This window comes from Rattus norvegicus, chromosome 3 (genome assembly GCF_021556685.1).
Source record: "Rattus norvegicus strain SHRSP/BbbUtx chromosome 3, alternate assembly SHRSP_T2T, whole genome shotgun sequence".
In the NCBI taxonomy this organism is placed as follows: domain Eukaryota; kingdom Metazoa; phylum Chordata; class Mammalia; order Rodentia; family Muridae; genus Rattus; species Rattus norvegicus.
In genome coordinates this window covers 146,978,594-147,050,682 of record NC_141536.1, presented here as the reverse complement: position 1 = coordinate 147,050,682, position 72,089 = coordinate 146,978,594, and the positions used below count along the sequence as shown (strand labels likewise).

Genomic DNA, 72,089 nt, shown 5'->3' with positions numbered 1-72,089 from the left:
CAACTGTCTGTAAGTCCAGTTTCAAGGAATACTGCCTCCTTGAGAACCATGTGCATGTGGTACACAGATGCATATGCATGCAAAACACTCATACACATAAAATAAAAATAAATCTTGGGCTGGAGAGATGGCTCAGCGGTTAAGAGTACTAACTGCTCTTCCAGAGGTCCTGAGTTCAAATCCCAGCAACCACATGGTGGCTCACAACCATCTGTAATGGGATCCGATGCCCTCTTCTGGTGTGTCTGAAGACAGCCATAGTGTACTTATATGTAATAAATAAATAAATCTTCAAAAAAATAAAATGAATAAATTTTAAAACGTGTAAGATCGCATGCAGTTTTATTTTATTCCGTTTTCTCCAGTGCTCAGCATCAAACCCAAGGCCTTGGAGATACCCAGCAAAGGCTCTACAACCAAAGCCAATCATCCCACCTCAGACATGGGGAGCTTGCCCCTGGAGTCGAAAGTTTCTCACTAGGCAGTTCATCGCCATGCTGTGCGAGCAAACTCCAAGCCGTGTTCCCTGGCCTTGTGCATTAGTATTGAATAGACTCCTTTGTTCAAAACTCAGAGAGTAAACACATTAGTGTGGCCAGAGAGGACAAGGCTAATCCTCAAAAGGATACCATTAGGAGGTTCTGGGTTCAGACAGCATGCTTGGATGGAAAGGAGTCCCCAGACAAGCCCAGCTATGGAGACACGGGCTCCCCATCTTGGGAGTCTGGAAACCTTCTGGTTGGGCAGTGAAGTCAGTAACTCCATCTCCTTCCAAGTGTCAGAGGCCAATAAGGCCAGGTCTGAGCCAGACATTCGCTTCCTCAGATGAACCAGCGAGGCAGAAAATGCAGATAATGAAGAGAGCTAATGGTGGGCTTCCCCAGCTGCTGGTGTCAGCCCCCAGGGAGGGAGGAATCAATGAACTCTCAAGCTGGGAGCCTCAATCTCTTCATCTTTATCCTCTTGCTCAGACCTCTTCCTGAAAGCCATGCACTGAGATGAAACTCAGGCTCTGGGAATATTTGAATGGTCTGTGATGGGGGTGGGGCAGGGGAACTTGCTTCTCTTGAAAGAGACAGCACAGCCTCACCAGCTGCTTCCCAGAAGGAACAGCTTCAAGTATCCCACCACGGAGGTGGTGAACATGCAGGAGGGCCCTGCTCTGAACGTCATGGATAATAATAGCACTGATAGGAACTCACCCCAAGGAAGGGAATGTGTGTCAAGCACCATACCAAATGCATTGCCTGTGATACCCCAGTCAGCCCAATAGCAATCTCTTTAAAGAACATTCTCTTAGATTTATTCGATTTGGTTTATGTATAAAGGCGTTTTATCTGTGTGTATGCATGTGCACTGTGAGTGTGTGTGTGTGTGTGTGTGTGTGTGTGTGTGTGTGTGTGTGTGTTGCCCAATGAGGTCAGAAGAAGGCGTTGGATATCCAAGAGATGGAGTAATAGACAACTGTGTGTTGCCACGTGGATGCTAAATATAAAACCAGGATCCTCTAGAAGACCAGCCATCTCTCCATCCCCTACAACAGCCTTTTAGCCACGGTCCTATCAGCACTCTCATTTCATGGTCGAGCTGACAAAGCATCAGAAGTGACGCTATTTCCCAGACTGGGGATGTGGCTTAGTGGTAGAGTAGTTGATGAGCATACACAGAGTCCTGGGTTCAAACCCACCGCTGTATGAACTAAGTATGGCTGTGCACAGCAGAACTTAGGAGCAGGAGACAGGAGTTCGAGACCATTTTCAGCTACACAGTGAGTTGAAGGACATCCTGGAATACTTCGAGCCTGGCACTATCTTAGGAGCTGTATCGTTTCTAGGGGCCCAACAAATACTCAGTGGGTTTGGGAATCACACCTGCCTCCAGTCTGTGACCAGACTGCCTCCCTCATCACGCTTGTGAAACCATCATTCGTAGTCTTCAGTATTTGGTCAACCTTGTCCTGAGTCTGCTGTCATAGCTCAATGGAGACCATTTGCCTAGAATCAACCAGGCCCTTGGTTCCACTCTCAGTACAGCAAAAAAGGAAAACAATTATTGGTAGGAAAGTGATCATTAAACTAAGTCTCTGTTACTTCCTTGCCAGGGGAACTGGGCCTTTTCCAGTGAAACCTTGGGCTGTGCATTCTTCTAACAGTGAGTCACGTGAGCGACTCCCTTAGGTTGTGTCTTATTGTTGTGAAGAGACGCCATGGCCAAGGCAACTCTTATGAAGGAAAGCGTTTATTTGAGGCTGGCTTAGACTTAAGAGGCTTAGTCCATTATCACCAGGCATGACAGGGTGCAAGCAGACATGGTACCGGAAGCGCCAAGAGTTCTACGTCTGGATCTGAAGGCAGCCAGGAGAGGACTGTCTTTTGTAGGCAGCCGGGAGGGAACTCTCTTCTTCACTGGGAGGAGCTCGAGCATAGAAGACCTCAAAACCTACCCATACAGTGACACACCTACTCCAACAAGGCCACGCCTTCTAATAGTGCCACTTCCCACGGGCCAAGCATAGTTGAACCGCCATAGTGAAATTCTTGAGTTCACTGTCAACTGGAAACTTCAATTCTTTTGCAAGTGGGTTTGAGTCAGGTAAGTGTTGTTTGATCTAATCCATACAGTGTGCAGTGTTAGTAGGTTTTACTGGGGCTGGGAAGTGACTCAGTGGTAGAGAGCCTGCTCAGCATAAGGCCTCAAGTCCAATCCCCATTATTTCAGAGAGAGAGAGAGAGAGAGAGAGAGAGAGAGAGAGAGAATTTTAAATACTCCTACTTGTCACTGTCTTCCATGAATTAAGAAATTAGTCCCCCATAATTCAAGTTCACCAAAATCTCCCACCTCCCAAGATCAACTCTGAGATTCACTACAAAATCAATGGTTTGGGGTTCACAAAACGATCAACGGTTTGAGGCTGATGTCTAAGTGTTCAGAGCATCCTCCCAGAGTTGTCCGAGTGTCGGCACACGCCTGCCGTTGCAGTGTTCTAGAGGCAGATGTGATTGCCAGCTCAAGGTTAGCCTGAGCTAAAACTGTCCCCCTAAAAAAGCTGAAACCAACCAAAAAGGAGGGACAGGCATTGCGCATGGAAAGAACCATTAGCTTTAATGTCCTAGCATAGCACCTACCAGGGTGTTTCTCCTTGGCCAGAAATGAACCTGTGAAGGAAGCCAAGGCCCTGGACGCCACGGGTCAGGCGTTTGCCTCTGAGAGAGGTGGATTCGATCAAGAGAGCCTCTCACCCAACAGTCAGTGCTTCGGACAGCTCAACCGCAATTACAGGAGTCTCCGTGGGAATCTAACCAAACGGAAAAGCATTTTTACATTATCTTTTCTCCACTTCATTATTTAAACAGGCGCCCCTGTTCATACACACGCCTTCTCTTTACCCTCTTAAGCCTTGTCTAAGACTGTTTGCCTCGCAGTCTGCAATTCCCCAGCAAAACGGCTCGCTACAATCCAAGCTTCACAAATGCCAATTTTAATTAAAAGTGCAATTTCGAAATCTACCTAAAGCTCAGATAGGAGGAGGCGGCGGGTCTGCTGCCTAGTGATCCTCCCGGCTGCTTTGTTGATTGAAATGGGTGCTGGGCTAAGTGCTTTCTCACATCTTCACCAAAAAGCGGACAGGAAGTTGACATTTACACCTTTATACCAGCAAGGAAAGTGATATATTAGATTCACTCCTATTGCAACAAAAACCCGAGTACGGCTTAAGGGAGGTGTTAGGCTGAAAGGTCCCCAGTGACAGCTCTGTTCTGAAGCGTCAGCCTTTAGGGCTCTTCTTTGGCTGCTGCTGATGCAGGGGATAGTGGGGTCAGTGAGGAGTGACGGAGGTGGGGGTAGGAACAGGGGTGGAGAGGGTGGAGATGGGGGTGATAGAGGAGGATGTGGGAGATGAGGTGATGGAGGGAGTGAGAGATGGGGTGATAAGGCGGCGATGGTGGATGGGGTTATAAGGGAAGGAGAGGATAACCGAGGTGGAGGGGCATGGGGTGATAAGGTGCAGGACGGGAGTGAAGAGGTGGGGGCGGAGGTGATGGGGAAGGGTGGAGTCGGGGTGATAGAGAGGAGGTGGGACTCACCATGTCCTTTTTGAATCTGACTTCCCAGTCAGTTCCCTTTGCTTCTATCCAAGGACCTGGAGTGGGTCCTAGTCTAGCATGAGTACATGTAAGAAAAAGTTCTTCAAAATCTCACTTTAAATGCAGGCTCCTTGAGTCCGCTTCTAGAGATTCAGACTCGGTGGCTGGCATATGGCCACAGAACATGGGTGTGGTGTGGGGGGGATGTAGGGGGATGGAAGGTGTGTGTGTGTGTGTGTGTGTGTGTGTGTGTGTGTGTGTGTGTGGCTGTGGCTGTGGCTGTGGCTGTGGCTGTGGCTGTGGCTGTGGCTGTGGCTGCGACTGTGTGTGGAGACAGAGGAAGATGTTAAGTGTGATGGCTAACCTTGGTTGATGGCTCCACTGTATCTAAAAGACAACTAGAATCCAAGCCGCTGAGCATTCCTGTGAGGGATTTTCTTAATTAGATTATTCGAGTTGGAAGAACCACCTTAAATATGGCTTAAAAGAAACCACACCTTTTGGGAGCAGACCATAGACAAGGGCTCAAGAAGGAAACCTCAGTGTTGCCTGCTTGCCCTCTCTGGCAAGTTCATCTCTCTAGCTCTGGTGGCATCCAGTCCTAACTGGGGCTTTATTGCTGTGAAGAGACACCATGGCCACAGCAACTCTTATAAAGGAAAACATTTAGCTGGGTCTGGCTTACAGTTCCAGAGGCTCAGTCCATTATCGTCAATGGCAGGAGGCATGGCTACGTGCAGGCAGATGCGGTGCTCGAGAAGGAGCTGGGAGTTCTACATCTGGATGCACAGGCAGCAGCAGGAGACTGTGTTCCACAGTGGACCTAGTTTGAGCAAATAAAACCTCCAAGCCCATCCCCACAGTGTCACGCTTACTCCAACAAGGCTACAGCTAACCCAGCAAGGCCATACCACTCACTACGGGTCAAGCATTCAAACACGTCAGTCTATTCCTAGTCAAACCACCACACACTCCTTTACCAATGTTAGACACTGTTTCTTGGGATTCCAACATGAACTGAAGACCAGCAACTCTCCAGGAATCTGCCTGTCCTTCAAGGCCTGGTTGAGGCTGTGAGACATCCAACTTCCCAGACTGAACAACTACAGATTCTCGGTTTCTCCAGTGTGAGGCAGCCTCTGTTGAAATACCCAGACCACATCATAGTCAATGCACTTTATATACATTGGATCTCACCGATTCAACTAGACTGGGTAACCAGCAAATTCTGCTCCCATCCCCATCCCTCAGGGCTGGGGTTACAGGCATTGCACTGCTATGGTGGACATGGCACAGTAGTAGGATCCAAACTAAGATCCTCAAGTTGCTTATCCCACTCTTTACCGACTGAGCCACCTCCCCAGACATGGAGCTTGGATTTCAGTGAAGTACCTAGTGATTTGATGAAGGAAGTCTTTAGATGATACTCGGAGAAAGTCTGCTTTAATACCTCCCAGGCAAGAGAGCTTAAGGCTCTGAGCTAGGGCATGGGTCTAGACATAACCCTATGCAAGGGACCCAGGAGCAAGACTCTCTCCAGCTTTGACACTTACATTCTGGTGTCTACAGGAAACTCACTGTCCTGTCAATAAAAATCAGAGATAGTACACTAGGTGACAGATTAATGATGGCGGTTGTTTGTTTTGAGGCAGAATCTCCAACCCAGGCTAGCTTGGAACTCACTATAAACCAGAAGGTGATCTCACACTGCCAACCACCCTGCTTCCATTTACCAGTGATGGAGCCACAGGTGTTCACAGTAATATTGTGGTGTGTGTGTGGGGTGTGTGTGTGTGTGTGTGTGTGTGTGTGTGTGTGTGTGTGTGTGTTGTATTGGGGAGTGGTGTTGTATTGGGGAGTGGATCCTGGGCTTCATGACCACTAGGCAAGCATTTTGCCAACTGAGCTATGTCCTCAGCCCTGGGATCATTATCTAAACATGTTTAAAAAAATCCTCCGGCAAACCAGTAATGTAATGAGAAATCATTTGACAGAAAGACAGAAAAGAAACGAGTTATCACTCCTGGAGAAGAAAATATAACAATACGTAGATACAGGAAAAGATAACCACCATAGTGGCTGGGCGTGAATTTAAAAACCAATAATAGTTTTGGCATTGTCTGGGATTTTTGTTTCTGCATGTTTTTCCTCTTTGCTCACTTGCTGGTGATATTATATCAGGCAAGTGGGAGGGTGTGGGGGACTCCCCAAGAACTGATAACACCCCGTGTTGAAAGGTTGTAGATAAATAAGACTCTCCTGTGTCTATAGTAAATGTGTGAAGGACTGTAATCTTTGAGAGAGCAATCTGTCAGGGTTCATTAAAATCGAAATGTGAATTCTTTCACTTACCAAGACAGCTTTGGGTATCTATTCTGCAGAAAGAAAGGCTTCAGGAGACATGGGCATGTGCAGTGGACATCTACTGAACATTGACTGGGCTGGTGGGAACTGGAAATTACCCAAGAGTCAATAAGCAGGGACTGGCCTAGTAAATTCTTCTACACCCAAACCCAGAGATATTCCACAGCTCTTGAGCAAAGAAATTGATTACTCAGAAAAGTTAATCGCAAATCATGTCCACGGTAGGTAGGAACATAGAAATATCAAATCACAGAGAAATTAGTATAATGTATGCTCTGGCTAATTTTATGTCAACTTGATACAAGCTAAAGTCATCTGAGAGAAGGGCTTCCATAAGATCGGACTGCAGGGGGCTGGGGATTTAGCTCAGTGGTAGAGCGCTTGCCTAGGAAGCACAAGGCCCTGGGTTCGGTCCCCAGCTCCGAAAAAAAAAAAAAAAAGATCGGACTGCAGGCAAGCCTGTAAGACATTTTTTTTGCATTAGTGATTGATGGAGGAGGACCCAGCCTACTGTGGGTGGGGCCATCCCTGGGCTGGTGGTGCTAGGTTCTAGAAGAAAGCAGGCTGAGCAAACCATGAGGAGCAATCAAGTAAGCAGCATCCCTCCATTGCTTCTGCATCAGCTGCTGCCTCCAGGCTCCTGCCCTCGGTAAGTTCCTGCCTTCACTGCTTTTGGTGATGAACTGTTCTATGGAACTGTGAGTGACATAAACCCTTTCCTCCCCATTGCTTTTGGTCATGGTGTTTCATTACAGTAATCATAACCCTAACTAAGACAATGTGATACCATTTAAAAATAAATAAGCCCTGGGCTGTGTTTATATGTATGTGGGGTTGGAGCAGGTTGGCATGAAGAATATATACTGATATATTTTATGGGATGCCTGGCTTTTGGGGGCTGTGGGATCTGAACTTTGGTCCTCATGATTGTGTACTAAGCTCTCTTAACCTCTGAGCCATGCCTCTAGTCCTAATTTGGGTTGCTTTGTAAGACAAGGCCATGAGGGGGCAGGACACGACACTGCGATCTATATTTATGACTACATTGGGTCACTTGTTCCAGAAGAGCAAATAACTCTTATAAATAAACTATGTATAGCTTATCAACAGCCAAACAGCATAAGGCCTGGATTCAAGTAACCACTTAGTTCCTCTGAGCTCTGCCTTCCAGTGACGTTCATGTTCTTCCCCAGGTCTGACTCAAGCTTACTTGTGTCAAAGATCCTGAGTCACCCAGAAACAGAGCTTCATGGCAAATGCCCATCCTGGTTGTGGTAGTTAATTGCCACTGTTAGCATGGTCAGATTTAGAATCGTCTAGGTGATTATTAAGAAGCACTTACTGATTTGTCACACGAGTGTCTCTAGATTCCCCGTTGGGGTAAATCTGCCCTCAGTGTGAGTGGCACCATCCCATAGATTGAAGACATGGGCAGAATAAAGATGGGTGAAGAATGCCAAGAGATGGCCTCTGTTCCCTTTCTCTCCTTCTTGGCCAATCATGACAGGAGCTAGGATGCTCCACCATGCTCTCCCTCTATGATGGACTGAACCCTCTGAAATCATAAGCAAAACTAAAGCCTTCTTCTCATCAGTTGTTCCTGTCAGGCACTGGTTCACAGTGGACAGTAATTAGTGTTCCAGTGTATTCCTGTAGACCCTGTCAGGAGAGACAGGACCCTGTAGTTTGGTTCCACGATTACATTGCACATTTAGGACCTAACCTGTTCCAGAGACTTGCAGGTCAAAAGCCAAGGCAATGCCATAGCTCCTCGGGGGCTCACTGATCGTCAGCTGGCTCCTTCCTCAGTCTGTGAGATTCTGGGATCTGAGACTGTCTGGAGGCTAAGCCATGCATATCTCACGGAGATGGTTTAAGAGGAATCTGAAAGACTTCAGGTCTCACGAGTGTGTGTGCTTTCAGTATTTTTACCATTTTATATGTGTAGATATTTTGCCAGCATGCAGAACTATGCACCACCTTCATGTCTTATGACTGCAGAAACCAGAAGAGGATGTTGGATCCCTGGGACATGTTAGCTGTGAAGCTCCATGCATGGACCCCATGAATGTGGGTCTTGAAGAAAACAGCTTGTGAACATGGAGCCATTGCTCTAGCTCCCATTCCTTACACAAGAAATATTTCACAAATATAGATAAGTTCAAAAATTTAATTGTACACAGTTCATCCAATAATGCTAAACACCATCACAACTATAAACTTAGGTCAGTGACTAGACCCTCTTCTGGGTCTGCCCATGGGATCCTCCTCTCCTATGTCCTCTTTATCTCTCCAGAAAAAGTCACATTCTGGCTTCTGAAGTCAAGAGTTCCTTCACTTCCTTTTAGAGTCTGCTGCCCCTGTGTACATTCCCAAACAATATTTGATCGATTGATTGATTGACTGGTTGATTGATTTGCAGCAAGTTTGCATGCAGGGCCTTGCACATGCTAGGCAAATGCTATACCACTGAGCTACATTATTAATAATATTTCAGGCTTACTTGCCTGGTACTGGATACAGTTCAGCTTGTGTCACTCGAGTTTCTTGGTGTTGCCGTGAGGAAGACTTGTCATGTTGACGTGTCATGTGCTCCATGTTCCCACTGCTCTGCCATGACCACAGTGTGTCATCCCGCCTGTTTCAGGGACTTTGGTCATTTCATGTAACGTCTCCTGCTGTGTACATGTCCCTTAATGTGTTTTCTGCCCCTAGAGAGAAGCACAGCTTCTGTCAGAGGGCTTGCACACCTCTGACTTTCCTAGACAGTCTCCAGCTGGTTTCCAAAATGGCTGCATGGCCCTTTGTGGGCACATCCGCAGCAAATGAGAATTGTCAACAACCCAGCATCTCACCACAGGCCTTTCGGGATGATCTTTACTTCAAAGTCTTTGAAAGTGTTGGTCCTGCTTTCTAGAACATTCCTTTTATCTAGGTCACAAGGACTCCTCTTCCCAGAAGAGCTGGGGCTCCTTTAGTCTATATCACTGCTACCCTTGGCTCCCATAGCTCTCCACACCACAGTAGGTCTCATGGTGCTTAGCTGCAGCCCCTTTCCTTCCACTCTGCCTCCCACTAGCCTTGGGACCCCTGAAGACAGAACGTATGTTGCAAAGTTGTACAGGGGCAAAGTTGGTGTCTGGACCATAACTGTTGAACAAACTGTTGAACGGTCCCTTCCTTCCCCCAACCCATGACTCTCTTCAACCACTGGGAGGCCAGGTGAATATTAAGGCTTTTCAGAGAATTGTTGCCAAAACAACAAATAATAACTCCGGGGAAATTAATTGTCAGATCTGCTCTTTCATTAGTGGCTCATCAAAGGACTGTGAGCCCCCAGGGGGACTCTTAAAACTAAGTAACCGATCAGCATGAAAGGAGGCATCTTCTCCCCGAAAGCCCCCTCCACCAACACAACATGCAAACAGACACACCTCCTGTGAATTGCCGGGCCTGGCCAGTTAACACAGTTATTACCAACTCCCCCTTAGTGAATTACAGGCAAGAGCCTCGAGAGAGCTTTCAGAGTTCTTCAAATGGATGTTTAAAAGCCTGCGGTTGCTCAGACTGGCTTAGCTAATGGCATTTATTACTTGGAGAACAGGGTATTTACATAAAGCTGGATTTTTATTAGAGTGGTCAGGTGGTTCCTGAGAGGGAGGGTGGAAGGAGAAGATGGAGAAGCAAGCATTCTACTTCGGCTTCAGCAGACGCTGTGGAGCACTGATCCCACGGGAAGGCTGGTCCTTTTCACATGCCAGTACAGAGACAGAGCCTAGGGATTGAGTGTGGGGCCCTAGGCAGGAGGCGCTGGAGTGCAGGATCAGCACCATGGACAGCTCACAGGGCAGGCCAATGACTCCTGCAAACAAACACCATTAATGTTAGCTCTTTGATGATTTCACACATAATACATTCCGGTTACTCTATTTAATCTCCTCCCACGCTTATCAATTCTTACTGCTCACCACCAATCCCTTTCCCAGATTGAGGACTTTCAGTTTTGTTTTGTGACCCATTTAGTATAACCAGCGCCATCTTTGTGACCATTGGATCAGCATTCTCCGTTGCACCTTCAGGAAATCACACAACAAAGGCAGTGCCTCTTCCTCTCCCTGAATCTATCAGTAGACAACAGTTCAGCAGGGTGGGCAAGGGCCCCCTAAACTCTCCTTCCATCTGTGCTTTGCTGCTGATGGGCCCACTCTTGTGCAGACCCAGGGCAAGTCACCCACAGTTGCTGGGAGATCATGGTTGCAATGGCTGTGGAGTTCCCAGAAGATGTCAGGTTTTTAGTTTAAAGGTTTAGGGGCGGTTCCTCGCTTCTTTCAACCATAGTCTGGATTATTGCAAACCGTGAGCCACTGGCTTTGCCAGCAGTTGGGGGGAGGGGGGGTGAGTTCTGTATACTCCAGAGCATAGCGAGCTTCTGCTAACTGTCCACTGCTATGTGGGGCTTAAGAGATGGCTCAGCGATTGAGAGAATATAGTACTTTTGCAAAGGACTGGAGCTCAGATCCCAGGTTGGGTGGATCACAAACAGTTCCAGGAAATCTGATACCCTATTTCACAGGCACCTGTATTCACATGCAGATACTCAGAGAGAGAGAGAGAGAGAGAGAGAGAGAGAGAGAGAGAGGGAGGAGGAAGGGAAGGGGAGAGGGAGGGAGGAGAGAAGGTGAGAGAGTGAGGGGGTGAAAGGGAGGAGGAAGGGAGGGGAGGAGGAGCTGGAAGAAGAGAGAGAGAGAGAGAGAGAGAGAGAGAGAGGGAACGCCTTGTTATTTATTCCTCATGAGTCTGTATTCTTAGGAAGTTCCTCTCCTGGACTTGCATGGATAACCCGTCCAACTGCAATCAGCTGCCAGATCACGTGGGGCTGGAGGGTCAGATCACGAGTATGGATTTAATGAAGTGATGAAAGCAAGGAGCCTAGAAGAGGGGCAGGTGTTCGTAGGTAGGCAGCACTGAGAAGAACCTTCTAGAAAGAATGAAAACAAATGACACAGCAAAAGGGCTGTCGGGAGCCATGGCGGTTGGTAAGTGGTCCAGGTGACTCTGGCAGAAGTAAGCAGGGCACCGGATACCTGGTATTATCCCACAGAATGAAGGGGCTGGAGCAATAAATATTTACGTAATTGCCACCTCTGGGATGTGATGCTGAGCAGGTGCAGTGATGTGCGCTTCTCTCAGCATCCCCAGTCTACACATGAAAACACTGAGGCTGCATCCCCATTCTACAGATGAAAACACTGAGGCTTCCCAGAGAAAGCAGTATGATTCAGAACCCAGGAGTTCTGGCTTCAGAGCTGGCAATTTTGATTACAGTGCCCCATAGCTTTTCAGAGCAGATAAAATACACATACCCGACAGCACACACACGTACAGAGACCACAAACATCCACCCAGAGCTGGGAGAGACAGCACACACCTGTGATCCCAGCACTCTGGAGACCCAGTGTTGTGTGGCTTTTCCTGGGGAGAGGGCGTCAACAACAGTGTAAACAAATTATCTCATTAAATCTAGCTTAAAGGACCAATAAGTTTAGGGGGTTATTTATGGGAGTATGTGGCGGGTGAGGAGTTACCTACAGGGTCATGCACGTCTCAGAGGCAGCTGCATCCCTGAGAAGCCACCTCAGGAAGATGATCCATTAAAAAGCCACATTAGCACAGGAGACGATTCACAGAGCCTGTATCCCTGGAGGGCCCTACCCAACTGCAGACAGCAAGGCTGGCCAGAGAGGTCAGGAGCTGGCAGTGGTGCCTAACCTTGCTCACTCTGTCCACCCTACACCAAACCTTGTGCTTCTCTGATGAGCCTGGCCCTGGCCCTCCGTGGTGACTGAGCCCAAGAAGAAAGCTCTTCCAGCAAAGACACCCACAGTCTCCCACTGTCTTCCCTCAGAGGGAGGGCTGAAGTCCCCGAAGCCTGACAGTTTTTCTTTGCTGTTGCTTTCTGTGGGGCAGGAGCTGAGAGCCTTGAGCTCGACTCATATGTCTCAGAGCCCTTCTGTGTGGAAGCACACCGTCTGTCTTCCCCGGGGTATCACTCCCCAGAGGCTGGGTGTGGTATCTAACACCGTGTGTCAGTATCTAACACTGAGTGTCAAAATGTGACCCAAACCCTTCCTGCAGGCTCTCATTGGTCTTCCTGATGTCCCCGAGTTCTTGAAGTTTGTACGCAGACTGCACACATCCCAGTGAGACTACTACAAAACATCCCGGAGCGCAAGCAGTTAAAAGGAAAAGACTGTTGAAATGTGTCTTCTTTTATCTGTCTGATTCTCCGACACAAACTGACAGGCCAGTAAGGCTTAATTCAAATGAAATGCACGTAGTCGGCTCTATAAAAATGACTTTATCACAGCAAGGAAGAGCGATTAGGAGAAATAAATATGTGTGTGTGACTGAGGACAGGATGCCCAGTGACAGGAGATGGAGATGCTTCAAGCCTAGGCTGGACTGCCGATGCTCCAGGATGCTGTCCCCCTCACCCCTCAGAGGCAGATAGCCACAGCCAATCCAAGCCACGCTTGGCAGCTGCCCCTCGACACAGGAAACAGCCATCTGGGTTCCCCTGGCCACCCTGGCCGCCCTGGCCTCCTGATGTCGTTGGTGCAGTGAAAGCAGAAAGGAAAGTGGTGTGTGAGTTTGGATGCCAGCTGTGCCTGGAACAGCTATGTGGCCTCAGGAAGGTTGCTTAGCCTAACCTCGATGTCTCCGCTGGGAAATGGAGCAAATGATAGCATCGCGGACCTCATTGTTCTACTTTGCCGCAAAGAGTAAGTACTTAACACACATGGAGTAGCGATGGGGAGGTGGCTCAGTTGACTGAAGCCCTGGGTTTCATCCCCAAGACTGTATAAACCTATTGCGGTAAAAATAACAAAGCTGTGGAACCAGTTCCCGCCTGCCCGTGTGTAACCTGGTAGTCTCTAGTTCCGGCTCCAACCGGCCATTGGAACTAGCACTAATTCATCTCAGATTAGCATCTCTCCCCGTGGCTCTCTGCTAGCCATGAGCTCTCTGTTCCAGCCACCAGGTAAAATCAAGACTCAACAAACTGTAACCCAACAATCAGATTTACATGTTAAATTCTCAACCCGCAACTCATCCACACAATAAACTTACAACCAATTGATAAGAAGATAAACCACCCACCTAGATAAGATATAGTTTGCCTCTCTAGACAGACAAGTCTTGTACACACCCACCCCTTAAGAACAGTCATAACAACCTGTAGATGCGCAGAGAGAAATCTTAACATCTGCCGCCATGTTCTCTCGCTGCCTCCTCCTCGCTCAGGCTTCCTCTGCCTCTCTAAAACTTTTCTCCCACCCATCCTTCCTTCTTGTCCAATGGCAGGCCTTGTTCTATCCTGCACTTGCCTTCACCTGCATAATGACATCAACCTACGTGAACCCACTGTGGTAGCAGATGCCCATAACTGCAACGCTAGGGAGGTGAATGCAAAAGGGTCAGAAGTACAAGGACATCCTCAGCTACATATCTAATTCAAGGCTAGCCTGAGCTATATGAGACCCTGACTCAAAAAACAAAACAATAACAAAACAAAAAAAAAACAAACAAACCCAAAACAACAACAACAAAACCGTGATGTTCCTATTGTGAAAGCCAGGTTGGATAACAGTGCTAGCCTTTTTAGTCATTCTACTACTGCCCTTCCTGGCCTGGGCAAGGCCACTCTGAAACTATATTAGCTAGGAATGCTTGCAGTGGGGCAAGCACACCCCCAACCTGCTCCCCCAAGCAACAGCAGCCATGCAGGAAGCTGCCTGCCAGCAAGACAGTTGTGGGGGACTAACATTGGCAGGTCAGAGACTCCTGGCACTTGGTAGCTGTGTGACTTTAAGCAATTCTTCTACCTCTCTGAGCCTCAGCACCCAGCAAGCCTCATGTCATAGGGTAAGGACTGATAAGCTATTGCAACAAGCAGCTCAATCCTGAGAAGGAAGACTCGATAAACACCAGCAACTATCTATCCATTATCCTACCTGTCCCCTCTCACCTCGAGTCTAGATATTATGTATCGGGTTGGTTTCCAAAGGACCACATGCTCATGAAAGTATCATACAAAACATGAAACCTAGTCGCCCACCCTCCCTGCCTCCTCCCTGCTCTCTCCATCCCTTCCTCAGATGCTAGATAATGCTACCTCAGACCCAGCTAAACCGCACAGAACCAGAGAACGGAAACATCTGTGGGTGGTCAGTGCTGTGACAGTGTTCAGACCTGGCCCAGAGCAGTGCCTCCTCCCTGTCCCTTGTCCCTGAGTGTCATCCTTACCCCTCCTACCCCCAAATGACCATGATCTATCTAGAACATAAAAGTAACCAATCCCATCTCCTCTTGACTGACCCATCCCTCCTCCATCCCCTTCCTGGGATGCCTGGTACTCTGTGCAGAAGTCAGGGCCCTTCCTGAAGGAGCCCCCTTGGTCCCCAGCTGTGGGTCCTGAGGCCTGGGTCCCACAGGTTTTATCCGGGCCTCAAATGGGAGTCCGCACAGAAAGAAGGCGCCTGACTCTGGGTCCTAGAGAGCATCAATCTAACGCTTTTTCCCAGAGGAAAAGAGCGGGGATGGGGATGAGATGGCAGCCAAAAACAGAAGCAGGGTAACAGGCTGCACATAGGCTAGCCTGATACTAATGAGGACCAAAACAAAAACAAACAAACATGCAAAGGGAGCATTGGTCCCTGATCATCAGAACCCCTCTCCGAACCCCCTTTGAAGCATGAGAGTTTCCCCAGGGGAAAAAAACCGGGAGTAAGGTCTATCCTGAGGCACAGAGCCTTCGGAACACAGTGTAGGTCTCAGCCCCTGACAGGCTTGAGGCCAATGTCGAAGTCCACACCACGGAAACCACGAAATCCTAGGCACACTCATCATACTTCATCTGTTCCTAGGCAAACTGCCTCTTTCCTGTCTCATGGCTGGAAAGCGTGGGCCCTGCAGACCCACCCCTCCTTCAGCATAAACGTCCCCTCCTCTCGGCAGCCTTCCTGGCTAGCCCGTCAGAACCGAACTCTGTTCTTTCGGATGTCTTCTTCTTTACTCCTTCCTCCTTCAAATCTTTATGAGGAAGGGTCTCTCTCCTCCCCCTCCTTCCCCTCCGCTCCCCTGCCTTTCTTTTTCTTTCCCCTCCTCCCTTCTCCATGGATGGTGGAACACGGGGCCTTTGCATATTTAAAGCTCTGACTGCTGACCTAAACTGTGCAGGTTAGAGGTGGGGTGAAAATCCTATCCCTACAGACGCTTTGCCTCAGGAGAAAGATGAAAGGACCCAGGTTCCAAGTGTGATGGACCCAGTCCTGGTGCAGTGAGGACACTTGTTATCCAGCCTCTGCCAGGCGCAGCTCAGCCTTGGTGTCCAGTAGACACAGGGGAGGACGTGGTGCTAAAGTCCACAGAGAGGCACAGCAGCAGGAGCCCCAGCCCAGGGAAGGGCGTCAGTGCAGACAGGGACTGCAGAAGGCCCACCAGTGCATTGGAAACCTGATCTCAGCCCTCTCTGATTTATGAAGCAGAGTTAGGAGTTCTTAGGCAATGCCAGGAGCAAAAGCCTTAAGTCCTAAGTGGTTCCTAGTGCTGCGCGTGATCCTTTAATACATTGAGTTCCTCATGCCGTGGAGACCCTCAACCATAAAATTGTTTTTGTTGCTACTTCATACCTGTATTTAGCTACTGTTATGAATCATATGGTGAGTATCTGTATGTTCCGATGGTCTTAGGTGACCCCTGTGAAAGGGTTCTTTGACCTCCAAAGGGGTTGCAACCCTCTGCAAACTCAAAGAAATTAGGACATACTCAAGGCTGAGCGTGTGGACTTCTGTAGGAGAGAGTTGCCTCCTCCTGTGTGTGTGTGTGTGTGTGTGTGTGTGTGTGTGTGTGTGTGTGTGTGTGCATGTGTAGGGTTCATGGTGGGGGGGAGCATTCGTGTTTGTTTGTTGCTTGTGATAGGGTCTCACTATGTCACCCAACTGGGTTTAACCACCTGCCCCAGCCTCCCCAGTGCTAGGATTACAGGAATTGGCCTGTGAAGCCTGGCTCAGCCACTCTTTTTAGTCTTGGGTCTTTGGGAGAGTTGATTGGTCTTTCTGAGCCTCCGTTTTCCCATCTGTAAATGGGGCAGTCTGGGCCTGACTTTAGATTCAAGTAGGAACTGAATAAGAGCAAGGAACCAAGGCTATCTCTGATCTGAGTGGCAATGAGCAGCCAAAAGCAGAAGCTTCCGCCCTAGAAGACATCACAGCAGCCAACCCGAGCTGCCCCATGGGTGCTTCACAGCAGCCCTACCCTGAAGGAACAGCGTTGCTGTCTTCCTCCTCTTGACTGCAGAGGTTAAGCAAGTAGCCAAAGGCCACACTGCGGGAGGGGGTGTGTGGAAACTGAGGTGTGAAACTGGATCTGAATCCCCATGGCTGCGCTTCATAGCCAGTCCTATTCCTAAGAGTCAGGCTGGGTGACCCAGAGCTGACTCATTGCCTCCTAGTGAGATCTTCGAATTACAAGGAGAAAGTGGTGCAAATTCAGCCCTGAGACTTCTTTAGTTTCCGTCTGCTAACACGGTTATGAGTGTTATGAATGTCCAATAGGGAACGGTAAATGTGAGAGCTGGCACATTAGAGCTAGAGGAGTCCTGGAGGGCAGAGCTGGGACCCTGGCCTGGCCAATCACCGGCACGCTCCTCCCCTTTCTCCAGAAAGACCCACAACCCATTGCCCACAGTGTGCCAGGCAGTGTGTGAGGTTTTCCTCAGCAGGGTGCAGCTCTCTAGGCCGGGGTGAGAGGGAGGAAAGACAGGGCCAGTGCTCTTTTTTCTGCGCATAGTTAAAAGGCAATTATGATGCTAATATGTAGTGCTTAAGGGAGGGCCGGAGCTGAGCTGTGATAGGCCCGCTCCCTGGAGAGCCCCGGGCCTGGCATAGAAGCCGCACACACTCTGCCTCCCCAGAAAGAAGCAACTCCTTCTCCTTCACAAGGCTCATCTCCTCCAGGCAAAACCAGAGCCCTGAAGTGAAGATGCTTGGGGACAGCTCTGCTTTTTCCTTCCTCAGGACAATTAAAACAATAGCACAGGCTCTTTGTGTGTGTGTGTGTGTGTGTGTGTGTGTGTGTGTGTGTGTGTGTGTGTGTGTGTGTGTCTGTGTCTGTGTCTGTGTGTCTGTGTGTGTGTCTGTGTCTCTGTGTGTGTGTGTCTGTGTGTGCCTGTGTCTCAGTTTCCTTGTCTGTAAAATGGGGATGATGTATCCATGCCAGGACACAGAGCCTGAGGCTGAGGGAGGAAGCTCACACATTCAAGGTGACCCTGGCTACATAGTGAGTCAAAGCCATCCTGGGCTACATAGTCAGAGCTGTCTCAGGCAACCAAAGGAAAGTGAAAAACAACATGTGTAGTGTCTGTCCATAAAGGCCTCAGGAAGATGCTTGGTCTGCCGGAAGTGTCGTCTGGATCAGTACAGAACGGTGCCTGGCATATCCTGCTACAGTGTCCACGGTCCCATCCTTGTCCTGGAGGAACAGACAATTATGAGATTAGGCAACAGGTAGGGAAGGCTGAGAGGTTATGGATCAAGACAATAGAGTGTGCGTGCCGCTGGCTGGAAGAGAGGGCTTCATGGTAGAACACTTCAGAAGCGAGTCTCCAATGGGTGGTGGGATGATGCACGCCTTTAATCCCAGCACTGGGAAGGCAGAGGCAGGCAGATCTCTGAGTTCAAGGCTAGCCTGGTCTACAAAGTGAGTTCCAGGATAGCCAGGGAGGGATATCCTGAGAAACCCTGTCTCAAAAGAGGAAGGAGGAAGAGGAGGTGGAGGAGGAAGATAGTTCAGCAGACAGAGGCTAGGCTGAGGGTCGGGGCACTGCCAAGACACCCGCTCACCACCTGTGTCCTGTAGTCCATACGCACAGCCACAGGGGGAGGCCACTTATCACGCACACGCTGGCAGTTGACCGCATGCATCTCAGAATTCAGGCTAGGCTGAGCCACTAGAGTGGTTAATGCGGCTCTCGTTCACAACATGGACTCATAAGGAAGGGAATTGACCACAAGTATGTCCTTGTGACAGGCGCCGTAGCCATGATCAAGAGCCCTTGAGAAGAGACAGGGACAGAGATTAGCATCAGGTGAGGCTAATTTATATTTATTTCTTTTTTTACAATTTAATAATTATTAAGCTTTGAGCGGTGGCAGCATCGTAGCCAATGAGGTTTATCCGAGGGGCGGTTATTGCTAACTGAAAACTTTTCCCAATACCCCCACCATGACGGCTTGAAATACAGTCGGCATTTGCAACTTTTGACAGTCTCTACGGAGACTGAACATTTTAAAATCTGCTAACACAACATGATATTACATATTATAAACATGCAACATAATTAACATGCACATATATTTATATTATATGTAAATATAAAATTATGTTTATCTTATAAATTATATAAATTATATAAATATATAAATAAATTATATAAATTATAATTTCACAGATTTATATTTACACTACATCAGAAAGGGTCTGGAGGAAAGGACAGCCTAGCTTCCTTCCTCCAGGATCAACTCTCAGAGCCTGTCCAGGAAAAAGGAGGATTTACAGCCAGGTACCCAAAGTGTTCAAGAATTTGTTGTTGTTGCTGCTGCTGCTGCTGCTGCTGCTGCTGCTGCTGCTGCTGCTGCTGCTGCTGCTGTTGTTTTAAGACATTTTCTCATTGTAGCCTTACTGTGCTCCTTTAATCCTAGCACTTGGGCAAGTGGGAGGGGCAAGCAGAAGCAGGCAGGTCTCTCTGAGTTCAAGGTCAGCCTGACCTACAGAGTGAGTTCCAGGACAGCCAGGGATACACAGAGAACTGCTGCCTCAAAAAACCAAAACTAACCAAGCAAAAAACAATAATCATTATTTTAAAATCAAATAATAATATTTTTTAAAAGATAGGGTCTTGTGAAAAAGCTCATGCTGGCCTCAAACTAGCTATGAAGCGAGGTGCTTGAATTTCTAACCGGCCCCACCTCCCAAGGGCTGCGGTTGCAGGCATGGGTGCCTTGCCATCCAGTCTGTGCAGTGCCCGGGGAACAAACCCAGAGCCTTGTGCATCCTGGGCAAGCACACTATATATACAGAGTGGGAAATTCTGTTCTGTTACCCAGCTGGCTGAGGCTACCCTGCCATCCTGACCCCAGGCTGGCCCGCCTTCCTGAACACTCAATGTCCATCACTCCACCAGAAGACAGAGGACCTTTCCAGCCCCGAGCCTGGCAAGTGGGAGGCGAGGAGGTGAAGACTCGAAGAGTAGGGATGTCATAGAGGGTTATCAGTGTATTGGGGGTGAGGAGGTTGCTTCCTGCAAAATGGCTGTGACGGCCGGGTGGCTGGGCTGCCCCAGGCCCATCTTCTGCTCATTCATTGATGGAGACTTGGAAAAAAAATACTGTTTTTTTTTCCTAGCACTGGAGACAGAGAGCAATCTGGGTTGCTATGCAACCAGCGCCTGTGCCCAGCAGATAACACCAGAGGAATTAACTGTCCTTGTCCTGCTCAGTCTCCGGAGGAGGGGTTGATGCCAGTGGTTGGACCGTAGCCTCCCCCACCTGCCAACCTCTGGCTCCATTATAGAGGGGGGGAACCTGGAGCCAGGTCCCAATCCCTTGCTTCTAAAGCATCTGAAGGGACCCCTTGCCTCCAGCTTAGGGGGTGCCTGGCTTCAGGGTGAGGAGGGGCCCTCTGAGCCCTTAGACACTGGACCTCCCTGCCTGCTTTGATCTGCAAATGAGCTGTGAATTCAAAACAACCCTGGACTGGAAGGGAAGCTGTGAGGAGGCCCCGGCTGTTGACAGGCTGTTGAGGGGCTAGCCAGGGCTGGAAACAAGATGGGCAGAATGAGGCCATCTCCTGGGGCTGCAGAAGGCCTATGTGCGTGCTGGCCTCACTCCTGTACCAAGCCTCCAGGCCCAAGGAGGGACAGGGCTGGGGTGAGAGCCAGGTCATTCTGGACAAGACAGGACTTCTTGGAACTGCCAGGGCCTTGGCATTCTGGGAAGAAAAAGAACTGTCAGACCCGAGGTCTGGAGAACTGAATGCAGCCAGACTAAGGGACTTGGGAGCAATGGGTGGGACCTAGGGAGATGTAGCATACCTCGTGGGCTTCAGTGAGTCAGTGATGTAGCTCCCCGCAGAAAGCCTTGTGCTGTTGGTGAACACGATCCACTCAGGAGCCAAGGACTCCAGAAGCCACACAACTCTTCCCAGGAGTAAGGCGCCTGACCCTGGAGATGTAGTATCCTAACTTCTGTTTCTTTGTTTCTATCCTGGGCAATGTGGAGTTGACTCAGAGTCTCTTTTCTAAACTTTAGCCCCCAGAATGGTAAATAAGTTTCTTTTTCCACTTTCGTATAAGTAATGTTATTATTTAGTGTGGGCAAGTGTTCAGACCCAGAGTCAGACTGTGTGGTGGCAAGACCTGGGGTCCAATGCACTCAGAGCTGTGTAACCTTGGACCAGTCACTTGACCTCTCTGAACATCAGTCATGTGTGTCTCTTCCCTGAACGTATCCTGAGGATGGAAGGGATTGCGTGCCAGGTTGAGCTCATGACAAACTGCTTTTGCTGTGGGTGAAAGCAGGCTGAGTGTTGGTTCTTTCTTTTGGTTCAGACTCAAGGGGTAGGAGTGGAGGGTATATGGTGCATGGAAGTCATGATTGCTGTCTTTTTGACAGGAGCTAGGTGCCAAAGGATTGCAAGGTCTAAGCTGCAGGTCTCTACTCCCAGGGCCAGAAGATGCAGACTGGTGATGAGAGAAATTCCTCTGGCCCAGGAGAATTCCGCAACCTCAGAGGCCAAGTTGACAGGCTTTCCCTCCAGGCTGGCAGGAGACCCCATCCCCACCTTCTCCTCCTTGCCCCACTTACTGAGCAAAAGTCTTGTTTCCACGTTGCCATGGCTACCATTTACTTGCACACTCTCACACCAGGCTCCAAGCTAACAGGCTTGGTGGGCATTATTAACTCATTTGTTCGGAACAGCAGCTGAACTTGAGCCTTATTTTTAACCCTTTGAGGTCATCCTAAAACTTTATTTCGCATAGACAGCGTTTCTGAAGAGTAAACGCTCTTGTTTTAACCACATGGCTCCCAGAATTTGGACAAATGTTAAGCTAACCCATGCAATCCTCTCAGCTCTGTTAGCCCTCCAGATCGCGCCATAGATCCTTCCCTCCCACAGGCTGTCTGTCTGTCTGTCTGTCTGTCCTCTTTTCCTTTGTTTTATGCAGAGCTAGAGGTGAACCCAGGGTCTTGGACACACTAGGCAAGCAATTGAATCACTGAGCCCATAAACGTGCTTTCTGTCTCATGGGTTCATTTTGACTTAGAAAGTTATTTTATTTATTATAATTAGTGTGTGTGTGTGTGTGTGTGTGTGTGTGTGTGTGTGTGTGTGAGAGAGAGAGAGAGAGAGAGAGAGAGAGAGAGAGAGAGAGAGAGAGAATCTCTGTGTGGGGCTGTGTGCCACTTCTTATGTGAGGCAGTCAGAGAATAACTCTGTGGAGTCAGTTCATTCCAGGAACCGAACTCAGGTCATGAGGTTTGTGCAGCAAGCACCTTTGTAGGCTGAGCCCTCTCACAGGCCCCTCGTTTAGACTTTTCTACATCATAAGGACAGAACCAGTGTCCATTGCCTGCCTGCCTTCTCCTGCCTTGGGCTTGTCCCTTTTCAGAGGATTATTTTTACATGAACACTGTGCTTTAATTATACCTGCCTGTCCCCTTTAATTATGGAGTAGTTGCTTCGGACTGGTTTGTGAGCAGAGAAGCCCATGAGGAACCCACAGATGCCAACCTCTGTCATCTTGGGCCTCTGTCCCTCAGAACTATGAAGACCCTTTCAGATGAGTCCACAGCCATGGTGTTAGGCTACGTCCATCTATGAGCATTCACTCCAGGACCTGAGACCCAGCAACAACCAGCAACGTGCCCAAGGCTCTGAAGTTCCACTAAGAGCTACGGGGCTTCCTCAGCCCCAAAGCCCCTGGCTGCCCAATCTTCAGCAGCCTTTGGATGTAAGGTTCCTACTGCCTGCCCATAGGTAAAACTCCAGCCATCGAATCTTTAACAGTTTTATTTGAAGATCTGGCAACCTGAAAAAGGGATTGGTCAACACCCCCAAAGACCTCTCGTCCACTTCTTTAGCCAGTGGATTGCATAGGGAGGGCAATCAGTAGATTGTTTTAAATTTAGGCTTGACCCTCGGGGGGTCATAAATGCCACGACTGACAAATCAAGTCTTCTATTCCTCCCAAGTCAAGATGGGTAGTCTGGATGCCTTCTAGGCTGAAAGTTAGTTCAGAACAAGCACGTTCTCCACATATGCAGGAGAACTTGCCCTCCAAATGAAGGGCAAGTGTGCCTTGTGCTGGAGAAGATGCAGTATTACTGACTTCAGACCCTTACCAGCCCTAGGTCTCTGCAGAGGAGGCTGGGGGATGGCCAGAATTGGAGTTCTCCTGGCCATAAAAACTGCAGAATATTAAACCTATGAATGCTGATGTAGTTAGGGGTCCATTTGGTCTTGGCTGTCAGGTGTTTTAGCTTCACCCGGCAGGGTTATTGTCTTGGTTTAGAGCTTTACTGCTGAGAACAGACACCATGGCCAAGGCAACTCCTATAAGGACATTTAGTTGGGGCTCACAACCATCTGTAATGTGATTCGATGCCCTCTTCTGGTGTGTCTGAAGACAGCTACAGTGTACTTACATATAATAAATAAAATCTTTAAAAAATATTCTTTGAGACAGGATCTCACTATGTAGCCCCGGCTATCCTGGAACTCACTATGTAGACCAGGCTGGCCTCAAGCTCACAGAGATCCACTTGCCTCTGTCTCTAAAGGTGTGCACCATCACCCCGGGTTTAAATAGATAATTTTTAGAAACTGGTCACATGGTGTGTACTTATACAACATTAAAAATGAACAACATATGTCAGTGTTGGGGGGTAGGAGGGGAAAATAGAAACGACAAGTCAGCGTCTCACAGAACATAAAATATGCATAGTATTGGTGGTGAATATTAGCATTTTTGTACTAATTTGAAAGGTCTACTACTGATTGCCAAATATTAAGAAGACTTTAAGACATTACTTTCTGGCAGAATTTTTAAAGATTTATTTATCATTTATTTTATGTATGTGAGTACACTGTCTTCAGATGCACCAGAAGAGGGCATCAGATCCCATTACAGATGGTTGTGAGCGTGCTCGCTTCGGCAGCACATATACTAAAATTGGAACGATACAGATGGTTGTGAGCCACCATGTGGTTGCTGGGATTTGAACTCAGGACCCCTGGAAGAGTAGTCAGTGCTCTTAACCACTGAGCCATCTCTCCAGCCCCATAATTTTTAAAATCATGTGTGTATGTGTGTGTGTGTGAGTATGTGTGTGTGTGTGTGTGTGTGCACATGCATGGGCACATGCATGCACTCTGTGATACACATGACATGTGGAGGTCAAACCACCATCCAGAGTCCGTTCTGACCTTCTACCATGTGGGTCCCAGGGACTGAACTCAGGTCATCAGGCTTGGCACCCAGAGCCTTAACCACTGGGACACCTTGCTGGCCCTCATAGGTTTCAAAGGGCATGTGTAACGCATACCACAAATGTGGTTCAATAAGTATGACACCACAGAATTTCTTTAAAATTGAACCTTAATAAAAGTTAAGTAAGTTAACTTTTAAAAATTAATTTTAAAAAAATCTGGCCACAAACCGAGGGAATTACCAAAGGAAAAGCCAAAGGCTCTCTCTGAGATCTGTTATTCTCAAAATGTCTGCTTGGCCAGACCAGGCCTGAGCAGACCCTAGCATCCCTTGGGGTTCCAAGTGGAACAGGGTTAGGGTAGCCCAAGGAAAGCAGCATGGAGCCGGCATCTGGAATGTGCAGAGCAAGAAGAAATGTGAGCCGCCCTCATGGAAGGGGAGACCAAGGCTGCTGCTGGGGCCAGAGAACAAGGCTTGCCAAGGGCTCTGCTCAGGGCCTTGCTCGGAGCTGGGGCGGGGCTGTTTGCCATTTCTCCACTTCTTACTTTGAGCTGTAGCCATAAGGCACAGGGTTCCATGAAAGGTAAAGAATACAGAGGGTGTGTGTGTGTGTGTGTGTGTGTGTGTGTATGTGTGTGTGTGTGTGTGTGTGATATTTTTCATAAAGAAGAAAAATCTTAACGAGAGGGGAAAGTGGGGTTTCCTGCACTTCCCCATCGCTTGCAGCCTTTTTCTGCTTACTCCCACCCACCCCTCTCTGTGACTCACTCCCACCCTCCCCTCGGATCCATCAGGGCCCATTGTTCTCTGGTCTCCTCAGTCCAAAGCTCTTGATGGATTTGGTAATTGGGGTAATTACGGTAATTTTTACCTTAAAGACAGACAGCTGCGGATTCCCTATTGGGGAGCCCCTCCCTGGGCCGCCTGCCAGTATTCAGGGACAATGACAAGTGGCTGGGAAGGGGTGGGAGCAATGCATAGACTGTCCCTCTGGCAGCCCACAGTGGGGGCTGGGACAGCACAGTCTCATTTTCCTCTCTACCACTCTGCCTTGGTTGTAAGGATTTGTCAACACACACACACACACACACACACACACACACACACTTTTCCCTTTCAGCCTAAAAACCCAGGCAGATTAACCCCACTGTTCCCGGTGCGCGGATAAAGTCCCTGAACGACGCCTAAAAGGTTCCCTTGCACTCATCCTTGTACTCTCTAAGGACGAGGGACGAGGGACGAAGTCCTTGAGTATCGTTTGCCCAAAACCTGGAAGCACCTGCCAGGCTCGGAGGAAGGAGAGCCCGCGCTGCTCTGCCCCCAGCGGCACCATGTGGAACTGCATTCTAATTCACTGCCCGAGTCGCCAACAGCGCTGGAGAAGATCCCCGAACCCTGAACTCTCGCTCTGCCTTCGGAATTTCAATGTAGAAGGGGTCTCAGAGAGCAGAGGTATCACCCAAGGCCACCAAGAATGTGTGACACCACATACGCACACACACTGGATTTTGACAGTGAGAGGCCCATGCAGATGCCAGCAGGGTAGGCTTTTGCAGAGACATTAGGAGTTGTGTTTAGGGGGAGCTGAGGCAGCCCTTCAGTACAAGTTGGTGGTTTCCTTCTTCCAAACCCTCCTGAAATCATCTCATCTGCTCCTCACCAGGCAACTCACTGTTCATCACCCAGGATATCCCAGCCTGCAACATCTGTGTCAGGAAACAACTTCCTTACACTTTAGTTCCGAGCACACTTGGGGAGAGGGGCGCGCCTTCCACCTGTCGCTCGCTTACCCGTGAGCCTCCCCTTAAACTCCACTGTACATAAGCATCACATCTCTGGAAGCTCCCCTCTCTCCATACATTGCCGGGGTGGGGTGGGGGCTCCAGAACTGTCCAGCTTCCCCACTCCACATATTGAGGGACCCTGCCCCCTTCCACCACCCCCATCCTGTCCTTCTCGGTTGTAATCACACAGCAGTTTGTGAGGTGCCGCGTGTTAATGTTTCTCATTTCTTCCACCAGACTGCAGACTCTAGAGGAAATGCGGCCTCTGTTCGGTATCCTGTAGCTGAGAGAGGTGGTCTGAGCTGTCCCTCTGCCCCAGCCTCCTGAAGGCCTCTCTGATTCATACACCCTGGGTGAATTTCAAGGCGACTCTGGCTAGAATTTTTCCAGCTCCTTCTATTTGCAGGTCTTTGCGACCAGCAGTCCCCGTGGCTGCTTCCTTTACAGCAATTTGGAACCTGTATGTCCCTGTTGATGCATCATCGGTCTATTCCACTAACCACGCCTCCTGGGTACCCATGACGTCTGTTCATGTCACCGGGTGCTCTATCCAAGGTCTTGTCTGTCACGGAGGTGGTTAGCTGCACTTGGGCAGCGCTGGGATTGCGGAGAAATCTGTCCCCTCACCAACCTCCCCCCCCCCCCCCGTCGTCCCCACCGTCTCACCCCCACCTCAGTAGCTCTTAACCTGGAACAGGAATCCGCAGGACACAGTCTACCGCTAGGGGGACGGACACACGACTGAGGCGCAGAACTCCCAGTAGCTTTGAGCCCGAGTTGACCTCAGGCCTGCTTTGCATGGCCCATATCTGGACCGCTCTAAACCTCACACGTTCCTGGCCTCCTCTCTCCTCTCTATCCATTTGATTTTCTCAAAATGTGATGCCTTTCATCTCTGGATTGATGTCTGTCTCATCTATGAACTCTGTGCATGCTGGGTCCTTTCCTGCCCTTTGCAGCACCCAGAAGTCTCTCACCACAGCTGCTGAAAGACTTCAGACCCTCACTCCATCCCCCCCTGTTCTCTCTGTAGTTTGAGCACAGAGTACTGGGCAGACTACCTGCAGCCTGCACGGACAGAATAAGATCCGAGGCTGTGTCTGATCCTGTGTAGGCCTGCTAAATGCTGCCTCTGTCCTAGAAGCATGCCATTGGTCACCAAGCTATTCTCATCTCCTACTTGACATCACCACCACCCTTTGCTTTTCCCACTTGAGGACATCTGGCTAATTCCCATCATTCTTCCTCTCAAATATGTGGGAGTGAGGACCTTAGCAAACTTATGTCAGTCCCTTTGCAGGCGGCACAGTGTCTTGAACATCTAGACTTTCGACCTGCCGCCATGTGCTTCCTAGTGAGGGCTGTCTTCCTGCCTTCAGGCTTCTGCCCCTTCTCTGTGTCCTCGCCTGGCCTTTCCTGTGTGCTTTGGGTGGGGAGAGGACTCCCATGAAACCCCCTCTTCCTGTCAGGGCACCAATAACATTGGCTAGCGCCCAACACTATGGCCTCTTGGCACTTTAATTAACTTTAATTTGGACATGAAGCACCTTAAAGGCTTCCTTTCCAAATACAGTCACTTGGGGGTCAGAGCTTCAGCATATGGGTCTGGGGAGGATGTGGTTTGGTTTCTAACAACGTTGTAAGAGACTTGGGACTTCAGCCCAGACTGCAAAGAGCATGGAGGAGCTGGGCTCCCACTGTGAGTTGCACTAAGCCGGCAGAGGGGTAGCTGTGGGATCATTAATCATGAAGATGGCACTGACTGGAGAACGATGAGTTCTCAGATACCACGGAAGATGAATGGGGTAACGGACATGTGATTAAACTGGGCTCCTCCCCCACCGCCAGGGCTTACTGCCTGCAGCGTAGCACACAGCCAAACGGGGCTGCCTGCAGCGTAGCACACAGCCAAACGGGGCTCCCACAGAACATCCAGCGCGCGTGCCCACCTCCTGCCAAGGTTAACACCATTCCAACTACAGAACTTTTGGTCATTCCTGCTAGTTGAGGAGAAAGTGGACGTGGTATGGACTGAGACCAACACAGATGCTGAGACCCGTGAGAGTAGAAGTTACCACTGCAGGCTGCCTGGTTCCCCTTAAGGGGGTGGTTCAGAGAACGGTGCTATGAACGAACGTTTCCCATGAGTTTTCTCTTCTGTGTCTGCCAAACAGGCAGGTCAGAGTAAGGTCAGGTGGAGACAGAGAACAAAACATGAACACATTCGTTCATCCAGGAGACCAGTTTCAACTGTGCATTTAGAATGTTGTTGAATCCGCAAATGCAACAAAACCCCTAATTGGTGTCTGCCCCTGAGGGGCTGCTCCCCAGTCAGGGAGACAGAGTGAAAACTCAGTCCACAAGACTATTGCAGGCAGTGCTAAATGCTAAGAAAAATTAACAGTGGAAATACACATGTATGAGAGAGAGACAGAGACAGAGAGACAGAGAGAGACAGAGAGACAGAGAGAAACAGAGAGAGACAGAGACAGAGAGAAGGACAGAGAGAGACAGAGAGAGGGACAGAGACAGAGAGGGGGACACAAAGGAACAACCTCAAGTGGGGTGGCCTCTTGGAGAAGGGACATGTGACCTGAGACCTGACATGGGAGGAGCTGTGGGAAAGGAGACACGTCCAAGGGTAGAAGCTCTGGAGCAGAAATGGACTTGGGTTCCCTGGGGACCTAGAAGGAGGTGCATGCATCCAGTTGTGCAAAGGCAGATGACTCTGGAGAGGTAGAATCAGGGACATAGGCAGTCTGGAGGCTGGGGAACGGATCGGGACACTGCTTTAAATGCTTGAGAGGTTGTCAGTGCAGAGCTTTTCCCACGATTGAGATTGTCACCATCATCATCATCACCATCATCACCATCATCACCATCACCACCATCATCACCACCACCACCACCACCACCATCATCATCACCACCATCATCACCATCATCACCATCACCACCACCACCACCATTATCATCATCATCACCATCATCACCATCATCACCATCATCATCACCATCACCATCATCATCATCGTGGTCATTATCAATTACTTCCCCCCCCACCATTATCCTCACTAATCACGACCATCACCACCAATCACCACTTTAACCCTCACCACCAGCCTCCATTACCGCCGGCACCTCTGTTACATACACTGGGCCTGAAGAAGTGCTGTCAGTTGCATGTAAGTCTTTCTACAGAGATTTGCAGCACTACCCCATGAAGACCTAACTTAGGAGTGTGCGGTGCACACCAGTGGCATCTCAGACCCCACCACAGCAGCTAAGCGTCCCTCAGGTGCCCATGAGCAGCTGACGGGAAGGCAGAGGCCATGCTAAAAGCAGTTAACCTATCTTCACGCCATTTCGGTTTCTGCCCATAATGTCTGACCTTTGTCTTCTGTCCGTAATGTCTGACCACATTCAGTTCCCGAGTTCTTTAAGTCTGTTCTGATTTGGAAGCTTGCACACTTCTAAAAATCACATATAAAGCCAATGCTTTCTGAAGCTGAAAAAATGGCCCACTCTTTCAAAGAGCCTGGCTTTGATTCTAACACCCACATGGCAGCTCACCACCATATGTAATTCTAGTTCTCGGGGACTGGATGCCTTCTGATCTCTGTGGGCGCCCGGCATGCAAAGGGTGCATAGACATTCACGCAGGCAAAATCCCCAAGCACAGACAAAAAATATTTAAATGGTCTGTCTTTACACAGTCAGAGCATCCAACAGAGAAACACCATTGCCACCATCACCACCATTGAAATCATCACCACCATTGCTACCATAACCATCACCACCATCACCACCACCACCAAAACCACCACCACCACCATCACCACCATCACCATCATCATCACCACCACCATGACCATTGCCACCACCACCACCACCATCACCACCATCACCACCATCACCACCATCACCACCATCACCATCACCACCATCACCACCACCATCACCACCATCACCATCACCACCATCACCACCACCATCACCACCATCACCACCACCACCAAAACCACCACCACCACCATCACCACCATCACTATCATCATCACCACCACCATGACCATTGCCACCACCACCACCACCATCACCACCATCACCACCATCACCACCATCACCATCACCACCATCACCACCATCACCACCACCATCACCACCATCACCACCACTACCAGCAGCAGCCATAGGATGAAGCAGATGTTATCAGTGAAAACCCACGTCCATCCCTCCAGCATTCACAGAGTCCATGTACAGTAACTAACTAGTTTGAACTGTACCATTATCCCCAGTCAAGACCTCTTTGGCAGTCAGAGTCACTCTGCAAGGCCCTCAGATGGCCTGGAAGTGCATGGGAGCCATGCCCATCATAGTCGGGAGCAGCCTGTATTCAGTGCCTGGACTTGACTCCTTCCTCTGTGCTCCTCATGTGCCTGCCATCCTTGTTCTTTACCCTGGGATGGGGTGACTCAAATGGACAGCATCTATATTGTTTCTCAGGGTCCCTCAACAGAAGTAAGCTCTATGTGTCCATTGTGACAACTTGTTTGATAATGTACCCGCTAATGATGGCTTCCGCTTCCTTCTCATATACTCACTCTCCAGACTCCCGGGAGCACCACTTGCTCTTCCAGCTTTGTCTCAGAGTCTACTGAGTACAGCTGAAATGAAGACACTGGAGATGGAGTTTGTAAACTTTTGGCATAAATTAGATGCTCAACATAGTCATTATTGAATGAATGACTAAATGGATGGATGGATGGATGGATGGATGGATGGATGGATGGATGGATGGATGAGGCTTTACTTCCCCTGAAGAGAAGACAAACTTGGGCAGGAAAAAGAGCTAGGGTCATGAGTGGTAGGTGTTGGGAGTGCCAGAAGTTCACCCTTGACCTTAAGCAATTGCTGCCCTTCCTGTCAGGGCTCCCTACTCTAAGCACTGCCCCTGGCCCTGCTGAACGGGGTGAAGGTGTAACCAGACCCAGAGGCATAGCACAGAAGTTTTTCACAGCTCCAGTCAGCTGTCACAAAGACTACCCCCACCGGGAGCCAGGCTGGGAAGAACAGCTTTGAACTAGCTGTGCGTTTAATGCTGAAGCAACTTAACTGTGCTACAAGATAACACAGTTCTGTAAAACAGCGCTTAAGACACAGGCGTGCAAAGTCCGTCACCTGTGCAGCTATCCTAGGGCTGTCCGTGGCATCTTTAGGGTCTCAGAGAAGACACGGGGTTTCCCACTCCACACTGTGGGGATGCCTCCAGAGCAATATTTTCTGGAAACTTCTGCCTGTTCCAGAGAGTTGCCACAGTTTTTACTCCCCTTGTGTCTGGAAATTGTGGACAAACCCCTGTAGAGATGCAGGTACCCGTGTGGTATCCTCCAGGGCTCTCCGTATGTGGCGAAGGGCAGGCCGGCTCTGTGCTGTTGGCCATAGAAGAGGTATTTCCTGGAAGGGGGACTTTGAAAGAACTGGTCTTTCCATGTGAACAGCTCTGCTCCCAGGCTGTTTCTTAGGTGGGGCTCTGTCTAATGACCCATTCGCCATGGGGGTTGGCACGGTATAAATCCAAGAGGTAGGCATCTGGGTCCAGGCGATGTTCACCTGTGGAGAGAAGGGATCACAGGGGTTGAGAACATGGCATAACATGTTAACATGCTGTTATCTTTCCAAGAGCCTCTCCCAGGGCAAGGTACCACCCTCTGGTTATGGGAGCTCGCCATGGCTCACAGTTACCCTTTCTCTGAGGAGACTTCCGTTGGTAGAAGATGCTTTGCTAGGAAATTTACTCTCTTCCCCAGGCATCCACACCAGAGGTGCCAAAGACCAGCAGCCTTTAGCTCCAATATGGCCATAGAGCATGAGTCCCAGAGGCCCCTGGTGGATCTGGCAAGCTCCTGAAATGCTTTCTCTAGCCTCCTCCACTCCTTCCACACAAAGCCGTCTTTCAGTCACCCAAAACTCCTGGACCTGGTGTTGTCTCCCCTTCTTGACCACTGGCTCTCTGCTCTCTGAGGGAAGTCTGGCCCTTGGACCAGCAACTTCAGCTGCATGGGGGAACTTATTAGAAACAAGTTCACAGGATACCACCATTTCTCATTACAGCCCTGAGATATTCTAATGCCCTATTCAAGTTCCAGGATCACCGTGTGTGTGTGTGTGTGTGTGTGTGTGTGTGTGTGTGTGTGTGTGTGTGTGTGTCTGGTTCTCACAAAGCAAGGGTCCTGAGAGCCAGATGCTGGAGAGCCTACAGCATCCCTAAAGGCACCCACAGTCAGGGCTAAGATTCCTCTCCCCTAGAGTGTCCTTGAGGCATCGTGGGAGCACTGACAGCTTTCACACCAAACACCAATCAGTCTTCTTCCAAACAGGAGTCAGCTCTGGGTGGAGCTGCCCACGAAGGAAGAGTTTCTAACTCAGTCTTGCTCATCTTGACCCTCACAGCAGGGAAGATGAAGCCTGCAGGGTCCCCACTGTGGACTCACTTCCCACCAGGGAACTTACCAATATTCCCCCCAACTTCATAAACAAGGAAGGTGGCCGGCTTCTTCTTCGTGTTACTGTAAGACAGAGAAAAACCCACTCTGGGCTCTGCTTCGGAAGGCAGAACCACCCCAGGTCTGGAAGGAGCATCTTTAAGGATTTGTGGTCTTAGTGGGAAGGGCCTGGGGACTCTTCTGAGGGAACTGGAGCCAATGAAGGAGGCTGGCACCAGGGCAGGGAGAGCCAGGGAGAGGCAGGGAGATGTTAGTCCTTGGGAAAGATCAGCCCCAGGTGCTCTGCATTGGGGCATCAGAAGTGGGCCTCAGGGGATGAGGTCAGGGTGACACAAGGAGAGAGCACCCTGCTGTGAGAGGCAGACTCTGCACCAAGGAGGAATGTAGACATTGTGTGATCATGTGCGAGTTATAATGGTACAAATATATAATTATCTGATTATAATTATAGGTATCCTGAATTCAGCTCCAGGATCTATCCCTGACTAGCTTTGTGCCTGGACATTCCCTAGCCCCTCTGGGTCTTTGTTTTTCTCATCCGTATCAGAAGAAATTGGGTCAGACACTGGCTAAGGGCTGAGACTCTGGGGGTCTTTTGCTAACCCCATGAAGGAAGCTCGCAAGGGCTCCAGCTACTCCTTGTGCCTGGGAATGACAGCCACATATCAGCCCCCTGATGCACTTGGCCACGCCGTTTCTTGCTTCCTTGGGACCGTTGCACATGTGATTTTTTGTGCCCGGAAGCCTCGTTTGTGCCTTAAATTGCAGTAGGCACCTCAGGGCACATTCACAGTGATCACTGTATTTCTTATAAAGGATGGTTTTTAACTTGATTTGGCTACTTAATATAAGTTAATTAGTCTGTCTGTCTGTCTGTCTGTCATGGCATAAGCCTGTAAGGCCAGAGTCTTTGTTGGTTATTTTTTTTCTTCATTTCCTCTTTCTTTCTTTCATTTCTTTTTCTTTTTCTTCTTCTTCTTCTTCTTCTTCTTCTTCTTCTTCTTCTTCTTCTTCTTCTTCTTCTTCTTCTTCTTCTTCTTCTTCTTCTTCTTCTTCTTTGACACAGAGTGTCTCTGTGTAGCAGCTGTCCAGGAACTTGCTTTGTAGACCAGGCTGGCCTCAAACTCACAGAGCTCTGCTGCTCTGCTTGGGCTTAAAGGCGTGCCACAAGGGTGCCGTACATGCATGTGTGTGGGTGTCTGTGGAGGCCAGATTGTTGTACACCCTGGAGCTGGAGTTACAGGTGATTGTGAGCAGCTGGGAACAGAACTCTAGTCCTCTACCACAGCCGTCAGGGCTCTTAACCACTGAGTTGTCTCTCCAGCCCCTCTTAAGGACTTTCATTACCATTTTAGCATTATACATGGTGTCCAATCTACAGTAGCCATAACGAATGGTGGCCCTTTTCATTAATATTTGGAGCCAAGAAGCTCTAAAAAGGCTGACCACCACAGAAAGGGGAAGGCCATGGACAGACATGTGTGACTCCTCATGGCCAACAGCTGGAAGGGACCAAGCCCCACCCCTCCTCACCCCCTGCAGGCCAGAAGGGAGGCTCCTGCCTCAGGGAGGTGGCACTTACTCTGAGAGAAGGCTGTTTGAGGTCTCACTGCCCTCTTCAGGCTGTGAGCCAGGGTTGAGGTGCTCTGTGAACAGCTTAAGGACATGGGTCACCCTGGTGCTAGGACTCAGAGGCACCTGCAGAAGATCCATGCTAGGCCCGGTCACCGGGACCTGGATTGTTGCCACTTTGGGAGTCTGGAGGTGGAGATGTGGGATGAACAATGAAAGACCCTTCCATCCCTGGAATCCATGCACCCGTGAATAGTTAGACCAGTATTCAACGTCACGTGCATACACAAACCCACATCTACATCCAGGTGTGGGAATGCATGAACACAGTAGCACATACGAGCTACATTCGAGCTACATATGAGCTACATACAGATGTGCACATGTACACCCAGGCTCGTCAACACTCAATCACAGACACACAGACACACAGACAGATACACAGACAGATATACACACACAGAGACACAGATAGTGACAAACACACAAAGAAACACACAGATACAGACAGACATACACACACAGATACAGACAGACACAGACAGACAGACACACAGAGAGACACAGACAGACACAGACAGACAGATAGACAGACACACACACACAGACACACACAGAGAAATAGACACACAGACAAACACAGACACACAGACAGATAGACACAGACAGACATACACACAGAGAGACACAGACAGACACAGACAGACAGACAGACACACACACAGACACACACACAGAAACAGACACACAGACACACAGACATAGACACACACACACACACACACACACACACACACACACACACACACACACGTAGCCTTGTTGAAGACTCCTTCCTGCTCTGTGTTCCAGAATCTTCAATTCTTCCACATCCCTGTCCTACAAAGCAGCTTCATTCACTTTCCGAACCCTGAACCCCGCCCCAGGCACACAAAGGACCTTCTAAAATTAGGGCCAAGTCAGTGGCCTCCAGAACCCCCCACCAGGCCATCTTCCCATCCCTCGCCCCCCTGCCTCTGGTTTCACAGCAGCGGCTCCTCGATCGTTGAAATGCGGCTCGGGCGCCGCCTGGCGGTCACAAGCGGTTGTTCATGGCAGCTTAGCGGCAGGGACGAAGAGAAACCCGGATGCCCACCCCTCAACCTTTTCTCCTCCTCTCCCTTCACCTGGTGTGGGAAGCACTCACCGCTTCAAGCCCGTTCCTAGCCTTGTCTCTGTCTACGTGTGTCCTCCGCAGCCAAGTCTTGAGGCCCCCATCACAGAGCTGGGAACGACGGCAATTACTGTCATTCAGTTTTCGCACTTGAGCTACCAAGAAAGAGGCGACCTGTCCAGAAAAATCATGTTTCAGCCGAGTTGCTGTGATAGTGGAAAGCAGGGCCCATTCCAGCCACGGCCACGTCTCTCCCACACAGGGCTTGAAACTGACTCCTTGGAGTGGCTACCAGAGCATTAGTTTGAAGGAATGGATGTTAGACATTTAGCCCCAATGAGGACCCCGGAGTATTGGATTCAAGATAGAGCAGTCCTTGAGGCTTCTGAACAGGGCTGTGCTTGAGGGAATCTGCTCATTGGCACACCATGCAGAGATGTCCAAATGCATCTGGACTGGACTCAGGCTCTCAGAACCCTAACCTGCGGAGTGCGTTTGCGGAGTTCCTGGAGACCTGCAGGTCAGTTCAGTCACTGTGCAGTGAGAATCTACCACAGATCCAGCGACCCTCTTCCCAAGGTGCGACAGACAATGGGGTGTAGAAACCTAATTACAGTGACACACATGGAGAAGTCGATGAGATACCTATCTTGCTGTATACATCTGTGCTGTCTAAAACTTAAAAACACTAGTATTTAAGGAATTTCTTTTTAAAAAAACTTCCTAAAACAGATAAAAAAAAAAAGTAGTATCCAAGAGCTGGCTCAGCAGGTAAGATCTTCCACAAGAGCCTGGTTTGTCAGGCCGGAGAAATGGCTCGATGGTTAAGATCACTGACTGCTCTTCCAGAGGTCCTGAGTTTCAAATCCCAGCAACCGCCTGGTGGCTCACAACCATCTTTAATGGGATCTTATGCCCTCTTCTGGTGTGTTTGAAGACAGCTACAGTGTAAGTAAATTTAAAAAAAAATCTGGGGTTGGGGATTTAGCTCAGTGGTAGAGCGCTTGCCTAGGAAGCACAAGGCCCTGGGTTCGGTCCCCAGCTCCGAAAAAAAGAACCAAAAAAAAAAAAAAATCTGGTCTGTCCCAAGCATCCACAGTCACCTGGAACTCCACCTCTTGGGATCTGAAGTCTTCTTTTGACCTTTGCAGAGACCAAGAACATATGTGGTGTGCCCACATACATGCAGGCTAAATGCTCATACAGATAAAATAAAAATAAATCTTTAAAAATTGCAATTCACTATGTTCTAACAGCAATGTAACTTGCAGAGAGAAAAGGGAATCATGGGAGCCTGGGGGGCAGGCAGGAGACTCTCAGCAGAATAATTGACCCTGAACTAAGTCTTAAGAAAATAAGCAGAGGGCTCTTAGTACCAAGCTGTGCCTTTGGAGAAAGGGGATGGGAAGAGGGAAGGGCTTGAGCAGAAACCCAGGGTGCATTTGAATGCTTTGCTGAAATGTATTAAGTGTGTGTGTGTGTGGTGGTGTGAATATGCTTGGCCCGGGGAGTACCACTATTAGGAGGTGTGGCCTTGGTGGAGTAGGTGTGGCCTTGGTGGAGGAAGTGTGTCATTGTGGGTGTGGGCAATGAGACCCTCCTCCTAACCATGTGGGAGTCAGTCTTCTTCTAGCTGCCTTCGCAAGAACAAGAGGTAGAACTCTCAGCTCCCCCTGCACCGTGCCTGCCTGGATGCTGCCATGTTCCTGCCTTGATGATAATGGACTGAACTTCTGAACCTGTAAGCCAGTCCCAATTAAATCTTGTTCTGGTCTTTTCCCAGCATTGAAACTCTAACTAAGACAGTGCCTCAAGTGTGTGCCTGATACCCACGGAGGGCAGAAGCGGACATCAGAATCCCTAGAACTGGAAAGTGGTAGACTGCTGTGAGCCGCTGTGGGTGCTAAGAATCAAACCCAGGACCTCTGGAAGAGCAGTATGTGCTCTTAACCGCTGAGCTCTCTCTCTGTCCCCCAACACTCCCCACCTCCCATGATGCATTTAAAACAGCGGCTGGCTCAGGACAGGAGATCTGGGGCTCCTCAAAGAAAACTGCATTTGCTCGGATCTGGAGGGATCAATCTAGCTTGTGGATGGAGAGAGGGATAAGTGAAGGACAGGGGGATGGGCGGGTACATGGTGGGTAGGTTGGGGTAGATGGACGGGAAGTGAATGGGTGCATGATAGGTGGGTGGGTGTGCAGGTGATGCAATGACGAATGGCTAAGTGGGTGAGTATTTGGATGGTATATAATGGGGATAGCGGGTAGATAGCGGATAGTTAGGTGGGGGGGTGGGTGGGTGGGTGGATGGGTGCATGGTCAAGTAGGCAGGGGTGGATAGAGCGATGAGTACATGGGTAGATGCACATTGGGTGGATGAGTGGGTAGATAACGGATGGATGGGTGGCTGATCAGGTGGATGGTGGGTAGAATATAGGTAGATTGGTAGATAAGTGGGTCCGTGAGTGAGTGGAGCATATGTGGGGATGGTTTGGACAAATGGGTAGGCAGATGCCTGGTAAGTGGATAAATGGGTAGTTGTGGGTAGTTGGATATGGGGGAGGGGTGAACGTTTGGTCCAGTGGGTGAATGGACAGGAGGCTGACGGATTGAGCAAATGACCTGAGCAGCCCCCGAGGGTGATGCCAATTGTGTGGTGGGAATGCAAGAGCAGGGTCTTCTCAGGGCTCCTGTCCCACCCCCAACTTCCACAGACTAGGACCTGATCCCCCTCTGCGCGAAGCCCACCCCACCCCTGCTTCCCTGCATGTTTTCAGGGCAATGCTCTCGATGGGGGCAAGGATACCTCTGATGTCTAGTTTTGGCCCCCCCTTGGGCCAGACCTATGCCCCTGAGCCTCAAAGCTGGACTAAACTGGGGGGGGGGGGAATCGGAGTGCTGTGAGTTGCCTGAGAGGTGAGAGGTGTGGGTTGTAGGGAAAGAAAATATAGATTTCTTAGACTTGAATGCAGGGAAGGAAAATCCTGGCCTCTGCACAGTCCTGCAGAGTCCCAGGGATTGCTCTAAGTAGCAGCATGAAACATGGTGCCCATGATAGAGGGAGTGGGCAGCTGCACCAGGGGAGCGCAGAATGTTGGAGACTGTGGTGGACAGACGGACAGATGGACAGACGGACGGACGGACCCGCTGCCACTGCAATCACTCACCGTCCAAAGCAGGTCCTGGTACTGCACCATCATGCACACCACTTCAGCTGCACCCTCTGCCAGCTGCTTCTCACCCTGGGCGAGCTTGGGAGGCCGCCCTCGGGGCAGGAAGAGATTGGGGGCCATCACTGTGGAAACATTCCACAAGGTCATCTTGTTGTGCTGCTCCTGGGCTGCCACCTTCCTGAGGAATTCCAGGAGTGCCTAAGGAAGAACACAGAACCCGCCTTAAACTCCAGCACAGTCCTCTTTATTGGAGTCTGAGCAGAAAGGGGTGGATCAGAGCTACCGTCCACTGAAGCCTTGTAACTCTGGCCCAGCAGCTGCCATTTCACTAAGTCAGCCTTGGTGTGCCTCGGGAAGTTTTACTGTTGGACCCATTGTACAGAGAAAGGATCTGGCTTAGAAAATGTGCCAAGGGCCACATAGTAAAGATGAAGAGAGAGAGGGAGGGAGGGATGGATAGATGGATAAATGGATGGATAGATGAGTAGGTGGGTGGGTGGGTGGGTGGATGGATGGTTGGATGGATGGATGGAAAGATGGATGGGTTAATGGATGGATGGATGATGGAAAGATAGATGGGTGGATGCATGAATGGATGGAAAGATGGCTAGATAGAAAGAAGAAAATGAAGGGAAGGAAGAAAGGGGTGGGAAAGAAGGAAAGAAGGAAAGAAAAAAGGAAGGAAGGAAGGCTGTCCATCCATTGAGCTCCTACGGGACCCACATCCTCTGTCCCATGACTTCTCCTGTGCTAGATCCCATAGCACCAAAACAATCAAACGAAATACTGCATCGTCCTCAGTGACTAACGGAGTAGAAATCCCAAGGTGAAGATCTCAGGCCCTCTGCAGGCCCCTCAGCACCCACTCCCAGATCACACAGTGAAGGGCCCCCAAGGGGACCATTTCCCAAAGTGGCTCTCGGTGGGACACTAACATCACCACACCTCCCACAGCTGAAAAGGACAGTGAGCAGTGAGTCCGGGATGCGCTGGCTGCTCCAGCCCCACTCTGAGAGGCACAAGGCCTTGGCATACCAAAGCCTCGGAGAGGTTCTCAGGGAACCGTAGTCTGAACGAGTGCATCTCTCCCCTGCTCACCAGACTTCTCAGCACACAGAGCCCTTGCTCTGGAAGATGCTGGCACCTAGTGGATCAGGTGTGCTCTGAGAGCTCTCCTGCTTTCTTTGGAGAAGACTCTCAGACAAGGACAGTGTAGGCCAGTGGTCACCACAACCACACCTGGTATGGCCGTGTGATGAAGGTATGAACAGAAAAGCCAGCACTGAGGCGGAGGCCTGAGACCAGGACATAAAAGCCACTTTTACCTTCAAGGTGTTGCGGTTGGGTTCCGGCAGGAGGAGGACAAGCAGGTGGAGAGCCTGTAGGCGCTGTTTCAGGTCAGGGATGTCTGCAGAAGAGGGAGGTAGGGAGGAAGACGCTCAGGGATGCTCCATTGATGATCTAACCTCCTTCTGGGGAAAATTCCAGGCTGGAAAGCCTAGCAGGACCTTTTCCCACAGGGCTTACCACTGCTTCCTGGCTAGCATGCTCAGACAGAAACCCAAGCAGGGCTGGTTAAGACACTCACCACACTTAGTAAAAAGCGAGCACACATGTTCAAGGCATGTGCACCCACACATGCATATGTGTGTCTGTATGCATGCCCAGACGGACAGACAGACAGACACTGAGCTGAATTATGGCCCAGTGTCAGGAATGCCAGAGGCCAGAAAGTCAACCCTGGGAGGGAAACATTGATAGCTCACTTGTGCAAGACAGAAAGTTTCCTGACACCTTTCACAAGATGAAGGTTGGAAGGGAAAAGCTAGCCAACCCCTGAGGTCAGAGTCTCCAGGAAGAAGAGGGGCGGAAGTCACAGAAGGGCAATATCTCATGTCAGGTCAGGGGTCCCCTGAAGCACTGACGTTTGAATGTTGGCAGGCTGCAGTGAAGTCGTTTGGGGGAAGCCCCTTCTCGTCAGAGAGCAGCAGGCTGGGAGTATGAGGGGACAAGCTGAGGAGGGAGGATCATTCCCTGTGGGTGTCTTACTACAGGGAGGGAGGGCCTAGGAGGAGGTGGGTCAAGTCCTTTGCATGTGTGTTGAGGACAGTTGGCATGATGCATGTTTTGAGAGGAGGCTGTGAGACACAGAGGTGAGAGAGAGAGAGAGAGAGAGAGAGAGAGAGAGAGAGAGAGAAAGAGAGACACTCAACTCAGAGCCCTGCTGCTGGAAATGGTAGAATTCATGTGGCCTGAACATGGATTATAAGTGTGTGTGTGTGTGTGTGTGTGTGTGTGTGTGTGTGTGTGTGTGTGTGTGTGTATAGGCCAGAGGTGGACATATGGTAGGGTGTCTTCCTCAATTGCTCTCTACCCTATTTTTTGAAATACTAAAGCTCACCGATTGGCTAGGCAAGCTGCCTAGTGAGTGCCGGGGACCCCCTTGTCTGAGTCGCCTGTGCTGGGACTGTGAAGGCCTATGACTCCATCTGACATGAACTGGGGACATGAACTCAAGTTTCCACGCAGTGTGTGGTGAGCCCTCTGTTGACTAATTAGCCCCATGTCAAAGCTTTGGAGAGAGAGAGAGAGAGAGAGAGAGAGAGAGAGAGAGAGAGAGAGAGAGAGAGAGAGACTGTTGTGCATGCGATGCAGGAGGGTCTGACCTCTTGTACATAGACGGAAAGGCCAACACACTCAGGTGTCCACACTTACATTCACCTGACAAGCTCCAGCCCATGGATGTCAAGAACCCCAGACACCACGAGAAACCAGACTCCTGAAGGTTGTCCTCTGATCTCCACAGATGCTCCATGGCGTCTGTTCCGCCCACCCCCCCCCACCACCACACAAGACTTTTAAAGCGTAATAAACCTTTTAAGAAAAGAGCTGAAGCTAGCTAGTCCCTCGTCCATGTCAGGACTGATAACAAGGCCAAAGCCTCAGATCTTCCTCCTCTCCTGTCAGTCTGTACACACATGTACAAATACATACACTTGACAGACACATGCACCAATAGCCACCACACACATGCCTGTGCATCCATGGGCATGCTTACATACATGCAAACACACTTCCAGCCCCATCAGATATTTCTGTACAGCTCTGCCGCGATTCTGCACCTTCCCCAGCCTCCCTCCAGCCCCTGCACATGCATGCCACTGTCACACGCACTGGGCACTGCTGCAAAGGCTGGGAGGTATTCGGCTGTGAGCAGAGGTGCAGGCAGCTTCCGGAGGAACCTCTTGAGCAAGTCAGATGCATCATTGGGATGAACCTTGTCCCAGCTAACGAGGCCAGCATAGAAGTCTCGCTCCAGCTTCTGCTCCAGCCCCTAGAGAAAGGAGGGCCATCAAGAAGTTGCCCACAGCTCCCTCATAAGCCTCTCACTCTGTCTTGTCCTCTTGCAAGGCGGAGATAACAACAGCACTTCCCTGACATCATCGCTGTGAGAATGGGATGCCATCCCGTGTTGAACCACAGTGTGCAGGGGGGCTCCGCTCTTTGGATATTGGCAGTGCGACTCCAGAGCCCACTGCTCTGTTGGGCTACCCTTCTGTCTCCTGGAACCCCACAACCATACTGAAGTCTGGCCACAGACTAGCCGGGACCACGAGTCTCTCCCAACCAAACACAACACAGGGCTTGGAGAGGTGAGACAGCCTTTAGAGATGGAATAAGCCGGCCATTACCTTGACCCTGGCCTGGGATCCAGGCACTCTGAGGATGCCTTCCATGTCCAGCCCTCTTTTTTCCAAACAGGACAGCAACTATTAAAGACAGAAATCATCATTCTAGCTAACAGCCACTGACAAGAGGGTCTGAGCAGGGCCTATTGGTCTGTCATGAAAACCAGGAAGGGAGGGCGCTACAAGGTTCCTTCAAATGACAAGAGTCCCTGTTATTGTTTTCATGGTTCTGGGGATGGAGCCAAGGTCATGGCCATGTTGGGCAAGGGTTCTACCCCTGAGCCAAATCCTTAGCTTATCCGAGCTTCCCGGACCACTGTGTGAGAAGTGACTTCTGAGAGCTTCGGAGACATTTTTTCATTTAATCCTCAACTAAAGGAGACTGTTGTTAGAACTCCAGCTCACAGACATCAAAAGGAAGGATCTAGAAGGTCAGAACTGCACCCAGTTCTCCGAGCTAGCAGATACCAGAGGCAGGATTTGAACCCAGATCCCCTTCTCTAAAGCCTTGGTTCTTTCCCCTGTGGTAGGCATCTCCCAGATGCTCCTCCGAGCCAGCCCTCCAAGGGCTAAGCAAACCCAAGCTGGGGACAACTTACAGCTTGCAGGAGCAGTGGGACCTGGGTGCTGGGGAAGACTCTATGGTCAGCTTCCAGAAGGCTGTGAAGGGGCACCCCAAAAAGGCCGGAGTCTGCAGGAGATCAGAAGAGAAGAGGGTGCATCTCAATAATAGAATCAGACTCATTTCTCCAGAGAACCGAGCTCTAGAGAGAGGTGGAACTGAAGCACCTGGCCTCAGAAATGGTGGTGACGGGCTGGAGAGATTGCTCAGTGGTTAGAGCACTGACTGCTCTTCCAGGGGTCCTGAGTTCAAATCCCAGCAATCACATGGTGGCTCACAGCCATCTGTAATGAGATCTGGTGCCCTCTTCTGGTGTGTCTGAAGACAGCTACAGTGTACTTATAAGGAAGGAAGGAAGAAGGAAGAAGGAAGGAAGGAAGGAACGAAGGAACGAAGGAAGGAAGGAAGGAAGAAATGGTGGTGACATCAGGCATGCCACATCACAGCCCACCCCCTGGATAAGGAAGAACTAAAAGGAAAACATCCTGCCGCCTTAGTGCGAGCCAACAGACCAGGGTGGAGCTACCTAGTTCTGCAGGACTGGGCCAAGACCCAGGGGTCTCAGCCGTCCTGGCTTAAGGTTGTCCCAGACAAACTCCTTCACTGTCTTCCTTTCCGCTCTTTTTTCCACCAGCCTTCTTTTTTCTACTTGACCCTTCCTGCCACCTTCCTAACCCGCCATCCCCCTGTCTCTGAAGAATACCAACAAAGCCGTGAATGTATGGTGCTGAGAGCGAGACAGTTGGATGAGCACACACTAAATGATAACGTGTGTCCAGAAAGTAATAAGAACTGGGTTCAGCAGCTCATGCCTGTAGTCCTAGCACTCCCAGGAGGTGAGGCAGGGGAATAGAAAACTAAAAGACAGCCTGGGCTACATTTTGTTAGATTCTGTCTCAAAAAAAATTTTTTTTAAAACTTTGAGGCATTCAAACTGTTAGATATAACAACTGGTGCAGGGAAAATATGGGTATAGTGCTTACCCTCTAGCAGGGAAATGGTTAAATAGACTACAGAGTAGCCATGGGAAGGAACATAGTGTCAAGGCTGAAAAAAACGCTTTCCTTAAAACCACTGAAGACATAAATTGAGGGAGACATTAAAGGACAGACAGGCCTCCTACATTTGTGGATTAGCAGAATTAGTATTGTAGAAACGGCTATATTACCGATCATCAGTACTCCAATGACACCCTCCTCAGAACTAAAACAGGCAATCCTAAAATTCACATGGGAACACAGAAGAATCTGAGTGGCTAAATCAAATCCCGAGCAGAAAGAGCAACACCGGAAACCTCACAACACCTGATCTAAACTACACTATAGAGACGACCTGACAGAATGGCAGACGGAAAAACAGATACACAGACAGCTGGGCTAGAGCACAGGGCCCAGGAATAAAACCACCCAGCTATGGCCGCTTAACGTTTAACAAAGGCAGAGAAAAGAATCCTCTTCAACAGCATCAGGGAAGCTGGATTTCACAGGTAGAAGGATGAAACCAGAGCCATTATTTTCCCCCAAATAAACTCAAAATGCATCAGAGACCTTAATGTGAGACCAAAGCTCTGACATGGTTGGGAACAATACTGCAAGAAAAAAAATCCAGACAAAGAAGGGAACAATTGACAGACAGTCTACAAAGCTAGAGAAAATCATGGCCAAACTATACACACACCAGGGGATCAATGTTTAGGATATACAAAGAACTCCAAATATTGGATACCAAAAATCCAAATCATGCCATCAGTAACAGGCTAACACATTGAATAAACAATTCTGGGAAAAAATACAAATAACCAGTAAATATTTTGGGGGGAAAGTTCAACATCCTTACTCATCAGAGAAATGTAAGTCAAAACTGTACTGAGATTCCATGTCATTCGTTGGGAACAGCTGTCATCAAAGCTAATGAGTGCTGACAGTGCTAGCAAGGATTTGGGGGGATGAACCCATATACAACACACTGCTGGTAGGAACCCCCGCTGGTGAAGCCACTGTGGAAAACTTACAGCGATTCACAAAACAAAACAACCCCCCCCACACACATAACTGGAGCTAGAGAGGTTTCCTGACAGTTACGAGCACTTGTTGCTCTTACAGAAGACCCCAGTAAGGTTTCCAGCACCCACATGGTTGGTGGCAACTCCAGTTTCAAAGGATCTGATGCCCTCTTCTGACATCAGCAGGACACTGCACAGGCACACACGCAGGCAAAGCATTCATCCACAAAAATAAAAAATAGGCCTGAACAAAACCTACTAAAGGACTACAGTAAGACACCCACAGGAAGCTAAGCCAGCAAAATACAGACACGTCCACACCCATGGTACTGCACAGAACCGGCCTAGATGCCCGTCAATGATGTGTATGAAATTGTGGTACCTGGGTGTGATGACCTGTTATTCAGCCAGAGAGAAGAATGAAATGCCATGTACAGGAAGACTGACAGAGATCATCCTGCTACATGAAATAAGCCAGACTCCAAAGGACAAATGCCTTGAGCTTTTTCTCATGTACAGAATCTAAAGTTAACACACACTCACACGTACTCTTACATATACACACACTCACACATACATATTCACATATACACACACTCACAATACACACATATACATACACTCACACATATACACTCACATATCACCATATACACACTCACACATACACACACTCACACATACATACTCACATATATACACATATACACACACACATACACTCACATATACACAATCACACACACTCACACTCACACACACTCACACATACACTCACATATACACAATCACACACTCACACTCACACACACTCACACATACACTCACATATACACAATCACACACACTCACACTCACACACACACACATACACCTTCACATATACACACTCACAAACATACACACACTCACACATACATACTCACATATATACACACATGCACACTCACATATACACACTCACACACATACACCCTCACATACACACACACATACACACACTCACACACACATACACACATGCATACACACTCACAATACATACATGCACACACACTCACAATACACACACACATGCATACTTACATATACACACACATATACACACACTCACACGTACACCCTCACATGTACACACTCAAACACACACATACACACTCACACATACACACTCACATATGCATACTCACACGTACACTCACATACTCACACATACACACATGCACACACACTCACAAGACACACATGCACACACACTCACAATATACACACTCACACTTACACACACATACACACACTCACATATACACACACTCACACATATTCACACACACATATACACACTCTCACATGCACACACACTCTCACACACACTTAGATATACACACATTAGAACATACTAACACATATATACACTCACACACACTCACATATACACACACATTCACACATACACACACTCATACACATTCACACACACTCACACATACATACAATCACATACACACTCAAACACTTATACACTCACATACATGTACACAGTCACATATATATATACACCCACATACTCACACATTCACACACTCACACACTCATAGACACACATAACAGAAAGAGTCTGTAGGGGGAGAAAAGGGTCTAAAAGTTGGTTGTTTGGGAAAAGAACAGGTGGTGATTAGGGAAAGAAAAGAAATCACATTTTCTCTCATATGTAGAAGGAGAACTACAAATTCAACACTCCTCCTGTATGCCTTCTCTGATGTATGAACCTGTGCTGTGTCCCCACTGGAGACACAGAGTGCCCCTCCACCCTTTGTGTGCTGCCTGGCCGTGTGAACAGTGGAGCTCGCTGACACAGTAGCCTACACAATGCAGACAGAGGCTTCGGATGTGTTAGGTGGGCGTGCTTGCCCTCTGTGTTTCTGCTCTTGCCAGGAGAATCTGTTCAGATGGCCTGGTGGTCCAGAGAGGAGGAAGAGGAGGAGAGCTAGACCGACCCACAGCTAAAGCAAGCATCGTCCAGCTCACCCATTTGGCAAGAATGGCTAAGTCACAGTGTTGGAAGCTGCTCATTATGGAACAGTACTGTAGAAAGGGTGCAGGGTGCAGGACCGGGAAAATGGAAACTGTCCACACACAATTGTATCATATTAAGAGGAAAAATATACTCACACATACATGAGGTGCATGCATGTGTGTGTGTGTGTGTGTGTGTGTGTGTGTGTGAGAGAGAGAGAGAGAGAGAGAGAGAGAACACTGAAAGTGAACACTGCTTGTATCTGTGCTGTAGCTTCCATGATGTATTTACTCAAATAGAAATGGGGTAAAATGGACAGGAATTGGGTTTTGTTTGATTGGTTGGTTTCTTCAAACAAATTCTTGCTATGTAGCCCAGGCTAGGCACTAATTCATGATCCTCCTGCCTCAGTCTCCCAAAAACTGAGATTACAGTTTCACTATGCCACTGGCTAGGAACTGTTTTTTACTTGCAGAAAAAAAAAAATCTACAGGTACCAAAACACAGACGCTAAGTTCACGGGGCAAACGGTGGGTACAGAAGGTGGCAGGTGGGAAGGGGCAGCCAGGTTGCTGGCACACATGCTCACCTGCGCCTTTCCACTTCCCGCCTTTGCTTCTCTTCAGGTCCAGGCCTAGGATGTCATAGAGTGCTGTCAGCTCTATCAGGGCCAAGGGAAGGATCTTCTTCATGTCCCTCGAAGACAAGTCTCCTATCCTGGTCACACCCAGTCTGCCTTTGGGAATTCTGAACCTCTAGGGCAGGTGGTAAAGAAGCCTATCAGGAGGTGTGTGGGATGATGGGTAAGATCCACGGGTCCCTGGGCATTTAAGTGGGAGAAGCACAGAGTGGGTAAGACCCCGATCAGGAACCACAGCGCATTCAAGTCTCAGCTCTGCCTCTTGCCGAGTGATGACATCTGAGCCCAGTTCTCCACCGGGAACTGTAAACCGCACCTGCCTCAGAAGGCCTCTGTGGGCAACACTGTATCAGACTCAAGGCTGCAAGGCCTCCGTATGAGGTTGCTTTGCAAGCTACAATCAGACAAAAGGGCCTGGAAGAAAGGGACCACCCATGGATCTCTTATCATGCTTCTATTCTTGCCTTTTGTTCCTCTCACCCATGTTTCTGCTTCTGTTCCACCCCTTGACCTCCACAGTCAGAGCTCTTCTTCCTGCCTACGAGCCAGCTGAGAGAGCATAGACTGAAAAGATGACGGCTGCTCAGCTGCTCCACCTAGAGGCCACTTTGGAGCTCTGCAGGCAGCGTTTAGCATATGGTGGCCAGAGGGACAGGTCTTCTGCCTCTCTTCCTGACAGGCTTGATCAGATCACTCCACAGTGTCCCATTAGAGCGCCCAAAGGAGATGGAAGATGTTTTTTTCTTTTGCCATGTATGCATATATAATACACATACACGTGTGTGGAAGTAGGTACACACATGCATGTGGAGGTCAGAAGTTGAGTCAGGTGTCTTCCTCCATCAGTATGTATGTATGTATGTATGTATGTATGTATGTATGTATGTATGTATGTATGTATGTGTATGTATTATATGTGTGTATGTATGTCTGTGTGTATGTAATTATATATGTGTTGTATTATATATTTATGTATATGTGTGAGTATGTGTATATGTATGTATTTAAGCATGTGTGTATTATATGTATGTATGTATGTATGTATGTATGTATGTATGTATGTATGTATGTATGTATTGGATACAGGATATTACTATGTAGACCAGGTTGGCTTTTAATTCACAGAGCCTCCATGACCTGAGTGCTGGCATTCAAGCGCTTGTCAATCACTCATCATTTTATTTATTGAGGCAAATTTTATTCCACAGCTGTATTTTATAATTATGACTAGCTGTAGCACATAAATCATGGGTTCCTACTTCATAGATTCAAACACTGACTTGCCCTTTAATCTCAACACTCTGGAGGCAGAGGCACTCAGAACTCTAGTGTTTGAGGCTAGTCTTGGCTACAAGCAAAGTCCAGGCCAGCCATGGCTATGTAATAAGACTCTGTCTTAAAGTGTGTGTGTGTGTGTGTGTGTGTGTGTGTAATTCCTATTTGGATGAACTGAAGTGCTTTCTTTTTTTTTTTTTCTTTTCTATTTTTCGGAGCTGGGGACTGAACCCAGGGCCTTGCGCTTGCTAGGCAAGCGCTCTACCACTGAGCTAAATCCCCAACCCCATTGAAGTGCTTTCATTCTGGGATAAAGGTCACTGCAGGCAGGAAGTAACCCCCCTTAATGGTAGGGAGTAGTGGTCAGTGGGTCAACTTGGACCTGGCAGCTATAAAGCCCAGGTTCTGGCTTCTGTGCCAGCCAGCTCACCATTTCATATCTCTAAACTCATTTCTCTTTTATCTGCCAAAAACTGAGGGCATAATGGTATACTCATCTTCCAGGGAAGCTGAGACCACAAGCATGTGTGCAGGAAGCCTAGGGACTGACGCCTCCAGGAGGTGACCCTCTGTAAATGATCCCATGGTTATTCAAGAACATCATGCTGTGGCAGGGAAAACCTCTATTGGTAACTGCAGGTCCTGGGAAGACTGTGTCCCTTGAAAGAAATCAGAATACTGCTGACTGTCTGTGGGAGGGACTGCTTTAAAAGGATATTAGGGGGAGTGCTTCATGGAGTGGAGCGTTCCGGACCTTGATCTGCATGGAACCTCCCACGGCTACAAACACGTATTTTATCACTGCATACATTACTGAGTTAAATTTCAATCTATTTTTATTAGTAGAATGTATTTAATATTTATTTATAGCCTACATGTAAGTGTGCTTATGCTTGTGTGCATATATGTGTTCTCGTGCGGTGTATGTTCTCACATGTCTGTGTGTGTGTAGGCATACATGTGCCACAACAACATGTGCTAATCAGAGAACAACTTGGAGTAGTCCGTTCTGTCCTTCTACCATGTGGGACCAGGGACTGAGCTCAGGTTGTCAGGCTTGGCTGCAAACACCTCTGTCTACTGAACCATTCCACTGACCCCCATTCCTGCTCCCCGACACCCAAAAGCCACCCAGATAACAGCTACAGGGGGAGTCAAGTGAAGAAATGATCAGCAACTTCCCTATAGGCGCCTGGCAGCCTGGCAGCTATGAGGAGCTGAAGAACAGGGTGGTGCTCAAAGACCTAGGGCCAGCATTCTCACCGGCAGGCATCCCTTGCCCCAGGCACGGGCGCCTTCTGGCGATGACCAGGTCCTCTGTAGAAGCACTGCAGCCTGTTCAGAGTAAGCAGACTCCATGTTGAAGACCTCCTCCATCCCAGCCGGCTCCTGTGGTCCCCCAGCAGGTCCTTTAAAATGAAAGCACAGGGGTTGGGGATTTAGCTCAGCGGTAGAGCACTTGCCTAGGAAGTGCAAGGCCCTGGGTTCGGTCCCCAGCTCCGAGAAAAAGAGCCAAAAAAAAAAAAAAAAGGAAGAAAGAAAGAAAGAAAGAAAGAAAGAAAGAAAGAAAGAAAGAAAGAAAGCAAGCACAGAGACAGGTTTGACTAGGAAAGCAAGTTCTTAGGCTAAGGACTCAGGCTCACTGTCCAGGAAGTTCTAGCTGCTGCCCATTGCCTAGGAAGTGAGTTCTTATCTGAAGCCTGCAAAAGTGTTCACCTAGCTACAGATTTTCTGGACCGAGGCTGGTGGGCCTGAAGGAAGTGGCCCATTTACAGAACAACGTGTCCCCTTGGGGTTTCTTCCTCATAGCCCCGTTCATGGAGGGAGAGGAACCAGAGGAAGGTGCAGAGGTGTGCATTCTCTTGCTTCACAGAGAGGCTGAAGCAGCCTGGATTGCCAGGGCCCTGAAGGATGAAGCCCACTTACTCAGGGGAGATGCAGAATCCTCAGAATTGAACTCGGTCCATTTCATTCCTGAGTCCCCATTCTCTGGAGCGGCTTCCTATACAAATTACAGACGGCACCCGGTAAGTTCTGTGAGAAGGTAATACACAGAGCCTGGGAGATAAGAGCCATTCACAGGGAGAGCAACCGAAGCCCTGAGGGGCTGAGTTACTTAGCCACGATCCCACAGCAGCTGAGCAGATGGGAAGAAATATGGGGGCCTGACTGTCTAGCTTCGAGCCTGTCATTTTAACCACAGGGTTGTGCCCTTCCTATGGCTCCCAGAAAGAAGATGCCCACAGCTTGATTATCAGGCTTCGGCGCCAGCAGAACATACAAGTAACAAGTAACAACCGAAAGCGTTAAGTTTGTATTGGTAATGACTGCGACAGAACCTAAGCTTGCAGATGCATCCAGGGACACGGTGGCAACCAACACACACGCACTGGGCAGGGCAGCACCCAAACACCCCCACCCAGCACGGGGACATGACACACTGTTGTGCACAGAGGCATATGAGAGAAGAAGCGACATCACAGAAACCTCAGGAAGACAGCTCCTAGTGGCTCTTACCCTTGATGTGAAGACCCCGAAGATATCCCTGACGTCTCTGACGGGTGCCTTCTGTCGCCTTCGGGCTGAGCGGGCATAGATGTCTAGCCGGCGGCACACAGCAGCCACCTGGGTCTGTGTCAGTGTAGACAGGAGCCCCTGGTGATCACCATCCAAGCCCAGACCACCAACAAGGCCTGCCAGGCCTGTGTCCTGTAGCCACTGGGATTCAGCGTCCCCTTTGACCGACAGAGGGAGGACATCAGATAAGCACATAGAACTCCATATGTGTCTTAGCCATGCTCGATAATGTAATAAAACCACATGTTCATACAGATGTGAAGAGATTCTGCAGCAGTCATATTGAGGCACATGATTCACCCCAGGTGAGAACTGGGGGCACTTGCAACATTGGCCAGCAACCAGATTTAAACTCGGATGAATGAACTCTTAGAGGCAGTAAGCCGGGGAGGGCGCCATGCACTCAGGTTCTGGAATATAGGCACGGAATCACTTTCACTCCCAGTTCTGGCAAAGACACTAACCACAGGGTCACGGAGGGTCACGGATCTCCAGCTGTGCACAGCATGGACCCTCTGTTCCAGACCTTTTTATGTTGGAATAGTGCTCTTGGATGGGTTTCATGCCAGGATCCCACTGCAACACCATGCTGGGACTGGAGTTTCTGATCCCACCTGCTGGGACTTTGTCCCAGAAGCTTAGGCCAGGGGCTAGGATGCTGCACCCAGGCCACTGGTCCCGGCTACCCTGACTTGGTGCTTTTCAGATCACTGTGGGGAGACACTGCCTTGTCGTGAACTCCAAGCATTCACCAAGGAAGCTGTGTAGAACTGCGAGAGGGCTAGCTGAGACCTCATGGATTGAACAGGTTAGTCTGGACGGGGATGATGGTTTCAAAAATAACCAAACAAGAGTCTGGGTTCAGTGGTTAGGAGCACTGGATGCTTTCCCAGAGGACCCCAGTTTGGTTCTCAGCACCCACGTGGTCTGTAACTCCAATTCCAGAGGAGCTGATGCCCTCTTCTGGCCTCTGTAGGTTCCATGCACACATGTTGCACAGACAGACATGTAGGTAAAGGGCCCATACACATAAAAGTAAATAAATCTTTAAATACCGTAAGTTTCTGTAAGGTACTCTAGCATAGCACTAAGAACGGTAATTAATACATTCATGTAATATTCATTTATAGCTAATTATTACTAAGTATTTCCCCTTCGTCACCAACTATACTTTTAACTTTTTTGTTGTTTTTGGTTTTAAGCTTGGGAACAACTTCATTAGAACTTAAAAGAAAAACAAAAACAAAAACCCAGGGGCAGGCAAGCCATAAACCTCAGCAGCTGTCCAGAAGAGGGAGGGAGGGAGAGAGGGAGGGAGGGGGGAGAGGGAGGGAGAGAGGGAGGGGGGGAGGGAGAGAGGGAGAGAGAGAGAGAGGTGGGGAGGGAAGGAGGGAGGGAGACAGAGAGAAACAGAGACAGAGAGAGAGCATGCATTGTGCAGTTTGAGTTAAGCTGGCACAGAGGTCAGCCTGAGAGAACCAGCAGAGAGAAACAGAGACAGAGAGACAGAGGGAGACAGAGAGACAGAAAGACAGAGACAGAGAGACAGAGAGAGAAACAGAGAGAGACAGAGAGACAGAGAGAGAGTGACAGAGAGAGAGACACACACACAGAGAGACAGAGACAGACAGAGAGAGAGAGACCACGCCATGCTGTTTAAGCTAAACTGGCACAAAGGTCAGTCTGAGAGGACCAGCAGGCACTGGTAGGTGGAGAGCTTTAGAGAATGAATGGTAAACACCAACTCCTCCCAGCGGAAGCCTAGGCTCTGGGCAGCACTGCGGAGAAACAGACGGAAAAGGAGAAAACAGGAAGTCAAGCCTTCCTGAGTCCCAACTCAAAGGTAGGCAGCCGACCCAGCAGAGCTTTTCAGTCTAAGAATGGGATTGTGAGAGGAGAATTCTGTGTGCTAGCGAGAAAACCCCAAGACAACAAGGCCAGAGTGCTGTGGTCTCAGTTTCTTCAAACTATGGAGGGTTTTGGGGGGAGGATGTGCTTTCCCGCCTCTCCCAGGTATAGTGGATAGGAGTGAGCTCTCGTCAGATTATTCATCACAACTGGCTATTGTCATTTGTCCAGATGCTCCTACGGGAAAACATGGTTTCCCCACATGCAGCTTGTCCTTGTGATTGGACGCTTTCCTCACGTGACTCTTCTTAACCCTCAGAGTATACCTTGTCTGATGCTCTGAATAAAGCTGGCTATGAGACTTTACTCTGTCTTATTGGGGGCTCCCTTCTCCCAGGTCCACCTACCGACAAGATCGGTAAACAGTAGGGACCACCTCAAGGCTGTTGTAAAGGAGCAGCATCCGTGTGAGAGGAGTACTTGCCATCACCTGCCACAGGGAGGAGTTAAAAGGAAGATGAACCACAGAAAGGACCAGCAGGAGCAGGGACAGGAGAAAGCATCAGCTGGCTATGAGAAAAGCAGAATGATGTGCGTGTACAAACACCAGTACAATGAAGCCCATCATTCCTGGGCTGGAGAGGTGGCTCAGTGGTTAAGACAGCTCTTCCAGAGGTCCTGAGTTCAATTCCCGGTACCCACATGGTGGCTCACAACCATCTGTAATGGGATCTGATTCCCTCTTCTGGTGTGTCTGAAGACAGCAACAATATGCTCAAAATAATCAATGTAAATATTTTATATCTATATTATTAATATATTATGTCATATAATAATATAAATATAAAATAATTAAATAAATATTTTTAAAGAAAGAAAGAAAGCCCTCATTCCTACACTAACTAAAATAGGACGATGGTCATGGACTACATATGCTCTTAGTTCCATCTATCCCGAGTCTACACAACTTCTCCGTTTATTCTGCTGTCTGAAGAGGCTCCAGCCTTCTCATCCCAGCTCATGTTGGGTTTTGGATGCACTTGCTGGCTATAGAGCAAGGCAGGCAAGCCCATCTCCTGTGTCCACCTCTGGCCTCACCCGAGATTTGCATATCTTGGAGGCCCTACACCAAGAAATCAGCAGCAGCCTGTAAAGGCCTGAAAATCTCAAATGCCCGATTTGACCAACCGAGGCCCGTGACGCATAGGCCAAGTCAGAGGGTTTCCATGTGGGCAGCACCGTCACACCCTCCTCGCTCCCTCACTTGCCAAACGAGGAAGGATGGGGCATTGGGAATGTGGCCAGCTGTTCCAGATGCCAGCACGAAGGTGACGTAGGAGGGGCTGAGGATGTCCTGGCCTTGTGGAAAGTGCACGGTGGCCGGGAATGAGCAACTGCTATGGTACTGTCAAGGCATGAGAATTGCTACAGCAGTGAACAGCATCGGCCAGGAGTCCTGGGGTTGTCAGAGTACTGCAGTAGAGAGGGAAGCAAGGAAGCGCTTTCTGAGCTCGGCTAATGGCTAAAGGCAGATCATCTTGTATGGTGCCTGAACAAAGAATATTCTAGAAAGAGGAGGCAGCGAGGACAAAGGCAGGGGTATGCTTTCACGGTCAGAAACGGCAAGGAGGCCTCGGGGGAGAAGAGCATGGTGGAGTGACAGACTGGAGGATGAGGCAGAGACAGGCCCCAGGCCAGTTCTGGGAAAGCTTGTGGGGTTAGGGAAAGTATCATCCCGCCAAGAGATAGGGTCCTCTCCCCTAGACTGTGGGTGCACATAGGATGATAGGAAGCACAGAGCAATGATGGCTGTCCCCCAAGGCTGGCTGGGAGCCTCCACTGTGGCTCTTCCTCAGGTTTTACTCTTTAAACCAGATGTCATGTTGTGAGGAGGCCTGGGCCACACAGAGAGGCCACGTGGAGGCAGTCTAGACCAAGGTCACACTTGCTCCCAGGCACGTAGGTAAGAAGTCCTTTGAGACGACTGAGCCAGATGACCTTGGGCTTGTCACTGAAGAAGATCCAGCTGAGCCCTGTCACCCCCAGAAGAGTGAGACATGTTAACGATGGCTTCTGATGCGGTCACCACGGGGACACATGACTGCTGGTACCCTGAGAGACAGAGGGAGTTAAGAGAACTGTACAGGGTGCTTAAAATCTGTAGAATGTCAGGTCCTCATAGGCTGGATTCTCCATTGTATCCCAGAGTCTAAACACTCAGCCTGGCAGACAAGAGACACTCAGTAGGTATTTCCAAAATTAGTTCATCAAATGGAGACAAACCGAGGGACCTTATAGGGTAATCCCTTTTGACAGTGCAACAGAAAACAGATGGCAGGGAGCTCAGTGGAAAGACTGCTGCAACAGTCCAAGCAAAAAGAACTCCTCTGTGCTCTAGCTCGTGTGTGGGCCCTGACACGTTGCTTCCCTTGGAACAAGGCCTGAACATCCAGCTTGCAGATCCAGCTAGCCTCACCTTCTAGGAGCTGGCTTCTGCTTCCACCACAGTCTTCCTTCTTCCTTTCACCCCTCTGTTGGATCCGTTCCACCCCCGGCCAGAAGCCGTCCATAGACAAGCTCTCTGCCCAGGACAGCCTGGAGTAGGCACAGTCAGCAGGGCGTGGCTTCAGAGGATACCGTGGCAGATTTGTGGGGCCTGTAGAAGGGCCAGGGCTATGCAAGTAAAAGGAGGGGGTGGTCAGGGCAGCTCAGATCTTTCTAGGCCAGGCCTGGGTCCCTCCTGAAGTTAGTACAACCCCAGATACTAGACGCTGGCTCTCAGTAAATTGACCCGTGACGTTTTCAGAATCCTTGGTCACAGGCAATGCTGCTAATGCCAAAGACAACTAAAGGGCTGGAGTGCTCCCTTAGCATGGCCAACAGTCCTTGTTTTGTGTGACAGTCAATCTCAACCATCAACTTAATAAGAGCTAGAATCACTGAGGGACTGGTGTCTGCAGCCACAAGGGGTGGGAGTAAGGGTCCCAGTCCCAGACTGTCATGACCCAGACTGTGCAGTTTGGGAACTCCTGCATCCCTTCCTTGACCCTCCTGTCCGTCTACATAACACGGAATGGATCTGCACTTTGTGCAGCCAGATAACTCCAGAATGAGACAGTCAGGCTCCTGGTCCCAATGAATGACAGTCCAGGACTACCAATAAGCTTGGGTTGCTGTTTCTCTGCTCCCATCAGAGCCAGAGGCTTCAACACCTACATACTAAAGTGCCCCAAATACTGGCCCTGACACCCACTAGCTGTTGGACCATTAACCAGCCCTGTCAGGTGAGAAGGAGGGACGATACCTCCAGGTTCCTCAGTATATCTAGAAAATTCTATAACTGTTTGAGCTTAGTATTGATAACCAGGCAAGATCCCTCTATTTCTCTGGTCCCTCTAATGAAAACAGTAAATGTCTTCAAGCTTTGAACTGCCCAGATTTAAAAAACAAAACAAAACAAAACAAAAACCCCAAATCTCTAAATGTTCAATTTAAAAAAACTTCATGAAGACGCTGCTTTACAAAGGCAGGAGAGCTCTGGCCACACAGGAAGAGGACCTGAGATCAGATGCTTAATATCCACCTCGGTGCTGGGTCTGTAACCCTGGTACTCAGAAGGCAGAGACAGTGGGTCCCCAGGGGCAAGCAGGCTAACTAGACAAGACCCTGCCTCCTTTTATACGGTAGAGAACAACCAAGGCAGACACCCACTGTGTCAACCTCTGACCTCCACACACATAATCTGCAGAGACACACACCCCCCAACACACACACACAAAAACCAAAAACGAACTAACAGGCTCATACTATAAAACGGCAAAGGTTAAAAGTGGAAGGAAGTTTGACTGGGGTTGTAGCTCATTTGTAGAACGCTTGCTTGACATGTAAATGTGGGGTGATGTCATACAGGTGAGGCAGGTACAAGAGAGACTGAGGCCGGTCATTGGACGAGAAGGAAGGATGGGCGGGAGAAAAGTTTGAGGGAAGAGGATGATACTGGAAGAGAAAGGATGGGGGACTGGAGGAGACTGGAAGAGAAGCCGCCGAGAGAACATGGAGGCTGACGTTATGATTCCACGCTGCACCTTTACAGGTTGTTATGAATGTTCTTAAGGGATGGATGTGTACAGGGCTTTGTATGTTTAGGTGGGCAATTATATCTTATCAATTGGACCAAAGGTTATTGTGTTGTGTGTTCTTTCTTGTGGCGATTTGATTTTGGGAGAGCGTGTGGCGGCAGAGACACTGGTCCACCACGGAGTTGGAATGTGTGTTTCTGGCAAGATATCTAGCAGATATCTTAGGGCACTGTGGTGCCGGATCTAGTGGGGGGTAAAAGAAAACCTTTTTATATAATTTTACAACAAATTTACAAATTAACAAATTTACATGGAAAAGGCTGTAGGTTCAGTCCCCAGTACAAAACACACACACGCACACACACACACACACACACACACACACACACACACACGGAAGGGGCAGGGCAGGGTATGGGCAAAGTTGGATGAGCGTTAACAAAGACAATGATCTCAATTCACTTCTAGATTAGGATGCATTCCAGGAAGGGGGAACACTTTCGGGAAGAACTTCGGATGGGAATTTTCATGCCTGTAACTGCATGGGAATAGCCAAATCCAAACCCAGCAACCGCGCAAGGGAACAAGCACAGATAGAAAACCGTGAACCTGGTGGGATGGGCGGGCCTCTTGTCTAGCCATTTCCCACTATGCACCTGGCGCTGCAGTCACGGCATTTAGACTACTACAGCTCATCTTCCTAAATTATAGAGGTAAGATCTGGAACCCACGGTCAGCTCCATGGATGCATGACCATACACCCCACCCAGGGAGAGTATGCACAGGAAATTTTTACTCCTGGCTTCATGTTCTGCTGACATCATACCGGGATGTTATTTTATTTTAGCCAGGGTCTCATGTAGCGTAGGTTGGCTTCAAATTCATAACGTAGTAGAGAATGATCCCGGTCTTCTGGCGTGTGGGAATTACAGGTGTGCGCCACCACACCGAGCTTTCCGTGGTGCTGAGGATCAAACCCAGGGCCCTGTGCAGGAGCCCTAAGGAACCTCACCTCCAGCTCCACCATCTTGGAATTTCAATCATTCCTGCATAAAGACCTTTACACTCTCTTTTACACATAGCTTGTCCTACCTGTACCTCAGCCCAGGCCTCTGGCTGTGCCTTCCCCTATCACTGAGCTCCATCTGGAGCTGTCAACTGTTCCACCCCTAAACGCACTCAAGTGGACGGAAGGATGAGTGTTTCGGGGCCTGGAGGAAGATTTTGCATCTCCTGCTGGCACATAGCTCTGCTCTTAGCTGCCTCTCGTAGCATTGGAAAATTCCCCGCATGCATTCGTGTGTTTTCCTGACACTTTGAAAACTGGAGCGACTAAGCCCAAACAAGGGCCAGCCTCCGTGCCACCTTTCGCTAGCTGACCGGTGAGAGTGGAACAGTCATCCCATGGTGAATTTTCTGGGGAGTTCAGAGAGAGCAAGGGAAAGCATGGGAAGAAACCACCGCACACTTGCAGTTCCTGAGGTCACACTATGCTGTGTGGCCATGAGTCCCCTTTTAGCAAGAACGGAACTTCCAATCACGGAACTTGCTTGGAACTTCCCAACAAGCCTTGGTTTGATGCCAGTGCCTTGTTGCTGCGTGGAGTGTACAGGCATGCAAAGCATGGCTACTTCCGGCTCCTAGTCCGGGTTTAAACACAACTGCGCATGCGCACATGCCCAACAGTAGACCCAGCCAAATTTCAAGTTGATATATCAGTTCCCTGTACGGGGATACTATTAATGTACAGACAAGGAAATAGTTCCAGAGAGACAAGGGGAGCCACTAAACTTATCCAGTAAGCAACGGACCGACAGATCCAGAACCAAATACCAAGTTTCAGGTTCAAAAGCTCTTGATGTGTGGTATGTATGTGCTGTGTGTGTGTACAGTGTATGTGTACATGACCATGTGTGGATGTGTGGTGTGGAGCTCTGTCTCAGTCAATTTCCACCTTATCATTTATTATTATTATTATTATTATTATTATTATTATTATTACTACTACTACTACTACTACTACTACTACTACTACTATTATGGCGTTTTGTGACAGGGTATCTCTGTGTATTTGAACTCAAAGATCTGCCTGCCTCTGCCTCCTGAGTCCTGGATTAAAGGTGTGCACCGCCACCACCATGCCTAGATTTCACCTTCTTGTTTGAAACAGGGTCATCCATTGAGCCTGAAGCTCACTGGCCCAGCGAGGTTGGTTGCTCACTGAGCCTCAGAGTTCCCCCTGGCTGCAGAGTGCTCCATTACAGATGCAGGCTGAACCGGGGCTGGGTGCTGGGGATTGAACACAGGGTCGCCTTGTGTGCCAAGTACTTTATCTACTGAGATATCCCCTGGGTCTTAATACCTGCACTGGATGGTTTAGGGGCCGTGGGTATCGACGAGGGGATCTGAGCGCATTGGCTGCCTCACAACAAAGCTGCTCCTCTCTGAGTTCCCAATGTCACCTTCTTTTTCTCCAATGTCCCAGGGTTGAGGCAAGGGGCCCTAGAAGTCCTTAGTGGTGGTCCAACTTCACCAGTTCTCTATGTGACGGTGGATATGTTTTTACTCTCTGGTCTGGTTTTTGTAACTGTAAAATGCAGCATGAAAATGTCTTGGGGGCCGGAGAGATGGCTCAGTGGTTAGAGCACTGCCTGCTCTTCCAGAGGTCCTGAGTTCAATTCCCAGCAACCACATGGTGGCTCACAGCCATCTGTAATGGGATCTGATGCCCTCTTCTGCTGTGTCTGAAGACAGCTACAGTGTACTCATATATAATAAATAAATAAATTTTTTTAAAACGCAGCTCTTTTGTGCTCCGTTCTTTCCAGCTGACAGGGGCAAAGGCCTCAGCTGAAGAGCAGTGTGGAGCTTTGGAAACACACAAAAGGAGCTCAGGGAAGGGAGGGAGAAACTCCTCAGGGGCCAAGGTCAACATGACCCAGGGGCCGGGAATGTGGCACAACCCGGTGAAACAGGACTTGGTAGAGGTGTGGCTGGGTTCCTTTTGAGAAGCCATTAAGCCTGGAGCAGGACAGGTGGTTCAGCCTGGCACACGGGGAGTATGAGCCTGTACGCCGCAGAAACAGTCACAGCAACAGTGCCATTGTCCTTGCCATAAATGTTAGAGGACATTGGCATAAGGAACAGGCTCTTGTCACAGATGTAGCTGATGTGGCTATAATGGCAGCTGACCCTAACACAGCCCCCCAGCGAACTGACATTAGCATTTGCCTGTGCGAGGCTCTGCTCTGAACCCCACAGTGTGGGTCCCAACCTGACCCTGGCGGATCACTTGTTTGTAATGAGGGCCATCCCTCGCATTAGGACTGTTTAACAGCATCTCTGGCCTCTGCCCAACTGGACAGAGAACATCCCTCTGTGGTGACAACCAGAATGTACCAAATGTTGCCCAGGGAACAGTCACTCAGCATTGTGAATGGGGATGCTCCCCACTCACCTGGGTCAATTCAGTCAGTCCTCACTACTTCCCGTTGCTATTATCCCATTTTGCAGATGAGAAAGTAGAGGTGCAGAACAGGAGGGTAGTTCATCCAAGGTTTCCTGCCAAACCAGGGCAGCCCAGGCATTCTGACCCCATAGACTGTAATCTCCAGCAAGGCAAGTCCCCTGTGCACCTTAGCTGCTAGGTGTGGCTTCTCTGTCATTGGCTGGATACAGCACCTGGATGGAGAGAGAATGCCACCCTCCCACACAGGCCCATCTTGGCTCTGTCAGCTGAAATCCCTGTGCCTGTCACACCTCACACCAGGCACAGGGCCGCTGGTTGGTTTGGGAGCCTCCTCCTGTCTCATAATTGTTGTTATGCAATTATGCAATGCTAAGCTGGGGCGTATGAACTGAGACAGACCCCAGTAGGGAATGCTGGGAGCACAACAGGCTATCCCAGCAAGCAACGGACAGACAGATCCAGAACCAAATACCAGGTTTCAGGCTCAAAGGCTCTTGATGTGTGGTATGTATGCATATACATGCTGTGTATGTGTACAGTGTATGTGTACATGATCATGTGTGGTGTGAAGCTCTGTCTCGGTCAATTTCCACCCTACCATTTTTTTATTATTCTTCTTTGGGGCAAGCCCTGTGGAGCCCAGGTTAGCTTAGCTAACCTCAACCAAACTGGGACACTTGAACAAGAACAGATGATTGTAGATTTTAGAAATGACTGATGGTTGAGTTCAGGATCATTTGTTATGCAGCTGACTAATACAGTTTACTGCTGAGCTGTCAAACCACTCTGCCAAGAGGGGCAGGAGCCTACGTTTTCCCACTCATACACATTCCCAGATGCCACATGCATGGCACCAGCAGTGCGTACACTTCACGGATTCCCATGGCCAACACTAATGGGTGACTCAAGTTGAAAGAAGGGCAGGAATCAGCCTCTGAGAGTGGAGACGTAGCCATCTATAGTGAACTCAGGACATAGCCATGCGCACATGGCTGGGGCAGGGAACCTGGGGTGCATGCCCTTCCATGAGCATGTCACCATGCACTGTCAGGACTCAGCCTAGGACCACGGTATGAATGGCATACCTTTGGTGTCACATCCTTATGACACAATCTGAACCTTACTGCGCAGAGCACAACCTGCACATCAGAAATGCTGTACTGCCCTCTGTGAGGCCGTGCTCATGTGGGGAGGGCAGGGGGAGTGAGAAGCTGGTTATAAAGGCTACAGATGTTCGTGTATCACCTGCCAGGCTCCTCAAAGCCCTCTAAGGCAGGAGCTTTCCTTTTAAGACAAAACAATTAAAAACAAAGTGTGACTTGACCAGTGTACTCATTCTTTGAATTATAATGGGCTCTCTGGGCTGAGGATGTAGCTCGAGCAGAATGTTTGCCTATCCTGTACAAGGCCTGGACACACACGCATGAATGCACACACACACACACACACACACACACACACACACCCCAAACACATGCACACAGATGCACACACGCACACACATACATGAATTCACACAGAAACACATATGCATATACACACATGCACACATGCAACACACAATGCAACAAACACACATGCACACAAATGCACATGTGCACACACATACATGAGTTCACAAAGAGACACACACATGCATACACACACATATGCACACATGCAACACACATGCACACATGCAACACACAATGCAACAAACATACATGCACACAAATGCACATATGCACACACATGAATTCACACAGAAACAAACACATGCATACACACGCATTCACACACATGCAACACACATGCACACATGCAACACACAATGCAACAAACACATATCACACAAATGCACATGCACACACACATACATGAATACACACAGAGACACATATGCATATACACGCACACGCACACACACACACACACACAGCATTCATCTGTCTCTGCCTGTGTCTTCTATTCCTTCACACAGGAAGCCAGATGGAACCTTCTTTTCTTAAACTGCTCTTGTTGGATACCTTGTGACAAGGAAAAGGAGCTCCCATGGCATGGAGGTGTGTTCAGGACACCCTGGAAGCAGGAACCCATTACCTCGCTGTAACCCTGTGAGCGCTCAGTGCACACGGAAGCTTCCAGACGAGAAAGCAGCACCACAGTGGATGAAAACTAGGTGCCAGATTCAGAAGACGCCATGTGTGAAACGTAAAATGACCATCCGTTAGTATTTCATAGTGGTTACGTGCGAAAATATTCTGGAAATACCAGGCGAAAGATGTATCAACCACACGAAGCAGACACCACACCCAAATCCCACCAAAGTCTTCCCTGTGTCCTGATGTGTTGTCACCTTGATGGCCCGACCAACCCACAGGGCCCTGGGGGTTACGGCTATCTTTAGGGAAGGAGGTTAAGGAGAACTTTTAAAATCTCTGAGAGGAACTGGAGGTGGTTCTGTGAGTAGCGTGATTGCAGTACAAGCACGAGGACCTGAGTGTGGGTCTCCAGAAGCCAGGAAAAGCCCCAAATGGTATACACACTGGAACCCTAGCATTGGATCAGGGGACATGGAAAGACAGACCCCCAGACTTGCTGACCAGATAAGCTAGCCATACAGTTCACGGTAGAACCCAAGAGAGGAAGACACCTGATGCTAACTTCTGGCATTCACACATGAACACGTATGTGCAATTACACACAGGAAACACATGCACACGCAAACCCCACCCATGCTCAGTTTTTCGTTTGTTATTTTTTTTTTTTTTGGTTCTTTTTTTTTGGAGCTGGGGACCGAACCCAGGGCCTTGTGCTTCCTAGGTAAGCGCTCTAACCACTGAGCTAAATCCCCAGCCCCTTGTTTGTTGTTTTTGAAGAAAAACAATCTCCACGATTTGTAGGTTTTCTCTCCAAACAGTGGCATGCTTGTAGATGACCAACACTGAAGGTCTTCCCGGCTCTTAGATCTTGCAGGGGCCACCCTTGTTTCCAAAACACCCCCTCTATGAAGCAGCCGGAAACCAGTGTCGCACCGGCTGCTTACCTTGAGGGCTTGGCTCTTACCTTGCTTCATTGTAGGATTCTTACCTTTCACCGTTTCCCTGGGATATTCAAGGGCTTAAGAGGCAGACTGTCAGGGCTGGGAGGTGGCTCGAGGGATAAAGTGCAACCTGAGGACCTGAGTTTGGAGCCCCAGCACCGACCAGAAAACCAGGTGTGGTAATGTGTGTCTTTATACTTGGCTGAGGATGGGAGGATCCCAGAGGCTTGGAGGCTCTCAGTCTAGCTAAAGTGGTGAGCTTAATTTAGTGAAAGACACTGTGCTAAAAAAAAAATAATAATAAGGGGCTGGGGATTTAGCTCAGTGGTAGAGCACTTGCCTAGCAAGCGCAAGGCCCTGGGTTCGGTCCTCAGCTCCGAAAAAAAAAAAAAATAAGGCAGAGAGGGATACAAGAAAAACCTCAAGCGAAACTCTAACTCCACACCCAGATGCACAGGCAGGCACGCACACACACACACACACACACACACACACACACACACACACACACCTCAGAGAGGTATATGCATGCACACACATATACCACACATACATACACATGCATATACCACACACACACAAATGCATATATACACACACAAATGCATACACACACACCTCAGAGAGGTATATTCATGCACACACATATACCACACAGATACACATGCATATACCACACACACACAAAAATGCATATATACACACACAAATGCATACACACACACCTCAGAGAGGTATACGCATGCACACACATATACCACACATACATACACATGCATATACCACACACACAAATGCATATATACACACACAAATGCATACACACACACCTCAGAGAGGTATACGCATGCACACACATATACCACACACACATACACATGCATATACCACAACACACAAAAATGCATATATACGGGGTTGGGGATTTAGCTCAGTGGTAGAGCGCTTGCCTAGCAAGTGCAAGGCCCTGGGTTCCATCCTCAGCTCCGAAAAAAAAAGCATATATACACACACAAATGCATACACACACACACACACACACCTCAGAGAGGTATACGCATGCACACACATATACCACACACACATACACATGCATATACCACACTCATACCTCAGAGAGGTATATTCATGCACACACATATACCACACACACAAAAATGCATATATACACACACAAATGCACACACACACACACACACACACACACACTAAGCAAATAAATGTAATAAAAAACTAGATGACAATGCCTTATCTAATTTAGACAGAGTTTCCAGAAATCCAGAATAAAATATCAATAGGCTAGGAAAGTTGATATATTCCGCTCACTTTGGTAATGAGGCATCAGTGCTCTCTTTGAAAGGATGCAGAACCCCCAATGGGCAGGAAAACGTACGTTCGAACTGGTGAAATATTTCACCCACCAGAATGACAAACAGCCGAGGAAATCCTCAGACCTGGCGTGAGTGTGAGTCGCAGCAAAGGCGGTCCAGTCTCACACTGCATGAGCAGCTGCTGAGGTGTTGACAGAGTCACGGGTGCCTGAGGAAAGGTGTGTAAACAGGGTCCACACTGCAGGCAGGAGGAAAATCCCAGAGCACTGGTGGGCAGCACCCTGCAGACCAGCCTACAGCCTTGGTGCCTCTCCCTCTGGGTCCCACAGTGGAGATCCGAGAAGATGGTCGTGTGGATGACAGCTACTCTCAGAGTGGCACAGATCTGAGTATCAATGGGTGGGCTTGGAGAAGAGGGGCTGTCAGAAGGAGGGTGTGGATTCATAACTCTAAAGGAAACTATCTAACGTTGCAGGAAACCATGGGTGCTGGATCTGCTGTTCCCATGGCAACAGGCCTCCAAGCATGCTCCCTTTGACCGCTGATGGCTGAGGTGCATCATTCACTGCGTCAGTTGCTGTGCCGAGCATAGACTCCGTTTTACCCTCACAGGGAGCCCATGTAGGCACTGCTGCTCACAACCATTTAAAGCTGAGGAAAATTAGGCTCCAAGGGGTTGAGCCATCTCCCTCAGAGGCCCACAGCCAGCAAGTGATGAAGGCACAGAGATACAGGTTGACCTTGTCACTCCCACTGTGCTCTTGTGAGTCACTCTGATCTTGCATCTGCAGACATAGGTAACTGAAGTATGAGTTGAGGATGTTAAGGGTGATTTGGCTCATGAGCTACTTGGGTGTCGCCAGCCAGGTTACCTAGCTATAATTGATGGAGAGAATCTGACAGTCACTCTAGGATCAAAATGGATCTTCCTGCCTCTCGGCTCCAGCTTGGAAACTCTGCCAGGGACTGAGTATGAGAAAAGCTGCTCAACCTATGGGCAGCGATCTTAGAGAGGCAAAGATGGGGCTGGAGATCCAGCTCAGTTGGTAGAAAGCTTGCCCTGAGAGCACTATCAGACTGCAAACACCGCCAAAATGGTGTACTGCTGTGCACGCCTGTAATCCCAGTGCTCTGAGGCAGGAGGATTACAATTCAAGGTTGTCTTTACCTACATTCTGAGTTTAGGTCAGCCTGGATGGCATAAGACACTGTCTCAAAAGACAGACAGGCAGACAGACAGGCAGTGCGCACACATACACACACACACACACACACACACACAAATGCACTGCAAGTATATTTGGATTCAATTAACAAAAACTAAATATTACAATAACTTAATGTCAAGAATGCCTTTAATCCTAGCATTCTAGAGGCAGAGGCAAGCAAGCAGGTCTACAGAGTGAGTTCCAGAATACCCACAGCTACATAGCGAGACCTTGTCCTTAAAATAAGGGCTGGAGAGATGGCTCAGAGGTTAAGAGCACTGACTGCTCTTCCTGAGGTCCTGAGTTCAAATCGTAGCAACCACATGGTGGCTCACAACCATCTGTAAAGAGATCCGATGCCCTCTTCTGGTGTGTCTGGAGACAGCTACAGTGTACTTATATATAATAAATGAATAAATCTTTAAAAAGTAATAATAATAATGGGAAGGAGGTGGTACAGAGGGTAGAGGAGCTGGCTGTGCGAGCCTCACGACTTAAGTTTGATTCCCAGGACCCTCATAAACATGGAAAGACAGAACCGACTGCACAAAGTTTTCCTTTCCGTCCACATGTGCTCTGGTAAATAGCACATGGCATTAGAAAAACAAACAGACAAACAAAAATGACCCTTACTGAAATAAAAGTTTAAAAACAAGAATGCCAAGACATATTTCAATATCCTCAGAGTTTACATTTCAAGGTCAGTGATCCCTGTGGAGGGAGTTTGTCACAGGGAGAAATCTCCCAAGGTACAGCATCTCAGGATACCTTACCGCAGCACCCCAAAGAAAACAAGAGCCAGAAAAGGACCCCAAATTCCACTCAGAGGAGGCCACTAAACAAGGCACAAGAGGAGCAGCCAGGCAGCTATGGAGAGGCGGTCGACCTGTCATCAGGTAGAAAGGCTGTTCACTGGTAAACGGCACCATACACCAGGGATTATGTGCACGTGTGTAAACAAATACATGCAGCCAGATCATGAAAGGATCATCTGTAATGTCTTAGCTACGTAATGAAGAGCTTCCCGCAATGGTGGTAAACTGGCAAAAGCAACTTAAAGGGGTTGGGGATTTAGCTCAGTGGTAGAGAAAGTGCAAGGCCCTGGGTTTGATCCTCAGCTCTGGGGAAAAAAAAGCAACTTAAGGATGGAAGTCTTTCCTTTGGCTCAGGGTGGGAGAATGTGGTCCATTCTGGCACTTGGTTACATTGTATCTGTGGCCAGAAGTGGAGTGATGGATACTGTGTCTTTTTTAAAACTTTTGTCTGTCTATCTGTCTGTCTGTCTATCTATCTATCTATCTATCTATCTATCTATCTATCCTTCTATCTATTTATCTATCTATGCACTTTGTTACATTGTATCTGTGGCTAGGAAGTGGAGTGATGGATACTGTGTCTTTTTTTAAATTTTTGTCTGTCTGTCTATCTATCTATCTATCTATCTATCTATCTATCTTGTGACAGGGTCTCACTATGTAACTCTGACTGACCTGGAACTCTCTATGGAGACCAGACTGGCCTTGAATTCCCAGAGATCTCCCTGCCTCTACATCCCGAGTGCTGGAGTTAAAGGTTATGTGCCCAAGACCAAGTTTCTTCTTGATGTTTTCTAGGGAATAGTGCCTGCCTCCCTTGAGGGTAGGTCTTCATCCCTACTCAAGACAGCCCCTCTGAGGCATGCCTAGTTAGAGGAATGGAATCTAAACAATCCCTTATAGTGGTGATGGGGTTTTATCTCCTAGTAATAACAGATCCCATCACCATGACAACACGAACCATCACATAGACATTCTACATATACCTTTACATAGAAATATACATATGTGTATTTACCAAGCATAACATCCTACAGGATGTGCACTAAACCATTCTTGGTGACTGTCCCTGTGGGTTGGAGGTGGGAAAGACAGGTGAAATTTGCTTCTAATTTTTTTTTCACAGTTAACACTGCTTTCTCATGGCAGTCGTAGGTACAAGTCAATAAACACTGGTACCCAAAGAGGTCAAAATTACTCAGCACGTCCTTGGTCCACATAGAGCTGGGTGAACGGATGATGTGATGACTAGGACCACAGAAGTGGATACTGCTTTTAGAACTGCAGAAGTGCATCCTGCTTTTGGGAAATGAAGCCACGGGCACAGACATACAGCATATGCTGTCCCCACCATGAAACTATGGAAGTTCTCTACCAGAGGGCACTGGCCGCCTGTCCTTCAGATACACTGGCTTATGCTATCAGATAGCTTGTGTTGCCCTGATTTTGAAGTGTTGATGCTCTCACAAAATCTAGGCAAGAGTCAGCAGATGCTATACAGCATCTTGGCTCAGTCACTGCTCACCAACCGTGATGAGTGGCTTCCAGGAGCAAAGACACCACATGGCTGTGGCCAGCGAGATGGCTCGGCTGGTAAAGACGCTTGCCACTAAACCTGACAACCCGGGTTCCATCTCTAGGTCTCACAGAGTGGGAGCAGAAAGCCAGCTCATGGCAAACTGTCCTCTGACAACCCCCACACACATACACACACAAGTAAGTAAGTGTAAATATTTGCTAGTTTCCACGTGGGAAATGGAACTTCCTTTGCGATTTGGGGTAGCTAACAAAATATATTTCTATGGAGGAGTAGAAAGAGATCCTACCAAAGCCACCTTCATAGGTGGGACTTTAAGGCTCCTCCCAAGATCAACACTGTAATGTTGTACGGTTTTTAAGATTCTGTGCCTTGGCCCTGTTCACTTTGTAGAAAGTCCTACTAGAAGGACTACTGACTTGACGCATGCTGATGCGAACCTTTCTGTCTTCCTCCCAGACTACCTGTTTGGACTTCCACCTCCCTGCCCACCAGCAGTGAGATTTAATTCATCGAATGACTATTTCCCTAACAGAATGACTATTTCCCTAACAGGTCTGAGGGGCCAGCCCTAGACTGCCACATTCAGACACGTAGATGAGGGGAGCCATGCTGGATAGAATGTGACCTGAAGGTGGTTGTGGTCTCACTGGAATTTTCTGGATAAATAAATGATTGAGTGAACGCCTGGTGAGAGGAATAGTCTCGGTGCTGGGAGACTTGACGTGGTGACTTGTGGACGGTATGTAATGGCTAGCCTAGAGGGATGCAGCCACAACCATCCCCGGGAAGTGGTTTTCAGTTGGGGGACAATGAACTCCATTCTCAACAGAGAAAGAGAATCTGCTGCTCATCGTTGATGGTTGAAGTTCACTGTAAAGTGCCCGCTGATCATATACTTAATATCACCTTGATGAACAAAACTATCCATATATTGCACACAGGAGGACATGTTTTGGGTGGTAATTTATTATTTTTCAGTTTTATTTGTGTGTATGAGTGTGTGTGTGTGTGTGTGTGGTGTGTCTGTGTATGGGTGTGTGTGTGTGTATGTAGTGTGTATGAGTGTGTGTGGTATGTGTGTGTGCCTATGTGTGTATGTGGGTGTGTGTGATATATGTGTGTCTATGTGTATATATGGGTGTGTGTGGTATGTGCATATCTATGTGTGTATATGGGTGTGTGTGCATGTATGTGTGTATGAGTGTGTGTGTGTGTGATGTGTGTGTGTCTGTGTATATATATGGGTGTATGTGTGTGTTTGTGCATATGGGTGTGTGTGTGTGTGTGTGTGTATGGGTGTATGTGTGTGTGTGTGTATGTGTATGTGTGTGGTGTGTGTGCATGGGTGTGCTCACCTGCACAGGCCAAAAGTGGCCTTTTGTATCAGGTTTCTGCCTCCACGTCCTGCACCTGATATTCTTGAGACTGAGCCTCTTGCTGGGTCTGCAGCTCCCAGTTTCAGACAGACCAGCTGGCTGGCTGATGAGTTTGGGATCCACCTGGCTTTACACAGCTCTGGGGTTAGAAGCGCACAGCACTGTTCCTGGCTTTTACCTGCATGGATCTGAACTGAGGTCCTCATGTTTGCACAGCGAGCGCTTCACCCACTAAGCCATCTCTTCAGGCCCCTTTACTGGATTTTCTTTAAACACTTAAAAAACTATGACAGTGCTGGGCATGTGTGACCTCAGCACTGGGGAGGCTGATGCAGGAGGACTGAAAATTCGAAGCACGCTCAGGCTCCGTGTAGTAAGAGGGCGTCTCGAAGATGATACAAATAAAACTGAAGACGATGCTTACATAACCCTGTTGTCTGGGAAGCCGCCGTTCTGAAAGCGAGCACGCCGCTCTTGTTCCTCTCGTATTGTTGTAAGTAAACAAAGGGAATACTATGAAATTTCACACTCTTAAAGGATCGTTCATTCGTTCATCCAGCTATAATCACCGAAGCACATTCAGCGGCCAGACGTTCTCACAGTTGGATCAGGATTAACAGACTCAGGAGATTAAGGCCGGGGTGGGAGAAAGAAGAGCCACCTTAGTAGACAGGCTGTTAGGTAGGTTGGTAGAGATTGTAGGTAGGTCGATAGAGGGATGGACAGACAGATGGGTTGGACAGATAGATGGCTAGTGATAGAATGATTGTATAATAGATACACAGAATAATGGGGGCCCCTCGTTCAATGTTCACATTTGGTCCCCAGAAATCGTGACTATGCTCTGGCGAGGTGGCCATGGGAGGAGACTTTACAGACATGGCTGTGATTGGTCAGGCCCTCAAGATGAGGGAGAGCCCGGATCATCTGAGTGGGCACAAGGCCATCACTGATGTCACCCTGTTAGTGGCAGAGGCAGACAGGAGAGGCCATGGGGACAGAAGGGAAGATCACGGCCAAGAGTAGAAGGTGCCCGATGGTAGCATTGCAGATGGAGGAAGGCTGTGAGCCAAGTAACATGTGGGTCCTTAGAGTCTGGGAAAGGAAGCCAGGTCTCCAAGAGCCTGAGGGTGGAGAGAGAGTCGTTGGTTTGGGGACGCCCAGCACACTGGACTCAAAGACAGTAACTGTTGCCTCACATCTCTGAACAGCAGTAGCAGGGAGCCAACCCATCTGACAGACTGACCGGGGGCAAAGTGGACAGACAGACAGGTTTCACCTGTTGAGCCCATTTCCCTCTGACGGGACAGAGCCCCCACACTTCCCCCACAGGCGCTCAAGGACTGTGCTATGTGGCACAAAGATCTATCTGTATGTGTACCACTCCCAGCCAGAACCCTAAGCTCGCCCCATCTGAGAGGACCAACCCTGCTTCCTGAATCTCATCCTGGGGAAGGGCCACATCCAGCCTCCAGCCAAATGTGTCTTCAAGCCAAAATGTGTGTGGCAGGAGCTGTCACACCTGTAAATTATCCATCCAAGAATGGATTTTGCCCAGGCTAGTCCCCAGCATCACTTAGAATCGCTAAGAACCAGGACTAGCCTAAAGGTGTTCTTGCCTCACAGAACTGTTGTGAAGACTGAAGTGACACCTGTTCCCGACACACAGCAGATCCAATCCTCCCTCCACCACCCTTGACACCGGTACCTGCAGCCCAGGTGGGCCCATCGCCCTGGTTGCCTGGAGATGCGGGCTCGTGGGATCCGGGGACAGGGTGAGGCCAGGGGCAGCAGAGCCAGCCCCTCCATCTGGGCAGCAGGGAGAAGGGACGGCTCTGTCATGGACAGGCACACACAGCTACTAATGCTACCTCTGGGACAGAATGAATCACGGTGAGAGCCGGAGGAAGGTGGCAGGGCCTGTGGCACACCCTTCCAAGACACCCCCATATTGAGGTGGGGCTGACTCAGCCAGCACCGCCTACAGGCAGGTATGTGTGAGCACACACTTCTTGGCCCCTAGCCAAAACAGAAATGACACAAAAAAGAAGCAGACATAAATTAAGCATGTTACATATGCCTATAATTCCAGAAGTTAGACGGTAGTGAAAGAGTATGGTGAATTCAAGGTCAGCCTGGGCTGACCTTGAGATGGCTTAGCAGTTAAGAACGCTGGTTGTTCTTCCAGAGGCCTGAGTTTCGATTCCCCCGGCACCTGCACAGCAGCTCACCGACCATCTGTAATCTCCAGTTTCAGGAGATTCAATGTCCTCTTCCGGCCCATGTGGGCTTTATATGCAAATAGTACAGGCATATATGCAGGCAAAATATCCATACACTTTTTTTTCTAAATCTAAAAGAAAAAGAAAGATTAAAAACCAATCGACAGGGGT

At 48.9% G+C, this 72,089-nt stretch overlaps 1 protein-coding gene and 1 non-coding gene across 5 annotated transcripts; one reads left to right on the top strand and one right to left on the bottom strand.

Moving 5' to 3' along the window:
- Window positions 1–18,643: 18,643 nt before the first annotated feature.
- LOC120102121 (U4 spliceosomal RNA) lies at window positions 18,644–18,785 on the top strand. The gene has a single exon (XR_015685069.1). It is a non-coding gene; the product is annotated as a U4 spliceosomal RNA (small nuclear RNA).
- Window positions 18,786–29,452: 10,667 nt separating this feature from the next.
- Window positions 29,453–71,581, bottom strand: Arhgap40 (Rho GTPase activating protein 40). Of its 4 annotated transcripts, NM_001398688.1 has the most exon segments (15): window positions 30,954–31,394; window positions 32,295–32,350; window positions 33,870–34,045; window positions 35,046–35,186; window positions 38,181–38,384; window positions 39,512–39,594; window positions 41,361–41,520; window positions 41,879–41,956; window positions 42,475–42,566; window positions 47,106–47,271; window positions 49,695–49,840; window positions 50,358–50,433; window positions 50,949–51,166; window positions 55,333–55,529; window positions 71,405–71,581. In NM_001398688.1, coding segments are annotated over 15 exon segments (2,019 nt in total). In that variant the 5' UTR covers window positions 71,539–71,581; the 3' UTR covers window positions 30,954–31,302.
- Between the last annotated feature and the right edge of the window lie 508 nt (window positions 71,582–72,089).

Bases quoted from the DNA above. Each gene is read 5' to 3' on its own strand.
- Arhgap40 (XM_087651114.1), bottom strand. From the start codon at position 50,403: ATGAAATGGACCGAGTTCAATTCTGAGGATTCTGCATCTCCCCTGA. The intron at 47,272-49,694 runs GTGAGAATGCTG...CACCTGCCCTAG, and splicing joins GGGGCAAGGGATGCCTGCCG to AGGTTCAGAATTCCCAAAGG. The intron at 42,567-47,105 runs GTGAGCATGTGT...GATCTCCTGCAG, and splicing joins CGGGAAGTGGAAAGGCGCAG to ACTCCGGCCTTTTTGGGGTG.